At 37.5% G+C, this 72,089-nt stretch overlaps 1 protein-coding gene across 1 annotated transcript; it reads left to right on the top strand.

Moving 5' to 3' along the window:
- Positions 1-43,762: 43,762 nt before the first annotated feature.
- On the top strand, positions 43,763-62,823 carry LOC141590290 (protein FAR1-RELATED SEQUENCE 5-like). The gene is made up of 7 exons (XM_074410891.1): positions 43,763-43,915; positions 44,016-44,067; positions 60,185-60,887; positions 61,022-61,107; positions 61,192-61,263; positions 61,977-62,397; positions 62,532-62,823. The coding sequence occupies exons 1-7, from the start codon at positions 43,763-43,765 to the stop codon at positions 62,821-62,823; spliced, it is 1,779 nt and encodes a 592-aa protein (XP_074266992.1).
- Positions 62,824-72,089: the final 9,266 nt, after the last annotated feature.

Below are 72,089 nucleotides of genomic sequence, written 5' to 3'. Positions count from 1 at the left end.
TCATGGAGGGGCTAGGAGTAGTCCATTCCGCCAAAGATCCTATCACTCTATATTGTGATAACAGTGGAGCTATTTTTCAAGCCAAAGAGCCTAAGTCTAGTAACAAATCTAGACACATTGAAAGGAAATATCATGTAATTAGAGATTATGTGGAAAGGAAGGAAATTGACATTTGTAAGGTTGGGACAGATGACAATATTGCTGATCCTTTAACCAAGCCTTTATCAAAGGCTAAGCATGATGGTCATGTCGTCTCTATGGGATTGAGACGAGTACCAGATTTTCTTTAGATTATGGATATGTAATAATTGGATAGTGTATCTTTTATTATATATATGATAATCACATTCATTGTTTTCGTATTCATTCTTTTATGAATCTTTATTTAGTGTGACTAAACTTTAATACCTTGTTTATCTGAATAAGTTGTGGAGACAATGTTAAACACTATTCAAGTGAATAAGATGAACATTGTATTTTGTCCCTAGTCACTTAATGAGGTGACGTCTCGGAGTGACTATATTGTAAGTCGATTGATGGTTGTTCAACACCATAAGGTCATATGTGATGACTGGTCGATTACATAGGCAGAGTGTGTGACACTTTGCCGGACAGTGACCATTTAGAGAGTCCATAAGTTCTATTATAGACGTCTGGTCGTGGCGGGGATCTCTAAGATGTTCTAATGAGTCGATTCTTTTGACTAGAGACTATTATCTGAGCAGGTGTAGTTTCCAAGTGACTTTGGTTTTTGTCTTAGGTCGTGCTGTGAAAGGAGGCCAAAAGGGCATTTACTAGGTCATGGTGTGTTGTATTGTGCAATAGGATAGATAGGGCATACAAGAATTGTCCACCCACGTTGGGTTACTATATCTCAAGGCCACTCGAGGAGTTAATGACTACAAATGCGTGGCCACGCTCGGAAGTAATCTGTGAGAGATTTTTTCGGTCAGGTAGTCACACTCCCGATCGAGAAAACCACTCGCGATGTGTTCATGTGCAAGTGCGACCTGAAAGACACCTTGCATTGAGTGGGAGATTAAAACGGACAAGAGAATTGGTAGCGCACACCTTGTGGCGGACAAGTGGGAGATTGTTGGAGTTAGTGTCCTCCACAATAGTGCGTTAACATAATAAATCTCATTAATGGAATATCATCAGATATTTAATTATTTGATCCTCGTCAGTTGATTAACGTAAATCGATAACGGTTGGTAGACTAGAGTTTGACGTTATTTTTGTGAGGCGGTGATCAATCGGCCCCTTTCGGTCACACCTAAAGGAACGAACCCCAATTGATAACTAATTAATTGTATGAGATACAATTTGTTTAGTCCCTTGATTTATAGACTAAGAGGTTAGTCGATTATTATTAGAGATATTTCGAGTTGCGAACTCGAGGAGCGGCAGTTATTATTTAATTATGCGATAATTAAATAATAAGTTTAGGGAAACGGGTTTTAGTTAATTAACTGTTAATTTACTAAAATTGTACTAATTGATTAATGTGATTAATATTAGTACGTAAATAATATGTGTAGTGGTACACGTATATTTACGGAGTGAATTGGACGAATTAATTATGGAAGTATTTAAACATGATACGATGTTTAAAATGATAATTACACGGATTTGTGCGACAAATATAAAAACCAACATGGACCCGTGTATGGTCATGTGGACCGTGTAAAATAAGTGTAATGGATGATTACTCACATAATCATTTTACCTTATTTTGTATACTACCATAATATATATCTTATACTAGATTTTGCATGTGATGTAAGATAAAATTATAAGACAAAATTGTCCACTCAAGGACTCCACCCACCCGCCACATTTCCCTCCTTAACACTCCATACATTTGTTCACATTTTCACTCTACCTCTCTTACACACTTCACTTCTTTTGCATGTGAACATCTTCATCTATCTCTCTACAATAATTCACCACTAGTATACATTATTAATATTACTAAGATAAGTTAGTGATATTACTAATATTATTATCAAGGGTTCATATTAACAAGTTACTAGTTTATACTTGTTAATATTTTTGGGTTAGTTCTTGGATGCAACTTGAAGGAGACTTTCTAATTGAAGGTTTTTCAAGGAGGATCATCCACATCATTTTAGCTCAAGAACAAACTAGTAAGGAGAACTAGTTTGTGCCCATTTTACCATATATTCAATGTAAGGAAATTGTTTTTCCTTATACTTTCTTTTTTATGCTTTCATATTAGCATGCATGTTACATAGATCACATAAACAACAATTTATGAGATAAATTTATTTTATTAGAGAGTCTAATATGGATCTATGATCTTTCATAGGTCCCATGCGTCGGTATCGGCACAAAGGACGTTTTCTTCAAAAAGTTACCATGTGTCGGTCGTTGGATCCTCATTGATGGGGTTTTCTGCTAGGAAATCGGTGACTGCTTTTCCCTTGATAACCGTGAGGGATACGAATTTGAGGTCAAATTCGGATAGCATGAGTGTCCATCTAGACAGCCTTCCGTTGAGTACGTTTTTTTCGAAAATGTATCTGACCGGGTCCATCTTGGAGTAGATGTGAACTGTGTAGCTAAGCATGTAATGTCGCAGCTTCTTTGTTGACCAGACCAGGGCAAGGCATGTCTTTTCCAAATAGGTGTACCTTGTCTCGTACTCGATGAACTTTTTGCTGATGTAGTAGATAGCTCGTTCTTCGACGTTGACTGTTTGTGCTAGCATCGCTCCCATGGCTGTGTCGGTGACAGTCAGGTATAGGGATAAAAGAATTCCTTGTTGAGGTGGAATGAGGACATGAGGTTTGGATAGGTTTCCATTATCCTGTCGAAGGCATTTTGACAGTCCTTGTCCCAATAGGTGTGATCGGAGGCGCAAAGCTTCTTGAAGATTGGTTCGCAAATCATAGTGAGCTTGGCTATGAAGCGGCTGATGTATTGGACTTGACCGAGAAATCCTCGAATTTCCTTCTCGTTCTTGGGCCGAGGCATTTGTTGAAGAGTTTTGATTTTGGTAGGATTAATTTTGATGCCCCTCTTGCTGGCGACGTGTCCCAAGAGTTTTCCGGAGGTGATCCCGAATGCACACTTCTAAGGATTTAGTCTCATGTTGTATTTCCGGAGACGAGCGAAAAAACTTTCGAAGGGCGCTGATGTGGCCGTCCCGCTCTTTTGATTGACGATCATGTCATTGACATATACCTTCACCTGCTTGTGCATCATGTGATGTAGAAGAGCGGTGGCGGTCCTTTGGTAAGTTGCTCCGGCGTTGATTAGACCGAAGGGCATGATAGTGTAGCAATATGTACCCCACTTTATAGTGAATGCAGTCTTGTGCATGACTTGCTCGGCCATTTTGATCTGTTTGTACCCAGCATACCCGTCCATGAATTATAATAGGGCGTGCTCGGCAGTGTTATCCACCAGGATGTCAACATGTGGCAAAGGGAAGTCGTCTTTTGGATTTGCTTTGTTTAGGTCCCTGAAGTCGACGCAAACCCGAATTCTCCAGTTTTCTTGGGTACGGAAACTATGTTGGCCACCCAGTCAGAGTATTCTGAAACTTTGATGAATCCGGCTTTGAACTGTTTGTATACCTCTTCCTTGATTTTCAGGGCGCATACGGCGCAACGTTTGTTTCACGGGCTTAACCCCGAGTTTGATGGGTATCTTGTGCTCTACAATCTCCCTGTCGATCCCCGACATGTCTTTGTAGAACCATGCGAATACGTCCTTGTATTTATCTAGGAGGTCGATGAACTGCTGTCTTTCCGAGAGGTCATGGGTGGTCCTTATCCTAAGTTCTTGAGGCGTGTTGTTGGTCCATACGTTAATAGGTTCGGTCTACTCAATGATGGGGGTCCTATCTTCTCTTTGTCAAGTACTTTGGCTAGGTGAGGTGGGTAGTCACTCATCCTCACATTCGTTTAGAATTGCATTGCAGTTAAATTGAGATGAGTCATAAGCAAACATAGCGTTCATTAAGTCGATTTGAGCGAAAAGCTCGGATAGGACAGACATCTCATAGGCAGTCAGAGGCGACACAGTAGAGGCGGTGGCCTCCGAAACAAGCTCCAGGTTGCTACCTTCTGCGGGAGCGGGGATGAACCTAGTTGACTCGGCCTCTAAAGCAGCCACAAGTTTGTGAAAAAACAGTGGAAAAGGGACTTTGACCGGGACATCAGGAATGCTAGGAGCTAAGACAGACTCTGACTCTGACTCGGACTCAGACTCCTTCTCATCTTCACTTCCCTCTTTGAACATAGGGCCATCTCCAGTTGTGATCTTGAGAATGCGGCCTTGACGATCAGTCCACTTGAAAGTTTTCCTCGAGCCTTGTGTAGTTTTCTCAGGGTCAGTATCAGAGATTAAGGCGGTGGGATCAAAATGGTTATCTTTTAAAGCAAAGTTGATGATGTCCTCATAGCCGAGGTGCTTGATATTGTCTTCTCCGAAGAGGAGACTCACGGCTTGCCCGTCCAGGCAAGGGGTCGATTCAGATTTGGTTGACGCAGCTTTGGTGTTGTCGGGGATAAAGTAGCAGTCTTGAAAGACCTCTACGCCCGGGTGTTTAACCTTAGCTACGGGGTCGTAGATTGGCTCCGGAAATCCGTTGTAGAGCTCAGAGTCTCCCTCGGGAATGAAGTATTCGATGAGAGTCAACTGGTAGAGACGGAGGATTACTCCGTGCTTTTTGCGTTTCCGTATTAGGAGGTTCATCTACCAGATGTTTTCATCGGTTGGCTCATAGCCTAGCCTGAAGGGGATGTTGGGGACCTTGGCTTACGTCAAGGGAGGAAAGGTGCTTTTTAGCGGATTAAGAGGTAGGTCAGGGAAATAACTCTGGTGCATCAAAATGCGGTTGACTGTGAGGTTCGAGAACGGGTCGCAATCAAAGGATGGTGATTCATCGGTTAGGGCATTCATAGCTTGGAATCCTCACATTTCGTTGTCGTCCTCTTCAATAACTTGAGAGGCTACCCCCTTATTCATGATAGCCTTGATGGGGAGGCGGGAATTGTGATTGTTTTCCCGTCGAAAGGGACCTTGATTTTCTGATGGAGGGTTGAGGTGACGGCCTTGGTGACGTGAATCCAGGGGCATCCCAGAAGCATGTTGAAAGAGGCGTCAATGTCGACCACCTGAAAATTGGCTTTCCAAGGGTCTAGTTGCAATGGTCAAGGTGATAAGCCCCGCAACCTTACGACGAGTGCCGTCATAAGCGCGTACTCCTTGATTAGTCGGGACCAAGTCCGCTTCCGTGATACCCAATTTGTGAGCCGTCTTGAGGGGAATGACATTGACCGCAGATTTGTCATCCACTAGAATCATAGGCACGTTCCTGTTAAGGCATTGTACAGTGATGTAATGGGCCAGGTTATGGTTGGCTCCGAATGGAGGGATATCTTCGTCAGAGAAGATGACCGGGTTGCTTAGGTCGGGGACCTCCCTTGTCATGTGTGCTACCACTTTTTCGGGAGAGGAGGTGGAGGGAACTGTCAACTTTCCCAAGGCTTGTAACAAAGCTTGCCGATGTTCGAATGATGTAGCAATCAGTTGCCAAATTGAAATTTCGGCCTTTGCTTTTTGCAGTTGTTTAAGGATCGAGTTTTCGGGAACCTTGGGTTGAGTGTCCACGTTCGGGACAACTTGGTCATTCGTTGTTCGAACGACCGTTGTATTGTTCAGGTTTTGGTAGGGGCGTCCGGACCAGGTAAGATGACGGATCTCTTTTTCTTGTTTGCCCTTTTCCAGAACAACGTAGACGTCCTCTGCGTCGTCTATCCAGATACCGTCGATTTTGGGATATCGAGGGTACCTTGGAGGGGTATTCCTCGGCGGGTAGTTTTTGTAGGAGAAGTTCTTATGCGGGTAGTTTTTGTGGGGTTGATTATTGTGGAGTTGATTATTTGTGGGGTTGATTATTGTGGGGTGCATGCCAGAATAGTCGCGGGAGAAATTCTTTCTGGTGAGGGGAGTTTTGGGCGCTTGAAGGACCCTCCCTCAGGCGTGGTGTTGGTGTTGGTGGGTTGAAATCAACCGGTGGTAGGCATCCTCAAGTCGGGTAATCATTTCCGAGAGACTGAGTATGGCTTCTTTAATCTATTGGAACATGGTGAGCATGCTTGCGGCACTGAAGATGAATATCCCGTCAGGGGTTTCCTTTTCCAAGGCATTCACCTCGTCATCAATTGGCAGGATGAGGTGTGAGCAATCCAAGGTTGGCTCGTCATCAGAGATGGAATAGATTCCCAAGGGGTTCTTTTTGTTATTTGGTTTGGTGGGTGGAGGTAAAGGTAGTTTTCCTTTCTCGATCATATCTTGGATGGCATGCTTAAGTTTAAAGCAAGCCTATGTGTCATGACCCTTACCCTGGTGGTATTGGCAGTAGGCATTGGGATTCCAGAAATGGGTTTACTTGGCCTCGGACGGGTCTGGAGTCGGCCCAATTGGCTGTAGTTTCCGTTGGTCCATGAGACTTTTTGGGCCCTGACATAGGTTGTCCCCAAGTTTGTGAATACCCTTTGAGGATGTTCAATTTTGTTTGTGGTTGGTTAGATGAGGTTGACCTCATCGATTTTGTTATTTGTCTGACAATAGGGGCGAGATCCCATTGATGTAGATCCCTGATAGCCTCTACCGGTGGTTTTGGCTAAGACAGCCTTGCGGAGGTCGTCTTCAATGCGAGTTCCGAGGATTTATAGATCCTGGAATGTTTTGATGTTTTGATATCTCAGCAGGTTGGGGTAAACTAGGCGGAGGTTGTTGACAAATTTCTCCACCAGAGTTGATTCACTCGGCTTACTGACCAATTGAGTGCTTAACCTCATCCAACGGGTTAGGAATTCTGTGAACCCTTCCTTATCATTCCGAGTCAGGACCTCAAGAGTAAGGGTGTTAGCTTGGATCTCGACGTTGTTAGCATATTGTGTGGCAAATTTAACGGCGACTTCGTCCCAAGTAGTAATGTTCTTGGGGTTGAAGGAATAGTACCATTGGCGGGGAATTGGTTCCAGGGATGATGGAAAGATCAGGGTGAAAAGTTCTTGTTTGACCCCTTTGATAGCCATGTAATCCTTGAAGGCTCGAATGTGGCTGAGTGGGTCCTCCACCCCCTTGAACTTGGGTACATCAGTCAAGGTAAAGTTGTCGAGCAACTGATCCCCAACGGGTTCGAATCTTCGATTGTTCTCAAGGTTGATATTGTTACCACGGGCTAGGAGTTGTTTTTCCAAGAGCTTGAGCCTTTTCTCGGTTTCGGTCAAAGGCGGAGTGTTGTCTTCTCCGGTTTCCTTGTTTTCCAGGGTGTTGATACGGGTCTCAAGACGGTCTACGGTGACCTTAAGAACGGTGAGCAGGCTTGGTAGTTGAGCAGTCGTGAGAGCTCTGTTATTATCGTTGTTGTTGGACGAAGTTGAAGACGTGGCCATGGCTCTGAGACAGAAAATGGCTCACGTTACATCCCAATCTGACATGGTTTTACGACTAAATGCAGACAACACAAAAAACGGAAAGACACTTCAGACCCAACAAGACGAAGGCAACCCTGTGTGGTGCCTCGGTGCAGACTCGAGTTATAGTGTGACGGTTTTGACCGGATTTTGAGTTGCGTTCAACGTAGTGGTGTGACGCCGTTGAACGAGTCTCGAGGTGAGACGACTCATAAGTAAAGACCCATAATTACGCTTGCTTCGACTCGATAGACACGAGGCGGAATTGGAATAGTGGACTGAAATTTTCGAAAATAGAGATTTTCAAAAAGATTCGTTTGTCGGTTTATGGACGGCTTCTGAAGAATAGGGATCTTTGAAAGTCGATCAGTTGAAAAGGTTGTCTTAAGTTTGTTTCCAAAAGACGATTTGAGTTCGAGTTGAGGCGGCTCTAAAAACAATGTGTTGTTTCGAAAGACGGTTTTTGAAATTCAAAATTTTATGTTTTAAAAATCGAGTTTTGAAAGGTTTGAAAAGGTCTCGGAGACGGTGTATGGTCCTTGGGATTTGAAACGAGCCTTGAAAAAGGGGTGTGTGCCATTTTTGGGTTTTGAAAGAGCCATTGTGTCGGAGGGAGACGAGTTAAAATACGTGTCTTGACGCGGCGATTACAACGGCGTAAAAAGGTGTTTTTAAAGTGGTTGTAGAAAACCAAGTTTGAAAATTGTCAATACGACGGCCCAAAAAGGCGTGCTTTTTGAAACGGTTGTAGAAAAAAGGGTTTGAAAATCGTCATTACGACGGCCCAAAAAGGCGTGCTTTTTGGAATGATTGTAGAAAACCGGGTTTGAAAATCGTCATTACGACGACCTAGAAAGGGATGTTTTCCGAAATGGTTGTAGAAAACCGGGTTTGAAAATCATCATTACGACGGCCTAAAAAGGCGTGCTTTTCGAAATGGTTGTAGAAAACCGGGTTTGAAAATCGTCATTACGACGGCCTAAAAAGGCGTGCTTTTCGAAATACAACGGTCGGCGAAAGACTAAAGTTTTAATGGCCATTATAACGGCGCGAAAGGTGTTTTTGAAAGTTTGAAATGACACGAAAGGACTTATGATCACATAACACATAAGCACTCGCAATTTCACTATATTATGCATAATGCTGACACGGGTTTTGGCTAAAAAGGGTGGGTTACACACCAAGCGATCAAACCCGATTTTCGAGTGGAATACCAATCCAAACAAAATGTATAAGGAGGGTGCCCTAGCCTCGTGCTCGAAGGAAATTAAAGCTCTTTGACGAAACAGAAATGTGTAACGTCAACGGTAAGCTTAACTCAATCGGGATTCGAAACGCGGGGATGTGAAAACTCACGCCGACAGGTGAGCCAATTGGTCGAAAAAGTGTCCTAGTTTTCCCCAGCGGAGTCGCCAATCTTTGGACATAAACCACCTGCAACGCCTAGCCAATCTATGGACATGCAGCAATCTGAAAGCCACGCTCAGTGGCGTAAAAATGCTTTCGACTTGATCGTTTTAGATCGGTCGGTTTCGTCTCGACAAGGGTCTCGAAACGATGCAAGAGATGTTCGGAGTCGCCACTAAGCATTTATGAGATGCTTGGAATCCATTCGAATTCATTTTATATCTAGGTCAACCAAGGCAAAAATCCGTGTTTGACATAGGTACTAAAGATAAGGAGTCGTCCCTCTTTAGCATCCTATCTCTAGAATGACTCTCGTTCGCCCTGGATAAGGTCGTCCACTATCCAAAGTTTCTAAGTAAGAGGTGAAGGTACGTATTGGGAAGCCCTTTAATCGGACACCCAATCCCGTCCATGGTAGCAACCTCTAGTGATCGATCTTGGTTGGTTAAATGCAAAAGTTGATAAAATGGGTAAATGCATGAATGCGCATCCACAAGTTTGAACCTAACGTGTAAGCTTTCTATGTCGGTTTGTTTATCCAAATATCAAGTAATTGATGTTAAGATTGATTTATTGTTGATTTGCATGCAAGACGGAAATTAAACATTAATTTACCAAGTTAGGTTTATGGTGCATAACGTGATCTATTTGTTTTAGAAAGGCGTTTTGCAAAGACAATATAAAAGGGGCAGACTTGCCATCTGATCCGTCCTGTATTCGGGTTAACCGAAGTCCGGATCATCCTAGACAAGTGTTGGGAAGGAAACAGGGCCTGAATCAGGTAGCCTATTGAGGCGCGGGCCGTCATGCAATGCAAGCAGGCCTGTCCTGGTTTGAAAATTGGAAAATAGTTGGCCTGTTTAGGCGCGGGACAACAGACGATCCAAAGGAATGTCTTCTGCCTGTTTGAAATCGTTTGTAAAACGATTTTTAAAGGGGTGTTTGAACCCGTCTTTGTTTGAAAAGGTTGTTGAGACCGCTTTTATGCCCATATGAAGAACGGGACTTGAATAATCATCATTGTGTTGACGATATTCGATGCCAGGTTCAGTTTTGCAAGCTTGACATGAATAGTTTTGAAAAATGATTATGAACTAATTGTTTTAAGTTCATTTGTTTATAATTAGTCAATGTTTATCATCATAGTCGGGTTAAAAACCGACATGGTATGTGGAACCAAGGATGATTTTGTATTTATGACTAATATGTTTGTTTTGAAATGAAAAGAAATGAAATAAAAGGTTTTAAAATACCTTTTAAAATGTAATTAACTAAATATTGTCACCGAAACACGGATTAAACCGTCATGGTATGAGGAACCAAGGGTGAAAATGTTTTATGGTTAAAAGTTTATCATGAAAATAATTTGAAATATTCGAAATGGTCATAACCGATTGCAAATAAGAAATGAAATAAAGAGGAAAGATGAGAGCAAACACGGCTGGATTAAGGCCTGAGAGGGCATAAAGGCGCGAGCCCTTGTTGGATCATATAGCTTATATGTTTATGTTTTGATGATGTCAAGGTGTTTTACATTTTATATACTTGTTGCGTGTAATCGTTTGTCAAGTGTTTTAGAATTAGTTTAATACAAACAAGCAACAAAGAAGATTGTGACAATTGCATGTTAAGTTCAAGCCTTCACTCCAAGAGCAAACGGTTCAAAGATTCTTTCAAGAATTATGTGAAGACGAAGTTCGTCAAAAGGTTAATCAAGCTTGGATGATGACGTAGCCTATACTCGAAGATCTCCTTGAAGATTAGAATAGTGTAGGTGATTATCTTGTGATGTTAATCAAGAATGAGTTTCTTGAATTGGTAAAGTTATAGCTTTGCAGCTATAACATTACTAGTAAAAGAGCTCAATGTTATAGCTCTCCTACTATAACATTGAGATGCTGAGTTTTTACACACGACTTATATTGTTTCGAAAATTGTTTTTATAATTGTTTAGAGTTTATTTTAAATATTTTAATGAAAGTATTTATATGATAAAGCCCGGTTTAGTGAGGAGTTCGGCTTTGTATTGGACGTTAATTTGTAGTCGTAATGGATCAACTTATGAGTTAGACTTTGCTACTAATTAGGGTTTCAACATAGCCTCTCCTAAAACCTAAATTCTAAATCATATGTTAAGGCTAGGGTTTGCACGAGTCACGAGGCATATGAGCCGTGACATCTCGTGTTACCTAGGGTATATTAGGTAAAGATTTTATTCTATAATAATATCTTTACATATCTTATATATCTTACTTAATATATTTGTTTATAATAAAAGATATTCTTGTTTTAGGAAATCTTATCATGATCTTAGAATTTATAGTAAAGATAATATTTGAATAGATTATATTCAATCTTTTGGAATATTCTTTATTATCTTTTAAGGCTTTTAGGAAAGAGATAATAAGAATATATGATTTGCTTTTATATCTTATTATTTCGGCTATTAGGGTTTGTGCAAAACCGTGTAGCCTACTCCTTCCTTTCCTATAAATACTTTGTTATTTACAACATTTAAGATAGAGACCTTAAGCATAAAAATTGATTTCAACTTTACAGAACAAACCGTGTGTTTTCAAAGAAAAACCGTTTTGTTATTTTGAAAGGTCGTGTGTTTCAAAACTCGCATACTTGTTCTTATTTTATCGTTATAAGATAATAATGCTTAGTTGATTTCTTAACTTGTTCATTAACGTGAACCTTTGTTAGAATCATTAGTGCTTTCTTATTAGCGTAAGTTAGTCACTCGAGTATTTAACGGTACTCATTGAGTTACAGCTAGAGTTAGTTGTACGAGTTGGGTTAGTAAATTTGTAATCCGTAGAAAGGTACTAAATTTATTAATCGAGAATATTGGACGTAGGTTTCGACTTGTGAAACTGAACCACTTCAAAAACCGTGTGTGTCATCGTTCTTTCGTTTGTTTCGTTTATTTCGTTTACCTTCGTCTGTTGATTAGTTAAAGTTTAATCAATAAACTTTAAATAATCAATTACACTCGCATAATCGAAAAAGCTTTCAAAAGTTTTAAATCCTCAATTCACCCCCTCTCTTGAGTATTTTGGATCAATAGACTCTTCAATTGGTATCAGAGCCTCGTGCTCTTGATTGCCTAACCGCAAAGAGGCTGATCTATCTTGTTTTTCATTTATCTTATCGTTTTACATTCCGCTGCCTATCACGTGATAAATGGATTCCAAATATCTCAAATGTCCCATCTTTGATGGGAAGAATTATGGATTGTGGAAAAACATGATGACTCACTATGTGAAAGGTCACGATTGGGAGTGCTGGAGGATCATTCAAAACGGACCGCACAAAATTCGTGTGGCATCCGAGGAAGGCACTACCTATGAAAAGAAAGAAGAGGACTATGTCGAGGCCGACTACAAGAAGGTTGAAAAGAATTCCAAAGCAATAAGTCTCCTGCAAAACGGAATGACTTCTCTTGAGTTTGATCGGTTCTCTTCATGTTCCACGGCCAAGGAGATATGGTATGGGCTTGAATTAGCTTATGAGGGTACTTCCATTGTTAGGAAGCATCGAATAGATTTGCTTATGCAAAAATATGAGCTGTTCATTATGGAGCGTAATGAGTCCTTAGATAGCATGTCTGCAAGGTTTTCAAGCATCATAAACGAACTGAAAAACCTAGGTAAGAAATTTTGTACTGAGGACATTGCTAGAAAGGTTCTTAGGAGCCTTACTAAGAAGTGGCGTGCTAAGGTCACTGCAATGGAGGAATCACGAGATCTTGAAACCCTTTTCTATCAAGAACTCATTGGTGCTCTCATGGCCCATGAAATTACTCTTAACAAAGATGACGCTGAACCAAGTCGCAATAAGAGTATGGCCTTAAAGAGTGAAGAAGTTGACTCTGAACTAGAGGATGAAACTGTTCTGTTTGCACGCCGTTTTAAAAATAAGATATTTCGAAACAAACAAACAAAATCATCCTACAACAACAACAACAAATCATCCAATAAAAAGGTTACTGATTCTAAGTCATCTTTCGCAAATAGAGGATGCTTCAAGTGTGGAGAATCCGGTCATATGATCAAAGATTGTCCAAGATGGTAAAAGATAAAGGACAAGACAAAACGTGAGAAGACAAAGAGAGAATTCAAACAAGTTATGATGGCGTCATGTTGGGGAGATCTTAACTCAGAAGATGACGAGGAATCTGAAGACGACGAAGTAGCCAACCTTTGTCTCAGCAGCGTTAGTCTTGACCTAATCTCGGACAGCGACGATGAAAGCAAAAATTCTCACTCAAACTATTGCTTTCTCGGAGAATCAGACGAAAATGACGATGAAGAGGTAAGTTATCTTGAGCTTAAAAAACGTGTTAAGAAATTGTCTAAGAGTGCTTTAATTAAATTCTTTGAACAATCTCTTGATAAGTGTCACGAACAGGATTTGGAATTGAAAGATCTAAAGGAACAGATTCTCGAAATCGCGGAAGAGAATCATACTCTCAAGGCTAAAGCTAAGAAGTTGAAATCTAAAGTAATAGCTGAGAAGGCTACAACATTAGATTCTACTATGGCTGAAAAGAAGGAATTAGAGTCCAAAGTCATCCCGACTCCAACAACGAGTCAAACCGAGTCAACCACAATAAACAAACCATTTCAAACCTTATATACTAAGATTTACCGGATTCATGAGTGGTCAAGTACCAAACATATGACTCTCAGACCGCTACAGGACCATAGATTGGCGTGCAGGTGGCCTACGTCCACAGGGCATGACTCCAGGTATAGGGAATGTTTAGATCCTAAATGACTTGGGATACGGTCGAACCAAAATTACGGCGTAACTGATACCCGTCGTTGTGAGTACCAAAAATAATATTTATAAACCTATTAAAACTAACAGAAGCTAGTGGTAACAGGGTCGAACCACAGAGAGACAGATGTAATTATTAGTTGTCTGATTTCAGTCTAAGGTAACGAATGTGGGGGTTGAGTTGATTTGGTCTATAGCTAAAACAATAAAAGAAAATAAACTAAATAAACGGATGAAACAGATATTAAAAAGGGTGCTGAGGATGGTCGGTTCACTATAGTTTCGGCGGCAGCATACTAGGTAGGTCTAAATCAAACACGTGAGACGGGAAAATAAGAGGTCCTCTCGTTCCACTCTCACAGGTAGCATCTTTCGATCTCGCTACAGGTCCCTAATATCACTAATCCTAACATTCGTTCTGAAAAGTGACTAAAGGTCTAAACTAACTTATCTTTTGATCTCGTTAATCTAGTCGTCTTAATTAGGTAGGCTATTTCCCTTCCCTATCTTTCGATCTTTATTGGGTCGGTCAAATCCTAGACATTCAACTAGTCGCGTGCACTCGATTCGTCAAACATAAAAATTAAATTAATTAAAACGAAGCATATCTCACGAGGCCAGTCGATCGACCAGAGTAGGCGGTCGATCGACCGTGGCGCGATTCAGGGTTCCCTATTCTAATGCCGCCTAATCTACAGTTCCCCTACATCCTAGCACAAGCTATTTAGCTACTCATACTGGGAATAATAACAACAATAAAATTGACTAATAAAACTACAGAATTCATGATTAAAACGGCTAAGTAAACGATTAACATAGGATAATAACTCGGCTTTGGGAAACTGATCTAGCAATTCTAAATCTATGAATGAAAGCAAAACAATTGAATAAAATCAGGAGAGTACCGTGTGGAATTGCGAAGGAAAAGAACAAAGCCGAACGCGAAAGTGAATTGTATTGAATACGAAACAATATTGAAAACCCTAATTCTCTATGCTAAACTAAAACTGAATAAAAACTCGACAAAAGGGAACTGCCTTATGCTGAAACTAAAGCTACGTTATATAAGAATACAACGTAGTTCTTATTTCCTAAAACCTAATACAATGGGCTTCAAACTTCTCGATCTTTTAATTCACGTCTGAAAGAGCGTCTTGGTCAATCGACTATAAGCAGCGGTCGATCGACTGGACTGCAGAGTACAGTAGTTCCTGGAAGTCGTAAGCTGGTCGATCGACTAAGGGCAGCGGTCGATCGACTGAAGTAGCTGATATTTGACTTCTAACTTCTCGTGGATTTGTCTTTCGGGCCTCGAAATGCGCACCGAGCTCGTTCCTTGAACAAATACTTCACGTCAAAAGAAATGCAAGATACTCGGGGACGGATTTGGCTCAATATCTACTCATTTCCGCATAAATCTGCAATATTACATAAAAATACGAAAGTAGACGAAATGGGGCAAATAGTAGCCTTAAACTACATAAATGAGCTCTGAAATGCGTGTAAAATAGGGTGTAAAACATCATATAAATGACACGCATCAAGCTTCCCCAAACCAAACCCTTGCTTGTCCCCAAGCAAGAACTAGACTCGATCCTAAAACCTAATGGAACGAGTTCAATCTCAGAGCGAAATGCAACGTGTAAAACCTAAACCAATTTAATGCAATAACCAACAATCAATTACCAATATGAACCATGCAAACGAGTTATGAAGTCGTTAAAAACTGCTGAACCGTCAACTGTAGAGACTTATCATTATGGACTCTCACGGGTCTCTCAAATCACTCAATAACTACAGGTAAGTATATGTAAAAGATAGAAAGAATTCATTTTGTTAGTGACACTCACCTAACTACGACCTATAAGAACATGCCTGCAATCTAATATGAAAATGACCTCTACAACCGTACATATGCATTCCAACCAAACAGATGACCATGACACATGTCGAAGTATATATGGATATGTGAGGTAATGGGCTGGAAGAGGCAAAACATTTATGGGAACGTGGAGGTACAGGTGATCAAGCTAGTACCCTAACAAAACCATATGACAACATCCAACTTCTTGCTCAGAATCAATCGAAACGGTGCTATAGCAAGCACAAAACTCACAATCTCAGAAATAATCAACTCCCCATAAGATACAAATGAAACATGGGAGCAAAAATCGTCATTTGAATAAAGACTTGAATCATGCGAATTGATTTCTTTTCTTCTCGGGTGTCGGTCGATCGACCAGAATTGACAGTCGATCGACTGCATTAAACAGTACAACACTCGTTTTTTTTTTCCTTTTTCGAATCTTTTTTCTTCTATTCCAACTTCCCTTCTTCATCTTCCCAACAACATCTCAAAATGAGCATATGCCACCAAAAACATAGTAAGAATCCCAAAACTAGACTACTAGCTTGACAAGCGCAGGCTAAATGTAGGATGTAGTAACGGAACAAAAAGGTTATTTTTGGCAGTGTGGAGCTTATGGGTAAGATGAGAAAAAGGGGACCTCTACCACATGTGTCAACAAACCACAAACCGAATGCATACAGGTATTAAGCAGATTAGGTTCATATTTATGCATATTGATGTAACATGTCTCATAAGGAGAACTACTCACAGTCCTAGATAAACTGGTCATGAATGTCACCAGTTATAGACTCTAAATCTCAGAAAATATAAGTAGTTTGCCAAATTTCTAAGTCAAGTCTCAAGTTTAGCAAGAATGTAACGAAAACTCGTAGATATGCACATATGATTCTACTAAAAACATGTCAATTACCAAGGCTTAGGCAAAAACAGATGCAAATGCAATGTCATCATTGAAATACTACTGTTCCGACTCGACCTACATGCTAAAATAAACGTGAAATTTTTTTGAATTTTTCAATTTTTTTTCAATTTTTTTCTTTTTGAATTTTATATATATATATATATATATATATAAAGAAATAAAGAACAATGCAAGACAAAATGTAAACGTGAATGCAAGCAAATGAAATGCGACGCAAAACCCTTCCCCAAACCAAATCACACAATCTCCCCATTGTGCAAAATCATATAGTGAATTAAAATGGAAAACGGGAATTTGCGAGAAAAACTAAACAAAACATGAAGTAAGAACTTGGAACTCACAAGACTTTAAGCGCAGCAAAAGGAAACCTCCCCAAACCAGCGTGAGCTAGGAGGTTTCAGTAGCCAGTAGTGCTACCAATAAGTACCTGAAAAGACAACAATACCACGCATAAAACCGAGAAAGCAATTTTGAAAAGATGATTATGTGCAAAAATAAGAAAATGGAAGAAATCAGAAACATGGCGGAAAACAAAGTGGAGCAGAAAACTCCCTCAATTCCGCAGATCGACCAAACACAGCAGGGGAGAGGTCGTGAACAGGTACAGCAGTGCAGGACGGTCGATCGACTAAATCACCCAGTCGATTGACCAGAGTGAACAGGAACAGAAGCTCCTGGAAATCGCAGATCAGTCGATCGACCACTCACGCCAGTCGATCGACTGACTTTCCTGCTGTAAGTTCTGATTTTCTTCGAAATAGCTCAATAACTCGAGCTATTAAGGTCTATAAACCTGCAAATGCACAATAATACGCGCCCAAAAATTGCTTAAAACCCAAAGTAACCAAAGCAAACTTATAAAAAGGCGAAGTCTCGCGCACACAAAACAATAAAAAGTTCAACGAAAGCAATAAAGTGTATAGTTTTTGAAAAAGTCTTAATCAACTAATAGTTGATCAAGAATGGCCACGGAATGGCCCACTTGGTCGGCTTCTGGCTACAAGAGGTAGCCTCAATAGTGCTCATCTTCTCAGCTGCACTCTCCTCAGCTCCAGCGTCCGCAGAACTCAACGGATCAACATGTCGGACATCTTCCCATTCAATGGCCTCTTCAGACTCGTCGGAATCCAGATCAGACTCCGTTGCTTTGACTGGCTCATCTTCGGGCTCCTCATCCGTGCCATAGCTAAGGCATCCTAGACCGCCTCTTTGAACGATTGGCTCCTTCACAGCTGGAGCAACATGTGGCTCTTCCTTCCCCAACCCAGCTCCTGCAATATCTAAAACAGAAGAATCTTCCTCCACTTTGCTCCCAGTCTGGGGCGGAGGTGTCACAACAGGAGTAGGGACAGAGATAGGCATATCAGGAAGTATAAAATAAGATTTCTTTTCAGAAACTGTATTGCAAGAGACGGGCCACATGGGGTCTTTCTTCCTAGCCGTCTGGGCAAAGACAATGGAATGCTTGCCTACCTTAAAGGTCAAAGTACCCGAACCAACATCAATAACTGCACCAGCAGTGTGCAGAAATGGTCTACCTAGTATGATAGGTATGTGTGCATCTTCGGGCATATCTAGTACTACGAAGTCAACAGGGAAGAAGAACTTCCCTATTTGCACGGGAATGTCCTCTAAGACATCTATAGGCTGGACCGCAGAGCGATCAGCCATCTGTACTGTCATGTTCGTGACTGCAAACTTATTCAACTTTAACTTCCTAGCAAGACTCAAGGGCATTACACTAATACTGGCTCCTAGGTCACATAAGGCTTTCTCAATAGGAAAGGTGCCAATATTACATGGGACTGAAAAACTACCCGGATCTTCTAGCTTAAGGGGTGCAGTATGGGTCAAATAAGAACATGACTCCTCAGTTAGTGCGACAGTATGCACAGTTTCAAGTGACTTCTTCTTAGACAGTAATTGCTTCATAAATTTCATGTAAGCAGACACTTGATTGACTAATTCAAGAAAAGGAACTTGTACGTTTAAACTACGAACAACATTTTCAAATTTATTAAACGATACCTGTTCCTTCGTCGGCACTAATCTCTCCAGATAGGGGGCTGTAAGAAGGAACTTGGCCCTCTCTTCTAAATCTCTCATGCCGGCATCGGTGGACTTAGGCTGAAAGTCCACAACCATCTCCTTGTTGTAGCTTGACCCTTCTTCAGACCGTCTCAAATGTGAACCATTAATCGACATAGGGTCTTATTTCGGAACCGGAATGGACCCATCGGCATTTGGGTCTTGCCGCAATATTTTCGGGGCAGTAGTACCCCGAAACAAGTGGTCCCTCAAGTTATCGGGCATTGGAGGACGAAAAGAATCACCTTCAAAGAACACGTCGTCGATCGACCAGGTTGGTGATCGATCGCCCGACCTCTACAGAACAGAGCTTTCGCTTGTCGCGGACGATCGATCGATCGGGTATGTCGATCAATCGACTGACATACCTGCTGATCGTCTTTTTCTTTTTCTTGTTTTTGTTCGTCACAGCCTTCTCCTTGCTTGGTTCCGCCTCATCCTTTTCAGTGACGTCCTCAACCATAATGGGCCCATCAAGGGTAGACCCACTCCTCAAGGTGATAGCATTAAGGGTCTCTTTCTGCTCCGTCTGCGTCGGTAAATGTCTCGGAGCTCGGGTTATATTCTTGCTTGCCAATTGAGCAATTTGGCTCTCCAACATCTTCATCCCGGCCTCTCTAGATTGGGATTCTTTCAGCAACAAGTTCTTCAGTTCGGCAAACTCAGAATTTTGGGATTGTTGTTGCTGCTGAGGGACATACGGGGGCTTTTGGAACTATTGTTGCTTATGAGGGGGCACATAATTCTGCTGCTGTTGTGGAGGTTGAGTCGGATTTAAGACATTTTGGCTGCTCCACCTCAAATTCGGATGGACATTCGGCTCATAGTAAGTGTTTGTCTGCCTATAATGTTGAAAGGCAGCACAGGACTCAAAGGGATTAGGACACTTGTCTGAAACATGTCCCTCAGCTCCACATCTTTTATAGACGAAAGGACCGTCTGAAACAGCATTTACATGGTAAATCCCTCCTTTTGAAGCTCCTCCCAAATCGTACTTATCAAATCTCGCCGTGAGAGCCTCTAATGCGACTACGAGAAGGAGATTCAAGCGACTCTCCTTTGATTTCCCCCGGAATTCCCATACTCGGCTTTATGGGTGGCCAAGTCATCAATGATCTTCCACCCCTTAGTCTCTCCCATGTTCTCCTGGAATCTGCCACTGGCTGCCGCATCCAGGATAGCTCTCTGATCGTCATAGAGCCCATTGTAGAACTGATTGTATAGGCTCCATTTCTTAAACCCATGATGCGGAATGGTTCGCACCAGCTTCTTGAAACGGACCCATGCCTCATGAAAGTTCTCATCAGGCCCCTGTTTGAAGCTCGTGATTTGAGCTCTAATAGCATTCGTCTTCGAGGCAGAGAAATATTTCTTGTAAAATGCCAAGGCCAGTGAATTCCAGTCGGTGATCCCATTAGCAGCTCGATCCAGGTCTCTATACCACTCCCTTGCAGCATCTCGGAGTGAGAATATAAACATAGTCTCCTTTACCTGGTCCTGGGTCACACCGGTCGACGGGGGTATAGAGCAGCAATAGTCAATAAATATCTCCATATGCTTGGTTTGCATCTTCATTTGCAGCTCCCCGAATTGGTTTCTCTCAACCAAGTTGATAAAAGAAGGCTTCGGTTCGAATTTCCTATCAGCTCCCGGTAATTCGAACCCCTTATATAGATTTGCAGCTGTCGGCTCCGAGTGACTGGTTATAGTTGCTTCTTCGGCCATCTCTAGAAAATCTGGAGAAGTGACTGTCTCAGCTGATGAAGTGGAAATGGGAGATGAAGGTGGATCCTCCTCGAACAGCTCGTTCTCGTAGTAACTAGACAGAGTACTCAGCTCTTCCTCTGTCGGCAATACTCTTGATGATCGTCTCAACTCGCGCAAAGTCTTTTCAATCTCAAGATTGAACGGTACTAATTCACCACCCTGTGACCTGCGCATAAGAGGAAATTACAAAAAGAATATGAGAATAGTTTAAGGAACGAATGTCCCTTAAACTAAGAAACAGACTAAAATAAAACAACTAAAAATTAGAACAATTGCCTCCCCGGCAACGGCGCCAAAATTTGATACCCGTCGTTGTGAGTACCAAAAATAATATTTATAAACCTATTAAAACTAACAGAAGCTAGTGGTAACAGGGTCGAACCACAGAGAGGCAGATGTAATTATTAGTTGTCTGATTTCAGTCTAAGGTAACGAATGTGGGGGTTGAGTTGATTTGGTCTATAGCTAAAACAATAAAAGACAATAAACTAAATAAACGGATGAAACAGATATTAAAAAGGGTGCTAAGGATGGTCGGTTCACTATAGTTTCGGCGGCAGCATACTAGGTAGGTCTAAATCAAACACGTGAGACGGGAAAATAAGAGGTCCTCTCGTTCCACTCTCACAGGTAGCATCTTTCGATCTCGCTACAGGTCCCTAATATCACTAATACTAACTTTCGTTCTGAAAAGTGACTAAAGGTATAAACTAACTTATCTTTTGATCTCGTTAATCTAGTCGTCTTAATTAGGTAGGCTATTTCCCTTCCCTATCTTTCGATCTTTATTGGGTCGGTCAAATCCTAGACATTCAACTAGTCGCGTGCACTCGATTCGTCAAACATAGAAATTAAATTAATTAAAACGAAGCATATCTCACGAGGCCAGTCGATCGACCAGGGTAGGCGGTCGATCGACCGTGGCGCGATTCAGGGTTCCCTATTCTAATGCCGCCTAATCTACAGTTCCCCTACATCCTAGCACAAGCTATTTAGCTACTCATACTGGGAATAATAACAACAATAAAATTGACTAATAAAACTACAGAATTCATGATTAAAACGGCTAAGTAAACGATTAACATAGGATGATAACTCGGCTTTGGGAAACTGATCTAGCAATTCTAGATCTATGAATGAAAGCAAAACAATTGAATAAAATCAGGAGAGTACCGTGTGGAATTGCGAAGGAAAAGAACAAAGCCGAACGCGAAAGTGAATTGTATTGAATACGAAACAATATTGAAAACCCTAATTCTCTATGCTAAACTAAAACTGAATAAAAACTCGACAAAAGGGAACTGCCTTATGCTGAAACTAAAGCTACGTTATATAAGAATACAACGTAGTTCTTATTTCCTAAAACCTAATACAATGGGCTTCAAACTTCTCGATCTTTTAATTCACGTCTGAAAGAGCGTCTTGGTCGATCGACCATAAGTAGCGGTCGATCGACTGGACTGCAGAGTACAGTAGTTCCTGGAAGTCGTAAGTTGGTCGATCGACTAAGGGCAGCGGTCGATCGACTGAAGTAGCTGATATTTGACTTCTAACTTCTCGTGGATTTGTCTTTCGGGCCTCGAAATGCGCACCGAGCTCGTTCCTTGAACAAATACTTCACGTCAAAAGAAATGCAAGATACTCGGGGACGGATTTGGCTCAATATCTACTCATTTCCGCATAAATCTGCAATATTACATAAAAATACGAAAGTAGACGAAATGGGGCAAATAGTAGCCTTAAACTACATAAATGAGCTCTGAAATGCGTGTAAAATAGGGTGTAAAACATCATATAAATGACACGCATCAGTAACACCATTGGACTTGACTCGAATTTTGATGGCCCAAAAAGTAAGGGAAGACGGGTTTATAACCCAACATAGTTTTGATTAAGAATGACTCAATTAAAATACTAACTCTAATTCAGCCGATTTGAATTTACGTATTTTTTTTTTAAAGAATTTTTTTTTGTTTAGATCTTTCTCGAAATTTTTTAAGGTTTTTTTTTTGTTTTTTTTTTTGTTGAAAGTTTTTTTTTTAGAACATTGAAATTTGAAAATTGGAATATTAGTTATAGAAAATTTGGCATTACTTGATTTACAGATGGTCTTTCATTTTCGAAAAGATTGCAAATGGAATTATCTACATGAATTTTGACATTATTTTTTTTATAGATGTGATATTTACACTTGTGATTGACTCGGAAAATACATATCATACATACATAAAAAGACATTATAACGGTATGCCGAGTACAAGTGACGCGTTTTGGTTTAGAAGGGTGGTTGGCTCACCAAACTATCAAACCCTGGTCTGTGGAGAGGTCCGTGCCAAACATGAGTAAGGTCGGTTCCTAGTTCTATTTCGTAATACTACGGTTTTATGAGTCCCTGGGTACTCTATCGAGTGGGGCTTACTCTGTCGAGTAAGTATATTTTGGTTTACGAAACATGAGTCTGCTTGTAGGCTACTCGATCGAGTAAGTGGCACTCGATCGAGTATGTTACTTACTCGATCGAGTAAGTCGATTTTCGGGTAATGTTCGACGGGTTTTGTCGATAATGCGGATTAATACTTAATAACTTTTCGTCATCTTCCTAAACACTTTTCACAAACCTAATACACATAAAGAGAGATTGCAAACTACGGTGTTCTCTCCATTCGCATTATTGGCAAATCCCGGAGTTAGAGAGGTTGGATTTCGTTGTTCTTTGCATCCTTGTGATCCTTGCGTCAAGGGTAAGTCCTACATACCATTTTTGTAGTATTTTGTCAAGATTGGTTAAACCCTAATCTTGGGGATTGGGGGTTTTATTGTTTATATTGTTGTAGTAGTAATTGTATGATTGTATGCATAGGAGGAGGATTCGTAGAGGAGAGATTTTGAGACAGCTGCTAGATCGTCTACTTTGTGTTTGCATTCCAGGTAGGGTTTCCCTACTCAGTATTAGTTACATGACTGTGGTGGTTGTGTTGTAGATAGTAATTGTTGATTGTTTCAGACGGTTGTGATATTATATTGTTGATTGTTTCAGACGGTTGTGATAATGTATTGTTGAATGTTTCAGACGGTTGTTGAGGTTGTGTTGTGATTCTCTGTTTATCTCATGTGTTCTTTGAGGTTCGTCCCTGGCTGAGTGGGGTCACTTGCGGGAGTGGCTTCACGCCCTTGATTCGCCTTATGTGGAACCCGCCACAGAAGGGATGTGCACATTAATGAACATGGGTTTATCGCTCGGATGAGATGAGTGGGGCGTAGGTGGGAACGGCGGTCCCCCATGCCGGTGTGGAGTACATTGCGATGGGTACTGCGCGGGGGCTACACACTTTAGTGTGTAGTCGTTGTGTGGAGATTGATGATGAGACCGGGATTGATGTGTTGATTGAGCCGCTTGGTATTTGCTTCATGTTGGTTGGTATCGTGTAATTAGTATGCGACCCGTTTAAATGTTTTGTAAAACGTGGTGATCCATTCGGGATGGTGAGCGGTTGTTGAGCGAGTTTGATACGATGCATTTGGGATAGGCTGGGATGAGTCATCACTTGCTAGTTAGAAGAGTCTTCGCCGTGTCGACGATGTCCTTTAGTTGTTCAGTTTTATTAGCAGACAGTATTGGTTTGATTGTATTTCATTTAACAGTTTTGGTTTGAGACATGTAATCGCTTAAACTATATTTACTTTTAAAGTACGTTTCTTTATTGTCTTATGATTATCATTGACTCGGGTAACCGAGATGGTGACGTTCTCATACCTTAAGTGGTCCTGGTAAGGCACTTGGAGTATAGGAGTGTCACAAAGTGGTATCAGAGCGACGATCCTGAAACCTGTAACCAATGAATCTAATGAACCTAGGGAGTCTAACTAAAATGAATCCGGGTAGAATTTGTAGGAGCTAATGCAAAGGCTTGGGAGACGTCCTAAAGTCGTGAACTCGCTCTACAATTTTTGAACCGGTCACCATGGGATATGAGTCAGGATCGCTATGTGTTTATCTTATGAATTGTGTACCTTTATAGTAATGTGTGGCATGAATCAGTGGATGTACGTTTGTGGAGCATGCGGAATGTGTAGAGAAAGATGATAATGAGGTGATGTTATACATTATTGATTGAAAGCATGATAGTTGTGTAGAAGCTGTTTTACGATATGGCATTATGGAAATACGAAAAGAAAATTTGTTTGGTTTGAGTTATACATAGAGTTATGTATATATATATATATATATATATATATATATATATATATATATATATATATATATATATATATATATATATATATATATATATATATATATATATATATGTTGTTGGTAGTGTTGTACGAGTTTATATAGCTGAAAGTTTGAGTAAGAGCATGAATAATTGGTGGAAAAAGATGAATAATTGTTACATGATAATATAATTTATGATAAAGCATGTTGTATGATAGAAGAGATTTTATAATGTTGCTATGTTAGTAACATGTGAATAGGAGATTTTATGTCGTATATTATGTTATTGTCGTGTGTAAAGATATAGAATAAAAACATGTGGGTAAATCATGGTTGACGAGTTAAATAATCTATGTGCATAATGAATGTTATTGCTTGGCTTTTGAAGATAGTAACATGTGATTAGGAATACTGGTTTTATGAGTATTGAGTTGTTTTTGTCTACCTTGTTGTTGTTTAAGTTGTTTGGAAGTGAAAATCAAGTAGTTGTGTTTTTCGATTATAGAGAGGTTGTCTTTAAAATTTTATAACTCGATATGTATATATGATTTTGATGTGATTCCAATTGGAGGTGATATATTGTTCTTTTACAATTCTAACGATAGGTCACACGCCCAAAACGATCAAGAAACGAGTGAGTTATGACCGTTTCTAAAATCGGACAAAGGTCTTTGAGAAATGCGTAGGGTACTCGATCGAGTGGCCCTCACTCGATCGAGTGCACCTCTTGGTACTCGATCGAGTAACCCTTACTCGATCGAGTAGCCCTAGTAATTTATTTTACGTGCTTCTGACCTTCACCTACTCGATCGAGTAAGTCACTTACTCGATCGAGTGGCCTGTACTCGATCGAGTGACCCCTGTTTTGGGTCATATGCTTATCTTTTGACTTCCGTTGCGTATTATGTTTAATTCAAAGGTGTTATTTTGCTTCTTTATGCATTGTTTTACATGTATGTTGGTCTTGATACCCAATCTTATGGTGTAGTGAGTGGCACCTGTGGTGAGTAGGAGTTCGGTGAGAGGACATGAGTTATATGTGTTGTGATAGATAGTGGAAAAAATAAAAGAAGGTTGGTATGGCTTATTGAGCCATGGAGCATATTTTGTGAGATGAGGTGAGTGATATGATGGTGTGTTGAGTAAAGTAAAAGTAAGTGAATGTGGGCAAGGGATGATGTGAGTTTATGGAACGTGAGAATGAAAAGATGGAAATGAGTAGTGAGAATGGTAGCAACTTGAGATGTGTAAGAATTGTGGAGGGAGATGGTTAGATTGTGTTGGTTAAGAATGTATTTAATAAAAGATCATTATAGAGGGATGGAGAAGAGTGGTACATAGTGAACTTAGTGGAGACTTGTCGCGACGTGAATTTGCAGATAGTGAGCGAGTTTGGGAATTTGTATTATCAAGAGGTGAAACTAATGTGTGATTTCCTTGGGCAATTAACGACATGAAATGAAATTGTTTGAACAGTGAACGTTGATTTTATGGATAGATTAGCGGCAATTGTGAGTGATGGCATAATGAGAGAAGATCCATGGTAAGAAAGAGTGAGATGATATCGACATAAAATAATGGGATTTGAGTTTGGAGCAATGAGAAGGTAACCGGAGCACTAGAAAGTTAGATACAAGTAATGAAGAGTTGAATTATTAATTGATTTTGTCGAGTGTAAAAGAAAAGAATGAGGGGACTAAAACTAGGAACATGTTCACCGAGGTTATGTGATATAAAAGTAAGGAATCGTCGAGATGTATGATATTATCATGAGGATTTGAGTTTACAGTTATATAGGAGTTCCAGGACGACATGATAATCAAGAGTTTCGAGGAATTAAGGAAAGTAAGAAGCCGGGTAAAGAATTTGCACGATATGAGATCTTAGTGGTGAGTTGGGTGACAATACAATTAAGGATGGAATTGGAAATAATGTTGAGGTGATTTTGTTAATGGATTTAATGTTCGTTATTTGGGACGTTAACCAAAGATAGGAAAGAAACGGTGATGTTTAGAGATGAGTGTAAGAGGTTCGCTATACGAGAGTGGTGGTATTGTGGTGTTGTCACTAGTGATTAAGGGTGATGATAGATAAGAAAGGTAGCAATTCTAAAGAGGTTGATTTTGTAGAGACCAGACTGATATGTGTGGTCGTGAGAGAGTATAAGATGTGGTTATATGAGGCGGTTGTTAGTAGTTGAGTATAAATGGTATGGTTACATTTGGCAGGGGGTGATGGATATGCGAATGGGAGAATGTGTTATGAAGGGCATACGAGTTAAGCTCGGGCGAGAGGTAACCTTTACCAGGTGGTAACTTACGTGATCAGGATTGACTAGTTGGATGTCGTTATGGGTCTAAGATGTATATAAATGTTGGTGTGAGGTTCTGACCTCACGAGAAGCGGTATGGTGTGATAGTTATAAAGTTGTTATCCGAATGTTCTGTAATATATGTTGGATACGGTAAACTTAATGGAATAATGATCAAAAGTGATAATTTGGGTGGTCTGACATGACTGGTTATACTTGCATGTGTATTCATGATACATGTTTATTCCGTGAAAAGGTATGGATGGTATGCATGAGATTCTTGTCTGTTTATCCCGTATAATATATTGTGTTGTGATCTAGTAAAGCAGTCTTGAGTAAGTTCTATTATCCGGGAAGTTATTCGGAGTTAGTGTTTATGGGAATTGTATGTAGTTGTGATGTCTATCGATATGGTTGTTAGGCCTCAGGTGGTGATCCGGGCACGGTACTTAATGTTGTGATGCGGGTATTTTCGCACTGCGGTGTGGCTGTTGGTGGCGGTTTTGCGATGCCGTCACCGGTTGGGGTGGAGTAGGCGAGATGATTATGATACGAGTTTTCGAAAGTACATACCAGTTAAACATAGATTGTTGTTTTGTTTGCTGTTGTTCCTTGTGAGTTTTGGTTGAACATGTAAACTGTTGTTTTGTTTGTTGATGTTTCTTACCAGTTTCAGTTTGGAAATGAGGGTAGAGTAGGATATGAAAGAGAGTTGTATATGTTTTCGTTGTTGTCATGGTATAGTGATATTCTGTTGATGGGACACAGTTGTCAGAAGTTGTTACAGTACATTTGATCTTCTTGTAGATGAGGCATTGGTGCTCATGGTCATGGCAAGTGATTTGTAGAACATGTGTTGTACTGATCTGAAAGCTGCAAGTGGTTCATAATCTTTTGTTGAGACAGTGAGTATAGGGTGTTGGAAATTAGTATCATGTTAAGTGATGAATGAGTTTTGCGGTAATAAAAGAAAAAGAAATTGAGGATCTAGTGTGAGTGTATGTAATAATTGTGGATCGTGAGTTATGAGTATGGAGATCGGTGCAGGTATAGAGGATTATGTCATTTTGGCAGTAATAGGGAACAATTGATGTTTTGGTTCAGCTAAAGATTTTGAGGTATAGGTTAGGTGGTGTGACGAGTGAATTGAAGCAAAAGCATTGTTTAAGTAAGAGAGCCTTAGATATATGCATGGCGAGTGTTTAGATTATAGGTGGTTATCTTTGACATGCGGTGATGATGAGGATAATGAGAAGATATAGCTAGGATTTTGTATTAGTGAGTTACAAGGACGTAACATTTATCTTAAGAGGAGTAGGATGCGATAAAAGAGATTTTGATGGTTGTACATATGGTAGTATAATTGGAAGTAGAGTGTTGGTGTAGCATAAAGGACGGATATTTGTTTTGATTGATTTTATTAAAGGTCATGACCGTGCTTGTAGTAGTTCGATGTTTAGGAATGGGAGAATATTTCAATAGTGTTGACAGTTGGATGATGATGTTATGAGTGTGAGTAAACTTCGATGACGAAGTTCCTTTTAAGGGTGGTAGAATGTAACATTTCGTTTGATGTTCATGAGTGTCTTGATATTGGATTTGCTAGTGGATTATATGTTAGTGAAACGGAACTACCGGCATTTGTGGATGGTAGTTGGTAATGTATGGAGTTAGTGTCAAGAGAGGCTATAATGTGGTGGATACGATATCGTGAGTCAGGTTGTGGAGGTAAACATAGTTGGTGTTAAAAGTTCATGTTTTATAGGTTGGGGTTTTGTTTTAAGTTCTTAGGTCCGTTGTTGTGTTTTGATCGGGTTAGTATGTTTGTTTTTGTGTATGGGTTGAACTTCGGGGATGAAGTTCTTTTTAAGGAGGGAAGACTGTAATACTACGGTTTTATGAGTCTCTGGGTACTCTATCGAGTAGGGCTTACTCTGTCGAGTAAGTATGTTTTGGTTTACGAAACAGGAGTCTGTCTGTAGGCTACTCGATCGAGTAGCCTTGGCACTTGATCGAGTAATTGGCACTCGATCGAGTATGTTAATTACTCGATCGAGTAAGTCGGTTTTCGGGTAATGTTCGACGGGTTTTGTCGATAATGCGGATTAATACTTAATAACTTTTCGTCATCTTCCTAAACACTTTTCACAAACCTAATACACATAAAGAGAGATTGCAAACTACGGTGTTCTCCCCATTCGCATTATTGGCAAATCCCGGAGTTAGGGAGGTCGGATTTCGTTGTTCTTTGCATCCTTGTGATCCTTGCGTCAAGGGTAAGTCCTACATACCGTTTTTGTAGCATTTGGTCAAGATTGGTTAAACCCTAATATTGGGGATTGGGGGTTTTATTGTTTATATTGTTGTAGTAGTAATTGTATGATTGTATGCATAGGAGGAGGATTCGTAGAGGAGAGATTTTGAGACAGCTGCTAGATCGTCTACTTTGTGTTTGCATTCCAGGTAGGGTTTCCCTACTCAGTATTAGTTACATGACTGTGGTGGTTGTGTTGTAGATAGTAATTGTTGATTGTTTCAGACGGTTGTGATATTATATTGTTGATTGTTTCAGACGGTTGTGATAATGTATTGTTGAATGTTTCAGACGGTTGTTGAGGTTGTGTTGTGATTACTGTTTATCTGTCTGTGTTCTTCGAGGTTCGTCCCTGGCTGAGTGGGGTCACTTGCGGGAGTGGCTTCACGCCCTTGATTCGCCTTATGTGGAACCCGCCACAGAGGGATGTGCACATTAATGAACATGGGTTTATCGCTCGGATGAGATGAGTGGGGCGTAGGTGGGAACGGCTGCGGTCCCCCACTGCCGGTGTGGAGTACCTGTTGCGATGGGTACTCTGGCAGGGCTACACACTTTAGTGTGTAGTCAGTTGTGTGGAGATTGATGATGGAGACTGGGGATTGATGTGTTGATTGAGCTGCTTGGTATTTGCTTCATGTTGGTTGGTATCGTGTAATTAGTACTGACCCCGTTTAAATGTTTTGTAAAAACTGTGGTGATCCATTCGGGGATGGTGAGCAGTTGTTGAGCAGGTTTGATACGATGCATTTGGGATAGCTGGGATGAGTCATCACTTGCAGTTAGAAGAGTCTTCCGCTGTGTCAGACGATGTCCTTTAGTTGTTCAGTTTTATTAGCAGACAGTATTGGTTTGATTGTATTTCATTTAACAGTTTTGGTTCGAGACATGTAATCGGTTAAACTATATTTACTTTTAAAGTACGTTTCTTTATTATCTTATGATTATCATTGCCTTGGGTAACCGAGATGGTGACGTTCTCATACCTTAAGTGGTCCTGGTAAGGCACTTGGAGTATGAGGGTGTTACACATTCGCTAAAGTAGTAAAAGTCCTTGACGCAAACATAAGTAAGCATCATGGTGTGGTTGACGTCAATTGCTATCCATCTTCTAAGATCTAATAAGAATTTGCGCTATCGAGATGGGACGATTGGTCGAATTGGCTATGTTATGAACCTATGAAGGCTAGATAAAACGATCTAAGAAGATCGAGTAATGAAAATCATCAAATGTCTTATATAAACTATCCCTAACCTCATTCAAGTTTCACCGTAGGTAACACTAGACTTGGCCTAAGTGTATTATCCCCAGCAGAGTCGCCAAACTGTAGACCAACCTACCCGCGCCGCCCGCATCCGCGCATTGGAATTGAGGTGGCGACACTTCTCCCAAAAAACTTTGTGAACAAAGCACGTCAACATGAAGCTTGGCATAAATACTAAAGAATCTGTCTACCCTTAGCACTCTATTTCTAGCATCACTCTCGCGATACCAATGAACAAAGGTGTCCAAAGAGATATTAAGTAAGGGGTGAGGCTACGTATTAGGAAGATCTTTATTTGAACACCTAATCCCGTCCTCCTCGATGGCGGCCTATACTAAAGATCAGGGAAATCATTTATACTTGATGTGTTGTCGATATAATGCATGCAATGCAATAAATAAGAGATTTATTCCTAGCATGTGAATTTAGACTAAGTCAGTTTGAGATACAAATTTAGCATCAAATTGGGTTGAAGTGAAGAATTAGATTTATTTACATGTGAATTGCCAAACAAATAAATCATACAAGAGAAACACACAATATAAATAAGTTATAATGGAATATTGAATTTTCGTTATAAACACGCTCAAAAGGATTTAAAGAAATAAAAAGGAATAAAAGGAATTAAAAGAAATGGAAATATGTCGAAATATGGTGATAAAAAGGATATAGTTGATTACATAGCCTAATAAACATTACGTCGAAACGAGAAAGAGATCAGAGACAGAAACCAATCCAGAACAGGCGCAACACCTGCTGCATCCTCTGAAAGAGGCGCATCAGTCTATGCGCCTGTTCTCGAGTTGGGTTTTGACTGTGAAAGTCAGACCCGCAGTTTTTTAATGTTCGTTGGTTAGTTAGATTGGTTATTGACATGAATTGCTCAAAGGAACACGTTTAATATACGATTTATCATATGAAAACTTGTCAAAGACTAACTACCCAGATTACACAATGATTTACACGACGTTTTATAGCGATTTACGGAATCGGGTATTACAAATCATAAACAAAAAGATGGATTAAAAACAAAGGAAAACGAACGAAAGTAAGAAGCGATACAAAGGTGGAAAATAAATAAAACAGAAACTTGAAAACTTGTACAAAGGCCGAATTTAAGATGTTCAATATAGACAAATCAAAACCCGCAAACTGGTGTTTGACTTTATGACAAAAACCCACAAATATGGATCATTAGGGATTTTAGGTCAAAAGGATTTTTAAGAAAATAAATTGAAAGCTGGAATTGGTAACTAAGAATGGAGAAAATAAGAAGAAAACAAAGAAGAAGATGACTTAACAACAGGGAACACGAGGAAGAAGAAGGAGAGCAACAAAGGCTAAGCAGCCCCTCGAAGAGGCGCAGCAGACGATGTGACTGTTCCAAAGGCATAATAGCTATTGCGTTCCTTTTTTATGGTCTTTCTTTGCTGAATGGTTAAAAAGGGTTTAAGAACGTGATTTTGAAGACGGTTTGAGCGTGTTTATAGTATAAACTCTTACATGAATCATAATACAAAAATAAATACAAATTTAGGATGATATTATACCCTCAGACTTACATATTTAATGAAGCGAGATTAACTAAGTTGTCGTTTAATGGTTGCTTGACTCGATTTAATGCAAATAAAGGTGCCCTTAAAAAAGGAATTTAGAAACAAATTGATTTAGATTAACTGAGGTGGAGTTGGTCAAAATGGTCGGTCATGCAACGAGACTGGTACCTAAAAGAATTTGGGTTACGTGGTCGACTGATCAAGCACGTAGGCGTCAATAACAATAGAAAAGGTCTTAGAATGTAAAGTAACAAAGAAGAGAAGGGGCGGAAACTCGCGCGAAGAATATGTGAGGCGAAGGCCTCTATTTATACTAATCACGAGGAGGGGTTTAGGAAAAAGATCTAAAAGAGTCACGGCGAATTTAGGAAATAAATAAGCCGACTTTGAATTTTGGCGCTGAGACACGCCCGGGAATAGGCAAAAAGGCGCATCAGGTGCTGCTCCTCTTCCCCAGCCTGTAAATCGCTGTTTTAGCGCGTCTAGGTTTCGTGAAGGGCTAGACTTATATCTTTTAGGATATATTTTATGTTTTTGACTCAAATTCCGTGAAAACAAAATATCTTCCGACGTTTTCCGGGGTATTATGTCTCGGGCGAGACGGTTTCCGAATTTTAGGACCATTTTGTCCCCGGACTCTGATTTGGCTCTAACTACTATCAAAACGACTGTATCGGCTTGCGGATGACGACCAAGGGGTTGACATGGTTGTTTAGGCTGCCATTTGTCGATGAACTTACAAAATGTCATAAAGTTGCTCCGTATGTTAAAGAGGCGGCCCAAACATCACTGGATGTTTTGCGGGAGGTGCAGAAATGAGCACTACGCCAAATCTGACCATCAATAACGAGCGTATCACAACGGTTTAATGCATTTAATAACAACACTTTGATTAACGTTTACAAAATATTGGCGAAAACCTAGACCGTGCTAATATGAATAACGGTTTCCGTTGAAAACCGTTGTTATTATAATGTGACAACGGTTGTTTAACAAACCGTTATAAAAAAACGTTTAACGGTTTCCAAAAACTCATTATAGAATCACCCTTATCAATGGTTGTTAGACAACCGTTACCAGTTTAAGAAAACGGCGTTTCGAAAACCGTTACTAAATTAACACCAGCAACGGTTTTTGGTACCCGTTGATATGTTATAGCTACGGGTTTCTTGTAACCGTGATCATTTTCTATTATTAAAGAACGGTTCCTCTGTACCTGTTGTTATTTATCATTTACGGGTTAAAAATAACCGGTATATACTTTTTTCAATGTTTAATATTCAACCAATGCATGTATGATAAATAATGAACCGTTGCATGCTTTGTTTTGTTTGACCATTATTACTATCCGTCCATTATTATATTCACACATGCATACATACTTTCCTATAAATATAACTTATAATGTGATCAATTAACCATATTCACCAATTCAAAGTTCAATTAATCATAGCCTATAATTTAACTAAAAATATTACACTTCGATCACCATATCATCGTCGTCTTCTACACCCGCCGAATCACAATTAAATACCCGTTATGTCCATCATATTACCTATATTATACACAACCTTCCAATCAAATATGATGACAATGGTAAAGCTTTTTCGAGAAGTTTTACTTGGATAAGAGATATGCTTCGTCAAGGTTGTTATACGAACGTTAAAAAGGTCCACCCAGCTTGGACTAAAGTTCATGGTTTTCTTGGTTACACAATGATCGAGTTTGAAGGTTTTCGGAAGAAGCTATAATGTTTTCGTCAAGCGATAAAAATCCACGCAAGATACGAGGATCATGATGCTGGGAAGAAAAATTATTATACGGATGATGTGTTACAAGCGCAGTATTTATGGATTGCAACCGATTGTCACATTAATCTATTAAGAACATATCGGCACTATATTGACATTGTGCCTCGTTCATGGGAGGCGGAACAAGTGCCTCCTAATAATTCACATATTAAATTAATAAGTTAATAAGTCAACTTTTAATGTTTAGGAATTATTAATTGTTTGAATTTTACATGTTATGTAATTAATGTTTAGGAATTATTAATTGTTTGTCCATACGACTCAATATATTAAAAAAATAAATACATGTAAGATATGACCATACGACTCAATATATTAAAAAATAATTGTTTGACCATACGGGATTTTTTAAGTAGTGGTGAATATTTCTCATTATTCTTGATTTGACCAATACACGAACTGTTCAGTTATTTTTTATTGAATCAACGTTGCATTATTGGTGGGTTTGAATCAACGTTGCATTATTGGTGGGTGATTCTATAATTTTAATTTTGTTCCAAAATTATGGTCGTTAACCAAGGTACAAATATTTCGAGTCCACGGGTGCAGAGGGATCGTAAGTTGTCAGAAGAAGCAGAAAATAAAAGATTAAGGGAATTGCGTCGTCAATCGAGCTATATTGAAAGCGAGAAGAAAATAGATGCGTTACGAGAAAGGTTAAAGGAACAATGTCCTTTCCATTTCATTAAGTTCTTTCCAAAACATATAGTTCTTAAAGGTACTGATGAGAATTCATCGGCTTTCGAAGTTGGTTCTTCTGAAGATTTGATGGTGGGGTATATATTAAGATGCGATTGGTATGTATCTACCGTGAGTGAAGCAACAAAAGCTTGGCGTCAATGGTGGTTTAGGTCATCGAAGGTGATGTCGGATTTGGAGGAAAAGACCAGAGTTGAAATAGACTCCTACACCATCGTTAATGGGAGGAGATATTGTCCATGACGACGTGTATTTTAGGTCATTTGATTCATGTATGTTTATTAATTGCTCACTGGTTTTTATTTATGAAACTAATTAAGGAAAAAAGTTTTTAATATATGCATTAATTACATTGGGTTGTGTATAATTTAGTCTTGAATTTCCTTTTTCCCCCAGTTGCCTTATTGTGAGAGGAGCAATATCCGTCACAAGCATGTGACGGATCACAAATTCTCATTTCTGACGAACATATCCGTCACAAGCTTGTGACGGGTCAAATATTATCCACTTGAGTAAGTAAAGACAAACACTTTGTGATTCCCTAAACTTGTCTTATCTACATAAGTGGGAGATATTTGACCCGTCATAAACTTGTGACGGATATATCCGTCACAAGTGAGACTTATTGGTGACGGATAATGTCCGTCACAATGAAGACGCTTTGTACTAACTTAATACTCCCTCCATTCAACTCCACATTACAAGTTTCCTTTTTCACGTTTGCCAAAGCTTGTTTTACGCGGTAAATATCTTTAGCTACGTATTTGCAAAAATTATAAAAGTTAGATATTCTTAATGTACTCCTAAAGACGAATCAAATAAAATCTCAAATGAATATATTTTCACTTATATATCGAGAGAAAATCGATGTTGAATGTTCGCTTGTGAATAGTGTACAAAAGAGAAACTTGTAACGTGGAGTTGAACTGAAGGAGTACCAAATATGGAATATACTTCTTTTTTTTGCGGGAAAAACTTGACACAATGAAAGATAAATGACAACGGTTACACACCAATCGTTGTATTATAATGAAAACAATTACGGTTTTTTAATCAACCCACTACGCCAAATAATCGGTGCAACAACGGTTAGATAAGGTGATATACCGTTGTAATACAAAATACGGAACCGTTATTACATCGACCGTTGTTATTTCGTGACCACGGTTGTTTAAAAGGCGGAACCGTTATGAAATGTAAATAACGGGTTCAGATAACCATAATACAATATTAAGAATGGTTCAAAAACCGTTGTCTATAATATTGAAACCGTGGTAGTATTAGTCTGAATGCTCTAGGAAACCTATGACAACGGTTTTACTGAAACACAACCGTTGTAAAAAAGTAATTATGACAACGGTTTATGCTTATTAAACTGTTTTAAATGTCATGAATTCGACAACGGTTTGTGATTTTTAAACCGTTATATTATGGATGAATATTTCAACGGGTTTCTATTTAAATGCGACCGTTTTCAATAGATTTATTGACCACGGTTTTATTTTTAACCGTGATCGAATTTATAAATATTTTTTTAAAAAAATTGTTTTAGCGAGTTCAAAGAATTTCTTTGAAATGCTAATTTTTGCGAGAGTGAGTTCATTTGAAATGCTCTCGCAAAATAGCATTTCAGCGATTCTTGCATTGCAAAATTTCAGATTCTGCAACATCGAATATTACACAGATTGATCAATTCAACCCAAAGATCAAAATATTATAAACGGGGTGACCAAAACTAAAAATCCAAAGATCAAAATATTCAACCCAAAGATCAAAATATTATAAACAGAATATATACACACATTCATAATGAGCGAACTATTGACACTCCAGTAATGAAAGAAAATAAGTGGCCAACTTATTTCTCATGTCGTCGAGGTCTTCCTTCGAATAGGTTGGGTCTTTGTTGTTGATTGTAGGTGGGAACTACAAATCAAAATATACTTAATCAAAATAGACAGAATAAGTGAAATATTACACAGAATTGAACCCAAGTTACGTTTGAAATAGTTATTAAAACACGCTAACCGGTGAGGGTATGTCGATATACTTTCGGGTGATAATCTCCCACATGGACCGACAACAGAAAAAGGCGCAGTCGTTGCTGCCTGGTTTTTGTATAGGAGACTATTAATCACATACAAATAAGCTAAATTAGATCAACCTCTCGCATAAACATAAATTAAATGATAGGAGTAATTATTAAGAATACACTTACTTTTATCCTGACAAAAGTTGGACTTGATGCTCCCATTATTTGAAACACCCTAATTCATAAATATATACAGAAAATTATAATTAGCATTTGACTCAGTAATACTGATGGGACATTAAAAGGATCCTAGTCTTCAAAGGTCATACAATAACAATTGACATTATAATGTAAGGTTGTAAACTTACTCAGTCATCATCTTTACAAATTTATCAGTGGGAGAATGTCCGCAAGAGTCAATCCAAGACACTATGCCTTTTTCACACGATTACCGTTAGCGACCAATGCTTGCTATGAAATATTGAAAATTGAACTGTTAGTTCATATACATGCATGTAAGCGTGTGTTAATAAATGAATAGAATCGTGATTCATTATAATAAACTACTATACATACTGATTCTCATTGTATGGAGCAAACCATAGACTTTTGGGCATCATCAACCGTTCAGCAATTTTCTCGTTATACTCTTCGTATGTGTATCCAAAGGACTTATGAGAAAAAAATTCAGGTGATACGAATCCGTAGTCATGAGAAACATAGTTCCTCTCAGTCGTGTGTGTACACAGGTACCTATTACGTCAAATGGAACGAAGAATGTTATTTTCATTGATGATTTAAATAAACATCACTATTCGTAAAACCAAATGCCTAGTTTTAATTAAAAAACTTACTTAATCCAAATTCCAATGTGCATAGCATCTAACTCGTCAAGTTCATGAAAAAGACACAGTGATTCCCCATCCATATAAATAATGAACCCAAAACCCATAACATCCTCTGCGATGTCAATCATGAGTACTTCCCCGACAGCTAGCTTCCTTTCAGCCAGCTGGTACAAAGCTACGAACGCTGGAGTACTCAATTTTTGCTTATAATCATCGGTCTGATATTTATATTTAAGAGGAACACCAACGTTGGGTGTTCGTACAGCCCCGGTCTACAATTTAGAAAAAAAAATATATACATTACACGAGACGTCATATATAATTTAAATAACCAAAAAAAAAAAGGAAAAACTCACAATCTATTTTTTAAATTATCAATACCTCTTGAATTTTGGGTAGAGAGGCAGTCGAATCAGTGACTTTGGGTGTTAACGTAGTAGTCCTAATTTCAGCCACAATGGCTTCGTGTAACTCCTGAAAATGTAAAAATACAAATACTTGATATATGTCAGATAAGGTTACCCTAATAAATTTAAAGGCGTTCATTATATAAAATGTGTTCGCTTTAGCATAACTACCTCGGAGATGTCAACATTAATGAATTCTTCAGGCCATTGCACAATAGAACCCACGACATCTTGCAAAAGCCAATTTTCACTACATGGTACTATTAGAAGACCATACTTTTCCAGATATAACTCGGTCACTTCCACTTCCCTCCATCCCTCACGGGGGGCAATGCCTTCAACCTCAACACCCCTAGGAACAGCAGTTCTGCTCGATGCCACTGTAGAGGTTTGGTAGTGAAGAACACAAGGCTTCTTGCAAACGACCTTCACATTTTTAATTAATTAGTATATATACATGCATTACTTTAAATAATAAATTTAATTAATTAGTATATATGAAGCAATTATAAACTAGTCGTAGTAGCTAATACCTCGTCAAAACCCAGAATTGAAGATGATAAGAACGTGTCTTCGGCTCCCACCTCCATGTCCTTCTCCCCTGCCTTCATGGCTTCCTCTTCATCTCCCCCATCTTGATCCTTTGCCATGTCTTCGGCTCCCACCTCCACGTCCTTCTCACTTCGCATGCCCGCTTTTTTCTTCTTATCCCATGTTTCCTTTATGACTTGACGAACCATAACCAACTCTTCTTCAGATGGCAAATCCCCTGTTTCCACCATTCTGAGTATCAACCTGGCCATTGTTTGTAGCTGTGTAGTAGAAATGAATATAATTAAAATTAGTATAATTTCAGAATATACATATATATAAATTATGTTGAATAAAATACAGTATTTATTTACCCTATCATCACCACTCATTGTCCTTCGAGTATTTTTCCTAAAATACTTAGTGATACCAACATGCGTCGATACCCCTCTCACACGACCTGGATGCTATGCTTTGCCGATTGCCCTAGCAAGAATGTCATCGCGTCCTTCAGGCTTCCATTTTTCTTCATGTACCTCCTTCTCACGGATTTTCTACATACACATAAAACCATTATGCAACTTAATTTTATTGAAACTCACAATTATATAACCGACCACCAGTGGTAGGAGTGACACATTTATTCAAACTTACAATTTTCTCTTTGACGACCTAATCATATGGAGTTTCTAACTTTCTATTCTTAGGAGTGTGACCGGCCACCTAAGCGTCGTGATGATTGACAGTTCCAAGCTTCTTCTTAATCAATCTATAACCACCTCTGGAGCCATGAAAGACGCTCTCTTTCTTTGAAATGTTCTCTTGGTTCTGCCTACTCATAGTCTTCATAAAATGAATTGTATCGAGTAACGTAAGCATATTTCATTACTTTTTAAGTGATTACTAATAAAGTGATCCTAATGAGTCGCAGATAAATTACCTTAAACTTCTCAGACTGCCTATAAGCAATAAAGTTAATCCAATCTTGATGGCTGACAAACTTATACTTATTCTTTGGTGGTTTCTTGTTTATCTACCCGGTCTTCTTGTCGAACAAGTGGTTCTGAGCAACCTTTAACTTCCATGCTCTGAAGGAATCCCCTATCTTTCTTCTAAGGTAACCATCATGTTCTTGGGGGACAGTGTAAGCTGCCTGCATATATGGTGAGCATATTTGGTTAGTTTCGGCTAATAGCACATATCCAATACTAAGATAATTTCATCTCACTGCATTTTTATTGTATATACATACCTTTATTCTCCCCCATAGCTTTTCCTCCTTGTCTTGACTCAACTGATTGATACGCGGCAAACCGAGAGGCACATACTCACTTACACAATAACCAATCCAAGTCGCGAAATTTGCAGCAAAATCACCATCTGGCAGCCCCGTTAATGGATCCCATATAAGTTTATTAGGTATCCCTCTTTCTATTGCTTCTAGGGAAACCCTATGGGTCCTTCGCCCAGTATCTGATTCCAAATTATTCTCATCACCTGAATCTTCTTTGTTTGACCTTTTCCCATCATTTCGTTTCCGCTTTCCACCCATATCTAAACCAGAAATTAAGAAACTACTAACTTTAAGCATTAAGTCGACATAGCAGGCGTTGTTTAACACACAATATACTTAAAATAATAGGTGTTGTGTAATACACAATAAACCTAAGATAATTAGGGGAAAATATCACAACTAAGAAAATAAAGACATTAAGTTAATGAGACGAAGGAGTAGGATTTGTTACTACTTCAGGTACGGCGATGACAAAGGGGACGGCGACGGGGATGGCAACGGCAGAGGCAATGGGATGGCAACGGCAGAGGCGACGACGACGGCGACGGCGACGACGACGGCGACGGCGACGACAACGACGACGGAGAATAGTAGTTGTTCTAGGGAAACTCAGTGTTCGAGGGTTTTAAGTGGGCGAGGAGAAGGTTTGTATGTGTGTTGTTTGAATATTTTATTGAAACTAGTAAAAACGGGTTAAGCGAAACCGTATTCTATATTTTGCAATATGACCACGGCTGATTATAAACCCGTAATTGTTGTCATTATATTACATCGGTTGGTGCCTAACCGTTGTCATTTATCTTTCAATGTGTCAAGTTTTTCCAGCCAAAAAAAAAGCATCTTCCATATTTGGTAATCCGTATTAAGTTAGTATAAACTTCTTTCCTCAATTAGGCAACTGGGATAGCAAGTGGGGGAAAATCAAGAATAATGAGAAATACGAAGTATTAGCCACTGGCACACGGCTTAAAAAATACCGTATAGTCAAACAATTAATTATTTTTTAATATAATGAGTCGTATCGTCATATCTTACATTTTTTTTTATTTTTTTTTAATATATTGAGTCGTATGGTCAAATAATTAATAAATGGTGCACGTTGAAGTTAGAACGTCACGATTGACAGCGGTTGTAGGTGAACCGTTGTTAATGAAAAAAATTTACAACGGTTGTAGTTGTAGGCTAACCGTTGTTATTGAACCAATTTACAACGGTTGTAGCTGAACCGTTGTTGATGAACCAATTGACAACGGTTGTAGGTGAACTGTTGTTGATGAGTATTACTTACCAGCAATCTGGATCTTGATTACTGACTGATCTATGGAGTTCAAAAAATGGAAGCATAACTCAACACTTTCAAAATGATCATTTCATTTAAACCAAATACATTACAACAATTGTCATAAATCAAAAGATGTATAATAAGCCGGAACAACCCCGGTTAAGCGTAAAAAGCGCTTCTCAACCTGCCACCAATCACGCCGCTCTGGTATACCGCTAACTTTCGGGTCATTGGCTTCATATTTTGCAATAACATATTGAATATATGCAAGGACATGACTTGCATGTGGAGATAAGGTTGGAAGAGTACAACTCAACATATCTCTGGCTGCAGCCAAGTTGCGAGTAACAGGGCCGACGAGGGTATGAAGATGATGATGATGATGATGAGGCTTTGTTGACAAGCCGGACTTGCTTCACGCCTCTTAATCCAATAATTCCGTTGATGTTCAAGGGATGCTTTGATTAATGGGTGTTGATCGGCGGGAAGCCCGGTGAGAACCTTCCCATCATCTTCAATCGTTTGTGTAAGCCATTCTTCGTTGTTAATAAAATTAGGGTTCATTGCCATGTTGTTTCAAATTTGTGTAATAGGGATGAAATATTGTGATTTGATTAATGAATGTTAGTAGAGGATGCTTTAACATTTATAGTCACATTTATAAGTTTTCTCAAAACCGTTGGTTATTAATTTAATCAGCTAGTCTTGCTATAGACGGATATATCCGTCTATAACTAAAGACGGGTCAAATAGCTTGAAAGTGGTGACATTTTTTGCCCCCACCACCCCACTTGTTGCTTATCCTATTAGGAATATGGCATTGTATTTGGCCCGTATTTAGTTATAGACGGATATGTGCCGTCTATAATGAGATTTTGTGTTAATTTAATGTAAAAGTTGACTTATTAACAAATATTTTAAATTAAACTTACGTAATTTGCAATAAATAATTAGACAATAAAATACACTACCACGCATATATTATTCAAGAAAAACACATACATAACAAGAAATTAAAAGACGCGCGGTTTTAAAACCATTAATTAGAATAATAATAATAATTAATTAACATAATCATCTTGTAATTCCCCTGCGATTGCAATAAATATTGGGAATTCAATATGTGGATTATAAAGAGGCACTTGTTCTGCCTCCCATGAACGAGGCACAGTGTCAATATAGTGCCGATAGGTTCTTAATAGATTAATGTCACAATCGGTTGCAATCCATAAATATTGCGCTTGTAACGCATCATCCATATAATAATTTTTCTTCCCAGCATCATGATCCTCATATCTTGCCTGGAGTTTTCTCGCTTGACGAAAAGATTCCAGCTTCTTCCCAAAACCTTCACACTCGATCATTGTGTAACCAAGAAAACCATGAACTTTAGTCCAAGCTAGGTGGACCTTTTTAACGTTCGTATAACCACCTTGACGAAGCATATCTCTCATCCAAGTAAAACTTCTCGAAAAATCCTTACCATTGTTATCATATTTGATTGGAAGGTTGTGTATAATACACGTAATAGGATGGACATAGCGCGTATTTGATTGTGATTTGGCGGGTGTAGAAGACGACGACGACATGGTGATCGAAGTGTAATATTTTTAATTAAATTATAGGCTATGATTAATTGAACGTTGAATTGGTGAATATGGTTAATTTATCACATTAAAAGTGATATATTTATAGGAAAATATGTATGCATATGTGGATATAATAATGGACGGATAGTAAATAACGGTCAAACAAAACAATGCATGCAACGGTTCATTATTTATCATACATGCATCGGTTGAATATTTTACATTGAAAAAAGTATATAACGGTTATTTTTCACCCGTAAATGATAAATGACAACGGGTACAGAGGAACTGTTATATCATAATAGGAAATGATAACGGTTGCAAGAAACCCGTAGCTATAACATGACAACGGGTGCCAAAAACCGTTGCTAGTCTTAATTTCGTAACGGTTTTCGAAACGCCATTTTTTTAAACTGGTAACGGTTGTCTAACAACCGTTGATAAGGGTGATTATATAACGAGTTTATGGAAACCGTTATACGTATTTGATAACGGTTTGTTATACAACCGTTGTCACATTATAATAAGAACGGTTTTCGACGGAAACCGTTATTCTTATTAGCGCGGTCTAGGTTTCCGCCAATATTTTGAAAACGGTAATCTAAGAGTCGTTATTAAATGCATTAAACCGTTGTGATATGCTCCTTATTGATGGTCCGATTTGGCGTAGTGACCATTGTCATATTGCAAAATAAAGAAGGCGGTATGGCTTAACCCGTGTTTATTAGTTTCAATTAAATAATTCTTCAACCAACACACATGCAAACGTTCTCCTCGCTCACTTAAAACCTTCGAACAATGATTTTCCCCAGAACCACTAGTATTCTCCATCGCCGTCGTCGTCGCCATCCCCATTGCCTCTGCCGTCCCCTCCGTCATTGCCATATCGGGCCCGACTTCTCCTCTTTGAAGAAGTAATAATAAACCCTACTTCTTCGTCTCATTAACTTAATATATTTATTTTCTTTTTTAGTTGTGATATTATCCCTTAATTATCTTAGGTTTATTGTTTGTTAAACAACACCTATTATTTTAAGTATATTGTGTGCTAAACAACACCTATATTTTTAGGTATACCGTGTGATCATTTATTTGAGACAATGCTTCTACTATGTCGACTTAATGCTTAAAGTTAGTAGTTTATTAATTTCTGGTTTAGATATGGGTGGAAAGCGGAAAAAAACATGGAAAAAAGTCATACAAAGAAGATTCAGGTGATGAGAATAATTTGGAATCGGATACTGGGCGAAGGAGCCATAGGGTTTCCCTAGAAGCAGTAGAGAGAGGGATACCTAATAAACACCAATGGAATGGATTAACGGGGCTGCAAGATGGTATCTTTGCTGCAAAATCTCGAGTTGGATTGGTTGTTGTGTAAGAGAGTATGTGCCTCTCGGTTTACCGCGTATCGATCAGTTGAGTAAAGACCTGAAGGAAAAGCTACGGGGGAGAATAAAGGTATGTATATACAATAATAAATGTAGTAAGATGGAATTATCTTAGTATTCGATATGTGCTATTAGCCGAAACTAACAAAATATGCTCACCATATATGCAGGCAGCTTACACTGTCCCCCAAGAACATGATGCTTACCTAAAAAAAACGATAGGTGAATCCTTCAGAGAATGGAAGTTAAAGGTTGCTCGGAACCACTTGTTCAACAAGAAGACCGGGGAGATAAAGAAGAAACCACCAACGAAGAAGTATCGTATGTAGGCCAGCAAGATTGGTATAACTTTATCGCTTATAGGAAGTCTGACCAGTTTAAGGTAATTTATCTGCGACTCATTGGGATCACTTTATTAGTAATCACTTAATAAGTTAAGAAATATGCTTACGTTACTCGACACATTTCATTTTATGAAGACTATGAGTAAGTAGAATCTAGAGAACATTTCAAAGAAAGAGAGTGTCTTTCATGGCTCTAGAGGTGGTTATAGATTGATTAAAAAGAAGCTTGTAAGTACTTAATCCTTATATTATTAGGTGTTTTATGCCGATGTATATATATATATATATATATATATATATATATATATATATATATATATATATATATATATATATATATATATATATATATATAGTAATAAGATCAAATGAGTCCTCCTCTTACATATGAGTCCATAAGTCCTATTACGGGCCATTGGATCTCAAAAATAAGCGGCTGAGATTGAAAGGCCAAATTATGTTTAATTACACCCTCTCTCATACTCTACCTAATTAATCACTAACCTATCTAATTAAACACTACCCTTTCTCTCATTTCCCTCATTTAATCATTATCACAAACCACTCATCTCTCTCTATATCTCACATTCTCTCATCAAACCAAAACAAAACAAAAAACCAATAAAACCCAGAAAACAAAACCACCAATAAAACCAAATAAATCAAAAAAAACTTCCTCACCACCACCCACCACCAGCCCACCCGACACCCACCCACCCGACACCAGCCCACCCACCTACCCACCCACCCCCACTGACCCACCACCACCTTTCCTCCCGACATCCACCACCAATCTCCCTCCCGACACCCACCACCATCGGCCACCTCCCCACCACACACCCACACCTCCCTATTCACAACCCACGGCCTCCACCCCAACCCACGGCCTCCACCCACACCCCACGCCGCAAGCCGCAGCATCACGCGGCCCAGATCTGGGTTTTCTTCTCCCACGCGGCCTCCACCCACACCGCCTGCTTCAGCCCCCACCGCCTCCTCCTTCCGCCTTTTTTTTTCTTTTTTCTTTTTCACCATATTTTCAGATATCGGTTTCACTGTTTAATTTGGTTTGTTGTTGGTGTTAGTGGTAATGTGTGGTCGTGATGCACGGGTTTGCGTGACATTTTCTGATCTCGGTTTCATTGTTTTTTTGATTTGGTTTATCTTCTCTAATCCCTTCAAATACTTTTATTTTGTTATTGTTTTTTTTTCCTCACATTTTCAGATCTCTTTTTTTTTATTGTTTCTTATTTTCGTTTTTTTTTTTGCATTTTTTTATTTCGGTTTTTGGTTGTGTTTGTTTCATATTTTGATTTCGGTTTTTTGTGATATTTCTTTTTTTAAAGTTTGATTTCTTTTAGGGTATTTTACTTTTTATCTACTATCGTCTTTTTATATTTTTTTTCAGATTTTGTATTCAAATCTCGTCTTGTAAAAAATTGTTTTGTTTTAAATTTTTTCAGATTTACTTGTAAATTTATGTCAACAAATTTTATTCTTAATTACACTTTTTTTCAAATTTTTTGAGATCTACTAAAATTACACTTTTCTCTACTAAAATTACACTTTTTTCTATTAAAGTTACATTTTTTTCTATTAAATTTACATTATTTCCTATTAAAGTTACACTTTTTTCTTTTAAAATTACACTTTGGTTGCTTAAAATTACATTTTTTTCTGTTAAAATTACACTTTTGTTAGCTAAAATTACACTTTTGTCTGTTACAATTACACTTTTGTTAGCTAAAATGACACTTTTGTCGCTTAAAATAACACTTTTGTGTGTTAAAATTACACTTTTGTCTGTTACAATACAATTACACTTTTGTTAGCTAAAATTACACTTTTGTCTATTAAAATTACACTTTTGTCTGTTACAATTACACTTTTGTTAGCTAAAATTACACTTATACTCCCTCCCATCCAAACCAAAGGTTACATTTGACTTTTTGGCACTATTCATAATTGTAGAGAATCTTTGGTATTATTAGTAATGTATAAGAGAAAACATAGTCATGCGAGATCTTGTTTGATTCATCGTCATAAATGCCATAAGAATATCAAGTTTTTATAATTTTTAATAATGTGTAACTAAAGATATTCACGTTACAAAACGCGTCTCGGCAAGCGTAATAAAGTCAAATGTAACATTTGGTTTGGATGAGAGGGAGTATCTACTAAGGTTACCCTCTCAATTACTAAAGTTCCACTCTCAACGGACTAAAATTACATTCTCAATGGACTAAAGTTACATTTTCATTGGACTAAAGTTGCACAATTTGGACAATTTGGATTGACTAATAGAGTTATTAATAATTTACACAATTTGGATTAAAGTTACACAAATTTGGACTAAAGTTATACAATTTGGATTAAAATTACACAATTTTGGACTGAAAATACAAAATTTGGACTACAAATACACTATTTACGACTAAATTTAGACTAAAAATACTTTATTTACGACTAAATTTGGACTAAAAATACAATTTTGGTCTGAAAATACACTATTTATACACTATTTATAGAATTTTGTGTAATACACTAGTTACACAATTTTTCTATTTTGAGTCATTAATATTGTGCAATTTCAATCATTGTCCACTAAAGTGTAACTTTAGTAAATTGATAGTGTGTATCTTTTATCATTTTATGAGTGTAATTTAGTTCACAAATGTGTAATTTTAGTCCATAAAAGTGTAATTTTAGTCCACAAAAGAGTAATTTTAGTCCACGGAAGTGTAATTTTAGTTCACAAAAGTGTAACTTTAGTTCATTGAGGGTGTAATTTTAGTTCATAAAAGTGTAATTTTAGTCCACAAAAGAGTAATTGTAGTCCACAAAAGTGTAATTTTAGTCCACTAAAGTGTAATTTTAGTCCATAAAAGTGTAATGTTAGTCCACAAACGTGTAATTTTTGTCCATAAAAGTGTAATTTTAGTCCACGGAAGTGTAATTTTAGTCCACAAAAGTGTAATTTTAGTCCATAAAAGTGTAATGTTAGTCCACAAATCATAACTTTATTCCTCTTATGTATAACTTTAGTATACAAAAGTGTAATTTTAGTCCACAAAAGTGTAATTTCAGTCCATAAAAGTGTAACTTTAGTTTATTGAGGTTGTAATTTTAGTTCATGACGATGTAACTATAATCATTTTAAGTCATTTTTATATGAAAATTTGAAAAATAACAAATATAAAAAAAAAAGACCAAAACATCAAAATTGAAAAAAAAAATAATAAAAAAAAAACGCAAATGAAAAAAAAAAACGGGTCAATGAAAATAAATTTTGATCTATTTTAGTAGATCTAAGATCAAAATAAAAGAAACTCACAAATTTGAAACAAGATTGTATAGCAAAACGATATTTGCGGAAAAAAAAGACAACAAAAAAATAAAAACATCTAAACATTAATTTTTTTTTTTTTAAAAAAAAAAGTCGTCGGCGGTGGTGGCGGTGGTGGTGGTGGCGGCGGCAGCAGCGGTAGTGGTGGGGATGGCGACGGTGGTGGTGTCGAGTGGGTGGTGGTAGTTGGGTGGTGAATGAGAAATAGATGAGTAAATGATTTATTTGGATTTTTTGGTTTTTTTATTTGTTTGGTTTTTGGGTTTTTTATTTTTTGGGGGTTTTGAGAGAGAAGAGTAGTGAAATGTGTGAGATGAGAGAGAAGTGAGTGAGTGGAAAATATATATAGTGAATTAGTGTTTAATTATGTTCTTAGTGATTAATTAAAATGTGTAGGAGAGAGAGTGAAAAATTAGTGTTAATGGTGCTTTTTGATTTCAATCTCCACCATCCATATTGGATGATCCAAGGGCTATAGTGAAGACTTAGGGACTCAAAACATATAAGGGACTTATAAGAACTTTACTATATATATATATATATATATATATATATATATATATATATATATATATATATATATATATATATATATATATATATATATAGAGAGAGAGAGAGAGAGAGAGAGAGAGAGATAGGCAAGATCCGGTGAGTCCACCTAAATATTTGAGTCTCGTGAGTCCACTAATGTATCACAACCTATACACAAGAATATCAAACACTACACGAAACAATATCACTGCTTATACTGAACAATATCACGCAAAATATACAACGAAAACAGTAAAAAGAAGGCTTAAAACTATAGTCAGTGACACTAATCATCGACGACAACCACCCACAACCCACCACCACCCCTTCACCTCCCCAACAACCATCACCCACGATCCACCACCACACGTTCACCTCCACAACAACCACCACCACGGCGCACATGTCCGTCTCACGACCATCGCGACCACCCCTCACTAACATACAATCAACGATCCTTCTTCCATTAACCTCCATCAAAGAACAACGCCGCCGCTGTTAAATTAGGGGTCTCATCGCCAGCGATGAAGGAAATAGGCGAATATAAAGAAGAGAACAAGAGAGGAAAAAATATAAAAGAAGTAATATGCAATAACTCCGACGAACACGCCGCCAAAATCGACTCACCGGCGGGAAAGTGCGTGAGGATGATGGTATTTGTTGGAGCTCCGACCCTAGCACTGATGGGTGTAAGAAAAAGTATGAGAAAAGAAGTTAATAACAGAGGGCTTAATCTGGTTCAAAGCAAGAGTGATATTGTTTAATATGACGCGTGATATTGTTTAGTATAACTTGTGATATTGTTTCGCTGGACTCACGGACTCAAAAAGATAGGGTGGACTCATGTGATCCTAATTCTATATATATATAGAAAGAAGTTAATAACAGAGTGCGAATCTGGTTCAGCAAGAGTGATATTGTTTAATATGACGCGTGATATTGTTTAGTATAACTTGTGATATTGTTTCGCTGGACTCACAGACTCAAAAAGATAGGGTGGACTCATGTGATCCTAATTCTATATATATATATATATAGAATTAGGATCACATGAGTCCACCCTTTCTTTTTGAGTCTCGTGAGTCCACTTATGTATCACACACTCTACACAAAAATATCACGATTTTTTTTATCAGTAAAAAAAAAATTATTAATTATTAAATTTTTTTTTTAAAAAAAAAAAAGCAAAGCTGTGATATTTTTTAGTATAACCTGTGATATTGTATCTAGTCCGTGAGTCCAATAAAAGAGTATCACAAGTTATACAAAAGAATATCACACTTTACAGTAAACAATACCACTGATTGTACTAAACAATATCACGGGTTATACTATACAATATCACACCACTGAACCTGATCTTCAGTGTCGCCCCAACCATTCTTTGATTGTGGTTTTATGAGTATCCATGGAGTCTTGCATTAATATTAAGCAATTCAGAAGATGTAACAATTAATTTTCAAATCTAAAATTCAAAGAGAGAAAAGTATCCATGAAGTCTTGCATTAATATTAGAGTAAGACGGTTTTAGTCTTCAGAAAGTCTAGGATGCAGCTTCTCAAATTTCATACGGAGTAAGAAATCATCATATGTTCACATTAATCATATATGAGCATATGATTCACAGCTTCATCCTCAACACCACATCATGTTTGGATTATTCATAAGATACTCCATAAAACCACATATACACTTTTCCACTCAATTAATAAATCAAGCTTCAGGTGCCGATATGAATGAAAACAACATTCTCTTTCTATCAACAACAACATGGGAAACAAATAATCACTCAAACAATAAATCAAACCAAATGTGTTCAATTTCGAACATCGGTAAATAAAGTCGCACACTCAGTTACATCTTTTAATCTATACATAACATTCTTCTATGTTATACAAATGAGCAGCAATCCCTTGTTGAACCTGCTTTCTCAAATTCTAAACCCCCATCTTTTTGTCGTCTCTTTCTTTGTCCTCTTTGAATTCGGGTCAATTAGGTGTCACGGGCAGCCATGATGAAGGTGTTGATAGAGGGCAAAAAATCGTGATATTCTTGTGTACAGCGTGTGATACATAAGTGGACTCATGGGACTCAAAAATATAGGTGGACTCACCGGATCTTGCCTATATATATATATATATATATATATATATATATATATATATATATATATATATATATATATATATATATATATATATATATTGTATGATCCAAGCGCTATATTGTATAGTATAACCAATGATATTGTTTAATACAATGAGTGGTATTATTTATTTTAAGGTGTGATATTATTTTGTATAACTTGTGATACTCTTTACTGGACTCACATACTCAGATACAATATTACAGGCTATACTAAACAATATCATAACTTAGACTTAAGAAAAAAAAATATTCATAAAAAAAATCGTGATATTTTTGCGTAGAGCGTGTGATACATAAGTGGACTCTATATATATAGAATTAGGATCACATGAGTCCACCCTATCTTTTTGAGTCCTTTGAGTCCACTTATGTATATATATATAGAATTAGGATCACATGAGTCCACCCTATGTTTTTGAGTCCTTGAGTTCATGATACAATATCACACGTTATATTAAACAATATCACAGCTTATACTCAAAAAAAAAAAATTGTGATATTATTTTGTAATATAATATCACCCGTTATGCTACACAATATCACAGTTTACAGTATCACACGTTATACTAAATAATATCACAGCTGAAGAAAAAAGTTTTTGAAAAAAAAAATCGTGATATTGTTTTGTAATACAATATTACACGTTATACTAAACAATATCACAACTTACAAAAAAAAAAAAAAAAAAAAAAAAAACTTTTTCGAAAAAAAAAAATTTTGATAAAAAAATTCGAAAAAAAAATATTTTCGAAAAAAAAAAATCGAAAAAAAAAATTTGAAAAAAAAAATTGAAAAAAAAATTTTTTTCGAAAAAAATAAATTGAAAAAAAAAATTGAAAAAAAAAAAATTTCGAAAAAAAAAAAAAATTCGTGATATTGTTTTATTGACTCATGAACTCAAATATATAGGTGGACTCAAATATAAATAAACGAATGTTTAATTTTAAGGGATACCATTTGTTGTACATGAAATGTCGTACTCTTAATTTTAAGAATATTATTAAGCTACGTAATTAAATTTCTTTTTAAGTTTGTATACTTTAAATAAATATATAAATTTGTAAATTTTATGTGTTAGATTTTTTGAGAGTTAAATTTTATAATTACAGAAGTAAAAATATACAATATTTCCATATTCCAACCAACATTTCACCATACGAAAATAAACTAAAAAAATTGCATGAAGAATTTAATTGATTTTGACTAAAATGTTCTTTTATAAAAATTTTAATTAAAATGTCAGTTTTAGCTATAAATTATGAGGCTTGGATGTAAATTTGTAAATAGGCCACTTATAAAATTTTAAAACTTATCAAATATTTAATATACACAATTAATTAAAAATAATGATGATGATCGACCCTTTGATATTCTTTAATTTGTATGTTTCAAAATATATAATGAGATTTTTGTAAGCAATTTTAGTTAAGTTTTATTTATGTGGAAGAGTTATTTTAATAATTTTATATGAATGTGAGGTGACATCATAATAGACTACAAATGCAAAATGCTTTTTAATTATTTACTCAACATGCTTTTTTTTTTGAGAGTAAACATGTCTTTTAATATTATTGTATGTATAAATAAAATTGTAAATTAATTTACTTTAAGAGTACAAAGCCAAAATTTAATATTTCTATGCTCTAACTATATTTAATGCTCCAAATTTATTTAACTTTAACTTTTTGTTTTCGTTTTCATATAATTGAAGATGATGTGACTTTATAAAATGCACTTAAAAGGGAGATAGTGAAATTTTATGCTTTGTCTTGCCTTTTTATATTATTTATAGATTTTAACAACAAAAAGTGTAACTTTAATTTTTTAGAAGTCTAACTTTAGTCTATCGAAAGTGTAACTTTAGTCCAATACGAGTAAAACCTATTCCATTGAAAGTGTACCTTTAGTCCATATAAAAAGTATAACTTTAGTCCAATGAGAGTGTAACATTAATCCTTTGAGAGGGTAACTTTAGTCCATTGAGAGTGTAACTTTAGTCCATTGAGAGGGTAACCTTAATAGAGATAAGTGTAACTTTAATGGATAAAAGTGTAATTTTAATGGATAAAAGTGTAATTTTAATGGAAACAAATGTAACTTTAATAATAGAGAAAAATGTAACTTTAACAGAGAAAAATGTAATTTTAATAGAAAAAAGTGTAATTTTAATGGAGAAAAGTGTAACTTTAATAATAGAACTTTAACAAAAAAATGTAATTTTAATGGATAAAGTGTAATTTTAATGGAGAAAAGTGTAACTTTAATAATAGATAAAAGTGTAACTTTAATAGAAAAAAGTGTAATTTTAATAGAAAAAAGTGTAATTTTAATAGAGAAATGAGTAATTTTAACTTTAATAGGAAAAAATGTAACTTTATACGATTATGTCAAAAATCTACTTCATATTAATAGATCTAAGATTAAAATAAAAAATCTACTTCATATTTATAAAACCAAATCTATTTGATAGATCTAATATTTAAATCAAAGGTCTAAAAAAAGTTGAAAAACTAGTTTTTGAATAAAAAAAATCTGTGAAAAAATAGGTTAAAAAACAAAAAAAAACAAAATAAAGACACACAACAAAAACAAAAAACAAAACAAAAAAAGGATTCTACCATCACCATTTTTACCCAACGTGAGTAGCTATTTACCCAAAAAAACATAAAAAAAAAAAAAGTGAGTAGCTATTTACCCAAAAAGTAAATAATAGAGTATTAACTATGATTCTACCATCACCATTTTTATCAATCAGTAAAAAAACTCCATCACTCTTTTGGATTTCTGCATGTTTTTGGTAGGCTGACGAAAAAAAAAACGAGCAACCAGATCTGGCAAGGAAGAAATAAAAAAAAGGACGGAAGAGAGGAGGAGCGGCAATGGTGGGCGTCTAGGTTGGTGGCGGTTGGCAGTGGTAAAAAACGGTGGAGGTCGGGGTGGTGGAGAGGAGGATGGCGTTGTTGGTGTGGTTGTTGTAGGTGACGGCGTTGGAGGAGGCGAGAAGGGCGGTGGCCGCAGATCTGGAATGAAAAGAAGGGGAGGAATGTGGTGGGGCTGGTGGATGTCGGGGTGGGGGAGAGGATAATGGCGTTGATGGCGGTTGGAGGTCGTGGTGGGTTGTGGTGCTGGGAAAGGAGGTGCGGTTGGAGGTCGTGGTGGGTTGTTGTAACACCCCCATACTCCAAGTGCCTTACCAAGACCACTCAGATATAAAGATGTCACCATCTCGGTTTCCCGAGGCAATGATAATCATAAGACAATAACGAAACAACATTTTAAAAGTATAAGTTTAGTGAATAAATACAATCCAAAACCAAATGCCCAAAATACGGGTTACAAGTACTCAAAACAACTGTCTAATCAACTAAATGAAATGTCTGATAAACTAATCAAGCTACAGCGGAAGACTCTATCATCTGAAGGTGACACATCCCAGCTATCCCATGTATCTCGAATCATACCTGCTCAACAACTGCTCACCATCCACGAATGGATCACCACAGTTTTTAAAACAATAAACGGGTCAAGATACTAATCACACAATATATATATATATATATATATATATATATATATATATATATATATATATATATATATATATATATATATATATATATATATAACTCAACAATACAACAAACAACACAGCTCAACCGTCACGGATATACTCGAACTCCATCATCAACTCCACAACATCGACTACACACTAAAGTGTGTAGCCCCGCCAGTACCCATCGCAACAGGTTACTCCTCGCCGCCGATGGGGACGCGGTCATTCCCACCTAAGCCCCGCTCATCTCCGTCGAGCGATAAACCCAAATCCATTAATGTGCACATCCCTTCGTGGCGGGTTCCATAGAAGACGAATAATGGGCGTGAAGCCACTCCCGCAAGTGACTCCACTCGGCCAGGGACGCACCGAAGAACACAGAGACAGATACAATCAACCACAACTACTATCAACAATCAAAACCAACAACCGTCACAATACTCGTATGATAATATTCAACAATCACAAAGCACAACTAACACATCATGTGACTAATACTGAGTAGGGAAACCCTACCTGGAATGCAATACAATCAGACGGTCTCAATAGCTGTTATCAAAAGGCCTCCTCTACGAATCCTCCTCCTAACATATGATCATACAATTACTAACAATCATAAAAGACAACAAAACCCCCAAACCCCCAAACTAGGGTTTAAACAACCTTAACAAAATACCATAAAATCAGTACGTAGATCTTACCCTCGACGTAAGGATCACAAGAATGTAAGGAACGATGAATTCCGACCTCCCAAGCTCCGGGATTTGTCAATAATGCGAAGGATGCGAAGTACGTAGGTTGCAATCTCTTTTCAAAGTGATTAGGTTTGTAAAAGCTTTTTATGAAAGTGACGGAAAGATTTAAATACTAATTCGCATTATTAACAAAACCCGACAAAACATCACCCGTAAACCGGGCTACTCGATCGAGTAACTGACGTACTCGATCGAGTGCCGCCTACTCGATCGAGTACCAAGGCTACTCGATCGAGTACCCTACAGGTAAGAAACTATTTTAAAATGCAAAACACCCTTACTCGAAAGAGTAAGGCCCACTCGATAGAGTACCCAGAGGCTCACAAAACCGTAGCATTACAGTCTTCCCTCCTTAAAAAGAACTTCGTCCCCGAAGTTCAAACCACAACAAAACAAAAACATACTACCACACTCCCGACACAACAACCAACATAAAACTTAACATAAAAATATGCTACTAACCAAACTCAACCCGACTCAACCACAACAAACATACCGACACAGCACAAAAAGGGTGTAAAAACTCTTAAAAACTCTTTGCGATCATCTCCTACCCCCCTAAAAGAAACAAGGTTACGTCCCCGTAACCATACATACCTGATCAAAAAGAAAAGGGTAACGCTCTCTCATGGCCTCCTCTGCCTCCCACGTAGCTTCCTCGACCTCATGATTAGACCAAAGGATCTTAAGCAAAACTGTCTCACCACTCCTAGTATTCCTAATCTTCCGGTCAAGAATCTGCTTAGGCACCTCAAGATAAGACAAGGACTTATCTAGCTCTATACTCTCTGCCTCTAACACATGCGACGGATCACTCACATACTTCCGTAACTGAGATACATGAAACACATTATGCACCCTATCCAAAGAAGACGGTAAAGCCAAACGGTAAGTAACCTCTCCAACCCTGTCTAGGATCTCATATGGCCCTATGAACTTCTGACTCAGCTTGCCTTTCTTCCCAAATCTCATAACCCCATGCATAGGAGACACTTTCGGAAGAACCTTGTCCCCAACCTGAAACTCGATATCCCGACGATGTAGATCTGCGTAACTCTTTTGCCTATCCTGAGCTGCTCTCATCCTCTCCCTGATCATCCTAATCTTCTCAACCATGTCATGTACCAACGCTGGTCCTAAGAACACTGCCTCAGCACTGTCGTCCCAACAGATTGGACTCCTACATCTCCTCCCATATAAGGCCTCAAACGGTGCCATGCCAATACTAGTGTGATAGGTGTTGTTGTAAGAAAACTCTATCAAATCTAATCTCTGTTCCCAGCTACCACCAAAGTCCATCACACAAGCTCATAACATATCCTCAAGAGTCTTGATTTTTCTCTCAGTCTGACCGTCTGTCGCAGGATGAAATGTTGTACTCATCTTCAATGTCGTTCCCAAAGATTCCTGCAAGTCTTTCCAAAACTTTGAGATAAACCTCGCATCTCTGTCAGATACTATGTCCTTAGGAACCCCATGTAACTTTAGCACATTCTTCCGGTAAGCCATAGCTAATTGTGGCTTAGTCCATGTATCTTTCATTGGCACAAAATGAGCTGACTTGGTCAATCGATCCACTATTACCCATATCATGTTGTTACCCTGTTGACTCTTCGGCAAACCCACGATAAAATCCATAGAAATGGATTCCCACTTCCACTCAGGTACCTCTAAAGACTGAATCTTACCTTGTGGTCGTCGCTGTTCCCCTTTAACTCTCTGGCATGTCAAACAACGGGCCACAAACTCAGCTGTATCTTTCTTCATCCCAGGCCACCAAAACGTGTTCTTTAAATCCTTGTATAGCTTGTCACCACCTGGATGTACTGAATATGGTGTACAATGTGCCTCTGTCATGATTGTCTTTTTCAGCTCCTCATCATTAGGGACACACCACCTCCCATCAAACCTCAAACTACCATCTGAATGAATAGAGAATCTGGACACTGTCCCTTTCTCTACCCCAGCTCTCCATTCTACCATCTTAGGATCCAACACCTGTTTTCCTCGAATATCATCATAAAGATCAGGCTATACTGTCAAATCTCCTATGGAATCCTTTCTCTGCATCATATGTATCCCAAATTTTCCCACCTCATCTCTCAACCTCATCAAAGATAAAGTTGTACACAAAGAATGTACATTCTTCCTGCTCAAAGCATCTGCAACAACATTAGCTTTCCCTTCATGGTAGATAATATCCATGTCATAATCACCAATCAGCTCCATCCACCTCCTCTGTCTCATGTTCAACTCCTTTTGAGTGAAGATGTACTTGAGACTCTTGTGATCAGAAAATACCTGAAAGGTCGCCCCATAAAGGTAATGTCTCCAAATCTTGAGAGCAAACAGCACTGCACCCAACTCTAGATCGTGTGTAGGATAATTCTCCTCATAAGGATTCAATTGCCTAGAAGCATAGGCAATCACTTTACCGTTCTGCATCAACACACATCCCAACCCATTCTTTGAGGCATCTGTATAAACCTCAAAGTTCTCACTCCCTTCAGGCAATGCTAAGATAGGAGCTGTGGTCAAACGCTCCTTTAATGTTTGGAACGCCGTCTCACAACTCTCATCCCAACAAAACCTGTTCTCTTTCCTCATTAAAGCTGTCATAGGTCTAGCAATCTTGGAGAAATCCTTCACGAACCGTCTGTAATATCCAGCTAAACCCAAGAAACTCCGGATCTCAACAACATTCTTTGGTGCTTCCCACTTGGTCACTGCCTCAATCTTTGCTGGATCCATAGCTACCCCATCCTTAGAGATCACATGCCCTAGAAAAGCAACTCTCTCTAACTAGAACTCACACTTGGACAGCTTAGCATATAACTCATGCTCCCTCAAGGTCTGCAACACAATCCTTATATGCTCCTCGTGCTCCTCCTTAGTCTTGGAATAGACCAAGATATCATCAATGAACACTACCACAAACTTGTCCAAAAACTGACTGAATATTCTGTTCATCAAATCCATAAACACAGCCGGTGCATTAGATAACCCAAAAGGCATCACCACATACTCATAATGACCATACCTCGACGTGAAAGCTGTCTTTGGTATGTCCACCTCTCTAATCTTCACCTGATGGTACCCCGACCTCAAATCAATCTTGGAAAAGACTGATGCACCACTCAACTGGTCAAACAGGTCGTCTATCCTTGGCAAAGGATACTTGTTCTTCACTGTCACTCGGTTCTGCTCCCTGTAATCTATACACAACCTCAAGCTCCCATCTTTCTTCTTCACAAAAAGAACTGGTGCTCCCCATGGTGATACACTAGGTCTAATGTATCCCTTCTCTATCAGATCATCTAACTGCTTCCTGAGCTCCTCCAACTCTTTAGGACCCATACAGTACGGTGCCTTAGAGATTGGCCCCGTCCCCGGTTTCAACTTAACCGTGAAATCTATCTCCCTCTTCGGTGGCAACCCCGGAATCTCCTCTGGAAAGACATCTGAAAACTCACCCACCACTGGTATCTGATCAACTGTCGGACTCTCTATCCGGTCATCTCTCACATGGCACAAGATCAAAGGGCATCCCTTCCTCAGATAGGACTTCAAGGTCACAGTTGCAATCAACTTAACTTTGGGTTTGACCATAAACCCACGATAAGACACACTAACGCCCTTAGGACCTCTCAAAGGCACTTTCTTTTGATGACAGTCTATCTTAGCTTTGCAATTTCCTAACCAATCCATCCCGACTATCATGTCAAAACCGTCTAAAGGAAACTCTAGCAAGTCTACAGGTAGATCAACTTGCCCAACTATCATAGATACATCCTTATACAACCTCCCACATGATACAGACTCACCCGACTATCATAGATACATCCTTATACAACCTCCCACATGATACAGACTCACACTCGTAAAACCTCACATTTACACTTGTAAAATGTTAAAATTATATAAATTCAAAATTTCCGTCACAAAAAAACAAATTTACACTCTTAAAATGTTACATTTACACTCGTAAAATCTCACATTTACACTTGTAAAACTCATACAACATTACATTTACACTTCTGAAATCTAAAACTCAAAACTGATTAATTAGGGGCTAGAGAGAGAAAGAAAAATTAATTAGTGTATAGAAATTTGATTAGTGAAATAATTTTTTTGTTAATTTCAATCTCAACCATCCATTTCAATCCAACCATCTACATTTTTTTCTTTTCTTTTAATATCCCTTAATCCTTCCCTTTTCCATCCATCTCAACCATCCATTTTCTCATCCAATGGCCCTTAGAGGGACTTAGGGACTCAATGACATATGGTGGACTCATAAGAACTCACCTATATATATATATATATATATATATATATATATATATATATATATATATATATATATATATATATATATAGAAATTGCATCAAGTGAGTCTAGGTATCTTAGGTGAGTCTAGCATTTTAATCTCATCCATTAGATCTACTCTAATCAGGTGAGATTCAATCTCGTAAATTATAACAAACCTATAAAAGCTAAGAATTCAAACCTCCCACTCATAATTCAGTTTCACTTTCTCTCTCCTCCGTCTCTTTCCCTCGCTTTCTCTATCTCTCTCTCTAAGTCAAAATTATCCTCTGAATCAAGCAAACAAACCCTAGGTTCCTGTTTTTTACTCGCTTTTATCAATTCATTCACAAATCAATCAAATTCGCCTGCATTTTCCAGGTTCTCGTTGCTACAATGGATGCGATTCTACCGACATTAACATGCAAACAGGTAATTTCCGTAATCCTTTCGTTTTCAGTTTTCCTTTTCGCGATTTCATCTGGATTCTATGTCGCTGATCATTCGCTATTGTAATTTCATTATTCCGTTGCTTTTCAGTTTTTTAGGTTAATCGATTTTATGTTTGCTTCAATTTTAATGACATCCGTTCACTTCTACTTCAATTTGACGGTGTCCTTTCCTTTGATTATTCTCGTATTTGCTTTTCTCTTAAATATTAGGTGAAATATCCTTGTATTTGTTGTTTTTCCTATCGAATTTTCATATTTGCGTTCTCCTCTTTCGCTTACAATCGTAGTTGCTTTATCGTCACATTAAGTCAATTTTGATTATATTTGTCTTTATTCTTTGCTTTTCGGTTTTTTAGGTTAATCGATTTTATGTTTGCTTCAATTTTAATGAAATCCGTTCACTTCTACTTCAATTTACGGTCTCCTTTCCTTTGATTATACTCGTAGTTGCTTTTGTCTTAAATATTAGGTCAAATATCCTTGTATTTGTTGATTTTCTCGTTCAAATTCGGTCAAATTTCATTATATTTGACGTCTTTTCCTGTCTTGTATAATCCTGTTCCCCTGTCTGTATATTCTGTTCATTGTCAATGCTTCCAGGCTCGACTTGTTACAATATCAATATTCTTTGTAACACAATCACATATATTCATTTTCCATTGCACATATAACATATGATGTACCACACTGGATGTCCTCTTGTTTCGTTGTTACTTCAATGTACTTTAGTTTCTTGTTCTAAATTGTACTCGGCCTCTTCGCATATTTCTGTTCTCCCGTCCATCCTTATGTCACTACATTGTCATAGTACTAGTATTTCAGTAACAATGTTACTCTTTGTAATACCACCGTTGTATTTCAGGTCACTAATACTCGTATTTTCCTTTTTGTATTACAGACTCAAGTACTGTCACTCAACCCCATTCTACGCCAATTGTCCAAGAGCAACCCAATCCTCAACCAAATAATCAGCTTGTTCTGTCTCACACGCCTAATGGAGGTGAGCGCTGGATGCGTGTGGTTGAGCACAAGTTTAGACCTACCATTGGTGCAGTTTTCGCCTCCCTTGAGGCTGGAATCAAGTTCTACGAGGTTTATGCTCGGGCATGTGGATTTACCCCTCGGAAGCACAGTACGAAAACACTACGAGGTGGTGTTGCACACCAAAAATTCGTAGTCTGCAACCGTCAAGGGTTCAGGGAATCTAAACCGAAACAGCGTCCCAGAACCAAGGATGATGAGAATATGGGTGATGGTTCGTCCACAGCTAGTACAGTTACACGGCGAGTTAAAATCACAAGAATTGGATGCCGAGCGTACGTCAGATTTGCCCTTCTACATGGCCTTGATGGCCCAGCTATGATTGACGAGTTTTCTGAAGTCCACAATCATCGTCTCACCTCTGTCTGTAACAGAGATCTCGATAAGATTTCACGATCCTTGATATGTTCGGAAGACGCTTATCTTGGACAACTCCAATTTGAATATTTATTTGGATTGACCTTTAGACAGGTTAAGGAACTTGTCAATGGGTATGAAAATATCGGTGCTACATTGATAGATTTTAAGAACTTTCAAAGAGATATCAAGTGCTACATTGGGTTAAGATATCTTGACCTTTTCATCGATCGACTCGAGAAACTCAAAGCGACCCAACCCAGTTCTACTTCACCTATGATGTTGATCCGCAAAACCGTCTAACAAAGTTCTTTTGGGCTGATGCTACATGTATTAGAAACTACTCATTCTTTGGGGATGCTGTGAGCTTCGACCCTACTTACGGAACCAACAAGTATGATATGGTTTTTACACCATTCACAGGTGTTAATCACCACAGAAAGTCGGTGTTGTTTGCGGTTGTCTCTGTTACACGAGGATGACATCTCCTTCCAATGGACCTTTCAGCATTTCTTGACCGCCATGGGACAAAAAGAGCGCAGATTCATGATCACGGATCAATGCCCTGGCATAAAGAAGGTAATAGTGTGACACTTTGTTACTTACGAGACTTACTTAAATTTATTGTACCACAACTTTCGACTCCAACTACCACTGTTCCATCTCTTCCTCTTTTACAAGGTTATTCAATAACAATGTTATCAGTAACTAAATTACTAACATATAATTTACTCACTTGCTCTTTCCTATCCTTTGGTCAATATCACGTTCGACTTGCTTTGTTTCATTATGACGGCATACAACAGGCTTTCCTTACATTTTCAAGACAGCTAGGCATCGTTATTGTATGTGGCATATTACACAAAAGATCACGGACAAAGTTGGTTCAGCACTCTGCAGAGACACGGACTTCCTTGCTCGCTTCAACGCTGTTGTTTGGGACCCTAATATGGAGCCGTCGGAGTTCGAAGAGAAGTGGCGGAAGGTCATTTTTGATTTCGGTGGAAGATAATGATTGGTTGACTACAATGTTCGACGACAGACACCATTGGATTCCTGCCTACCATCGTGACCTTCCCTTGGGCTGCATATTAAGAACAACACGGCGATCGAAAGTACAAATTCGTTTTTCAAGCGCTATGAGAATCACTTTGGTACACTGGTCGAATTTTGGATGAGGTAAACAACTCTTTTTCATTCCTTACATGCCAGGAGAAGTGTATGTTACAAAGTACCATTGTTTCATTGTTACATAAATAATTTGTTCCGAATCCTTGTTGCATTAAAACCAGGTTCCAAAGCTATGGACCAGCAGCGCTATACGGGAAGGTGCGATGATTATAACGGCGACCACTCATTCCCCGAGCTTAAGACAGAATTACCTATAGAAAAGCATGGCGCTATTATATACACACATGCTGTGTTCAAGGTGTTTCAAGAAGAAGTAATGGCTGCCGATTCATGTGGTGTTGATGACTTTGAGACGGAGGAGCATGTGCGCATAATTCATGTAATCGATGCTGAGGCAGGCAGAATTTTCAAGGTGAGGTTGGACCTTAGAAGCACAGATGCAGTATGCGAGTGTAAACTGTTCGAAAGAATTGGATTACTCTGCAGGCATATTGTGTGGGTGTACAAGGGCAAAGGAATTGGGCGAATACCAAGCAAGTACATTGTAGATCGTTGGCTAAATAACACACACGCATCGAACAGGTTTGATTAGAAAACATTATTACAGTGACAGTTTTGACTTGTTACAGTAATTGTTTTACACTAACATTGTAACCATAATTTCTTATAGTAACATTGTCACCATGATAAACTGTAACCTGTTGTTTTACTTCCAGGCTTGATTCGAATGGGAATGTCATTGAGGATGCATATATGGCTACGTCTGATAACAGTCATTTGTACAACGTATGGTCAGAGTTCCGTCAGATAGTTGGTGTTCTCAAAACTTTACCTGCTGAACACACGGAAGAGTTAGCATCCCTCTTAGTTGAGTTCCGGCAGAATTATGTATTGAACCGCTTACAAAAGACCAAGAGATGGAGATTCTGTTGGGCTGCAGCTCGTCGTCTGAAGTCACTATCCACCCTCCGGAACAAGCACGCAACAAGGGCAGCGGAAAAAGATTGAAGTCAGCTAAACAACAGGCCATTGAAAAAGCAGCCAAGCCAAAGAGGCTATGTGCATACTGCAAAGAAAGAGTTACCCACGACGGGGAGAACATGCCCTCTTCGCATAGGCGATGAAGCTGCTGAGAAAGACTAAAAAGAAAAAGTTTGATCTTTTGTTATGATGTTAAAGTAACATTGTGACCTTATCAATAATTAGTAGGATTTTGTGTTCTTTGTGACAATAATATGTCACAAAGTAAAAATAAAAAGTAGAATTGTGTGTTCTTTGTGACAATAACATGTCACAAAGTAAAAAGTCATTCGATTTTCCTACATCATAGTTAACATTTTATACAAAGACTTACAATATTTTAAACAAAGAATAAATATTGTTTTAGGACCATTTTCCGTCCCGTTTTAGGAGCATATTTCCTAAGTTTTACAGTAACAGTGTTATACGATTTGTTTTGTAAATATGCCCTTTGTTTAAGGATTTCGCGGTGTCGCCTAATCCAACCCTAAACCCTTTTCCGTCCCAGTTTAGGAGCGTTTTTCCCCAAATTTAAATCCCGTCCACGACAGGGTATCACTGATAGAAAAGTAGATCTATATACTTGACATATTCATATATGTTATATTAATTTACTCATAAAAATAATGGTGATCTTATGCATGCAAACTTATAAACAAAATAAAGAAGAAACATTCATCCTTACATTGGAAATTCGGTTTATATGGGCACAAGAGAGATCACCTTCTCTCTTGTTCTTGTGCTTTCCTTAGTGGAAGAACTAAGATCCAAGTATAGGATCTCTCCCAAAGCTATATACCCAAAGCACACTCTTAATAAAATTAATATTATGTATACTAGACAATATTAATTTTGTAAGAAAATTGACCCAAAATAATTTGGTTTTATCTCCCAAAAACCGGTTAGGAGAGGAGAAGAGGAAGGTGAAATATTTTTATCTCTCTGAAATATTTTTGGTGGATGAATGAATGAATGATACAACAAAAACATTTTTGTGTATATTAGGTAAAATAAGAGGAAAAACCAAGTGGTTTTTCCTCTCCAAAAACCGGGTGGAAGAGGGCATGGGAGGGAGCCAATGCATGCTCTAGTTGCTCTTCATAATGAACAATAGGTTTTGCATGGCTAGTCTTTAGGTAATCATCATGTTCTCCACTAATTTAATCAACACAATATTAGCCTAATACTCCCTTAATTTCGGTCCATTTAGATAATATGGACTCCATATTATCTTTGTCAAAATGTCAATTTGTCTTATGTCACATGTCATATGTTACATAAATTTGTTATGTATTTTTAACATATTAAAAATCAACGTATTAATAAAAATACGTCATATAGAAAAATCGACTTAGTAATTCATAATTACTTGCACCAAAATATTTTACCAATTATAAATCACAACAATTTGTATTTATAATAATTCATTCAAATTTAATTGTTTCCTTAAACAATAATTTCATCTGAGTAATGATACAATTCGATTACTCAGACCGTATCTCATTTTAATCAATTTCAATGAGATACGTAAATATTACTTCCAAAATCGTCCGTCAATTTTAATTAAATTAATTGACTCGTAACGTTATACGATCAATTAATTGATCAATTAAGAGTGTTGCCCTATAGGTATGACCTAGGGGATCAACTGATCACCACCGTCGCACGACAGTAATGTCAAACTCTAGTCAGCCAATCATTACCGATATGTGTGGACCAGTTGACAGTAAATATTACTTCCCAATTGTATTCTTTATAATGAGACTTAAACATGTGATCATCATGATCAACAGTTGTGACCGCATTATTGTCGGAGGACACATATTCCAACAATCTCCCACTTGTCCTCGACAAGTGTGCGTCACCAATTCTCTTGTCCTATTACTATCTCCCACTCAATGCAAGGTGTCTTTCAGGTCGTACTTGCAAGTGATCATATCGAGAGTGGTTTCCTCGATCTGGAGAATAACTGATTGACCGGATTTATCCACCATGGATACATTCCGAGCGTGCCACGCATTTCGATTCATTACTCCTCGAGTGGCCCTGAGATATTGTTATAACCCTGACTAGGGGTGGACAATTCCTATCGCACTCATTCCCTTCAATTAGCCACAGCCATCATAACCCAAAATATGCCCATTTGACCCCATTTACGAAGGTCGTAGTAACACAAATCAAAGTTAATCCTCAAATGTGCCATCTTAGGCGAATAGTCTTTAGTCAAAAGACTCGACTCATTTGAATACTATAGCAGCTCTCGCCACGACCAGGCTATATAAATTTGCCAGAACTCTATAAGCGGTCATAAGGCCCGACAAAATGTTCCTAACAGTCCGCCTATGTGATCGACTAGTCATATCACATGACTCTATGGCACTTGAACTTACCATCAATCGCATCACACTCTAGTCACTTCGAGACGTCACCTCATGTAAGTAACTATGGGCAAATACAATGCTAATCCATGTTCACTTAAACGGGGTTCAATTTGTCTCTACAACCCGTTGGATGTAACAAAGTATAAAGTGAGTTAATAATAACTCAAACGACAAATGTCGACATCACACTCGGGTAGTCAATACCATATTACATCCTTGTGATGCATATCGTAAGTGTAAACACTTATTGATTGCAATAGAAGTTTAACATGCCATGTGTCCATGTGTTCAAACTTCTTATACTTGCATTTTCTTTTACATTCATGTTCTCTCTCATAGTATGAACCTTACCAAGTACATATCAAGGTTCCTGACCTTGGTTTTGGTTCTTTATCTTGAAAGAACTTCCTTGTCGATTATCACATAACGAACGAATTTGTGGTGAATGATATAACTTGTACTGATCAAGTGCTCCATTCACACACAATGCACTAGGTATATGTTTTGCAGAGTCTTGCAACAATTTGTCAAGATGATTGACCTAGCACTTCTCACAAGTCCTAGCATATTAGGAAAGATTAGTTTTGAGCAACTTCTTATTCAACTAAGTATCTTTCCAAACTTCTTATTTTCCCTTTTAGCTTGAAAGGCTTAGGATTCTCATAAATCCTTACATGTGCTCGAATTTTCTATAATATGTGCAACCTCTTGACACACAATAGAGCATTAGTCAAACACCGAAATCGCTCATCGGATTCTACTCGAGAATTCATGACGTTTCTATTATGGCTTACCAATGAATCATCATGCTCTTATGCATATGATTCACCATTGGACATGTGCATGATTATTCTAATGGCGGAAACATTAGTAACTTTTAATCATGTCATCAACTATATTTAGGTTCAAGGAACGACCATGACTGCTAATGGCAATTCCATTTTCATTTAAATGAATAATCTACGTATCTCGTTGATTCCATGTGTATCTAACAATACTTATCCAACATCTCATGATGTAGTTGGATTCATCATGGTCCATTTTCATCCAGAATTGAAAACTTAAATGATTCTTTATGAAAGAAGGTATTAGCTCGTCATTCTTCAATGAGTGATGAGTTGTAAACATTCAAAGGATGATAGCTCCCACTAAATTCCATGTCTTCACATGATAATTTCTAAACTCCCACTTAATTCCACATGTTTCGAAATTGATTACTCAATTGAAAACATTTCAAAATTGGAACGTGTGTTGCTTTGCAAAGTTTATTAAGATGAAGCCATATATGTTCCCATCATATCCTTTCAAAATTCCTATTTTGAAGAGGTCTCATCTCAACCTTATGGAAAGAGATTTTAGATCTCTAACACATTCATGTCATAATGATGTGTGGCAATGTCATTTATCAAATATAAGTAATATCTAATACACGTCCTTCAAAATATCCCTTTTAGAAGGAGGTTTAACCAATTCATTTTCATAATGAGGTTAAGTAATGACATTTGCGAGGTTAAAACTTGGCTATTGAAGATATCGGTATATCAATCCTTGCAACTTGTTTATAACTAGTATGTTACTTTGATTCATTTAGGCTCTTAAGTAAATCTCAAGGTTGAAACTATTGGTCAAAATTTTCATAAACTTAGTCAAAACTCTTGTTAAGACTTTACATTAGTCATTTTGTTCCAAAACTTTCTTTTGGTCTCCTCGTGTAGTTATCTTGAGAACATATTCTTATGATTACTTCACTTGGTCTCTTTAGTCATATAGAACTTACTTGAGACCATAGATCTCATCTATTGGGTATACTATAAAATAGATATACTTTTATTCAAATCATTCTCTCTTGCGTAGATCTCATTTACACAATCTCATTTACACAACCTTATCTTGGTGTGAGTTGTGTCCTCATTTTTCTCCCACTCTATCTTTAAAATAAATACACTAGAGATTCAAAGATAGCATATGAGACACAAATAATGATGTTGAAGTATAAGGAGAACTATCTCATAGATTGACTAATAGTTGTAGATTTCGTAAGTGTACTTGGTGATTGACATTCCTTTAAGAGAGTTCATAGACTCAAAATCACTTTATAAATGATCATACACAAGCCTTAAGCATGTGAACATATAATGAATCCCGTCATTATAGTGGTCTATTAGATCACTTTAAGTGAATAATCATATGTTTCTAAGAGCAAGCATTTAAATACAAATTTTAGAACAAAGGATAAAGTGATAAAACAGGTGACTTGGGTTTCAAACCAAGCCACCATTATCCAAAATACAACCAATTATCCAAAATACCTTTCCATGTCGAACACGGAAACTTAAAGGTTCTAAAATTCAAAACATGAATAAAATAAGACAATAAAAAGCAAAGCTCCATGAAAGCTATTCCTAACTTCTTGATGGTTTCTCATGCTTACTTTTCCTTTCCCTTGTCTTTGCTTGGTGGAGGCCCTATTTACAATAAAAAGGGAGATACATTATCACAACTTTGTATCACAATACCATAGTTGAATTAGAAACATAAAAGAAGGTAGAGTCATTTACCTACTGGAGTAATCTTTCCAGCCTTAATATCACCAAGATATTTGGAACAATTTCTTTTCCAATGTCCCATACCATTACAATAATGACATTTATCAAGAGGACCCTTCTTGATTTTTGAAGTGCTAGCATCATTAGCCTTAGCTTTGGTGAAAGTGGGAGCTTGCTTCTTACCCTTCCTCCCATTCTTCTTGAACTTCCCCTTACTCTTAGTGCTTATGTTAAGCACATCTTTTGGTGGGTTCACATTTAACCCCATGTCCCTTTCGGCTTGCACAAGTAACTTGTGCAATTCTTCAAGAGACACATCCATATCTTGCATGTTAAAATTCACCCGGAATTGAACATACGCTTTGACTTTGGACAAGGAGTGTAGAATCCTATCTATAATGAGTTCTTTGGGGATTTCAACCTTTTGAATCTTCAAGGTCTCGACAAGCTCCATAAGTTTGAGCACATGAGGGCTAACCTTTTGGCCCTCTTTGAAGTCGATATCAAAGAATGCCGCGGCCGCCTCATATTGGACGATCCGCGGAGTTTGTGAAAACATTGTCACAAGCTTGGAGTAAATCTCATTAGCGTTGCCCATTTTAAAGGCTCTCCTTTGGAGATCCGCCTCCATTGCAAATATCAAGACGTTTTTCATTGCGGCGGACTCCTTTTGGTAAGCCTCATATGCTTCCCTAGTGGCGGCGGTCGACCTAGTAGTAGGTTCGGGTGGAGAGGCCTCGGTAACGTAACGAAGCTTGTCGTCACCTTGGGCGGCTAGTTTGAGTTGGGCATCCCAATCGGAGAAATTTGACCCATTCTTTTCAAGTTTACATCGATCCATGAAGGATCGGAGCCATGATGAATTAGCGAGAGGCGTGGCGTTAGGGGTTGGTGTTGCCATTTCTTATGAGAAAAAGAAGTGGTCTACAAAACAAAATAGAAGGAGTAAAACAAATGTCGTTTTAATAATAATACTCGTAAAAATTTATAATTTAAACAAGTTTTATGCATTTTTCTAGTGACCTCTACCCAACTAGATAAATGATTCCAAGACCCAAATTCATATCGACTTAGGCACGGTATGGCCGATGAAACCCTTATCAATATAACTCGGTGGATTAACGTTTTAATCGATTCTACTTTTAGAACTCTTGGTCGATAAAATTACTTTAATAATTATCTATAGCCCGGAACACATGCAACTACGGTCACGAATACTTCCGTTGAGCTTAATGCAAATTTCGAATAAATGTGTCTATGATCCAAATCCACATCAACTTGGGCACGGTATGGCCGATGAAACCCTCATTAACATGAACTCGGTGGATAAACATTCATCACCCACTTCCCCTACGTAACAAGGTTTGTACCCCGGTAGGGCCGAGTGCACTCCCTCGCGAAATAGGTTTTCATGGTTTCTACTATTTGGTAAGGCTATGTCTCAATTAATTGTTTTAGCGAGAGGTCATGTCAATTTATTATCTATCACGTTTTAAGTGAACTGAAGCGGTGAACTACGATAATTCTAATTGACACGGTCGATAAACTCGATGAAAGAAGATGCATGTTTTAGTTATGGCGATTTAGCGATGCATGCGACATATAAATAAAATGCAAAGCATAAAAAAAAAAAATCCTAGTATGGCCTTCCTAAAATAGGAAATCTAATTAACTATTACATATTCGGAAACCAACCCCATTGGTCCTTTGAACTTCGATTGTGGCACGCATCTCGAGGTAACACCGTCTTTATGTATCGCTATCTTGAAGAAATCCGTCTTGGGGAACTCCGAGATAAATTAAATTATATAGCAAATTACATAATTTCCTATTATACATTTGTAACTAAAATAAAATAAATCCATTAAATTACAAAACGGTGATACGAGATCACAATAAATTACAACCGAATCGATATTCCCATACATTTCGGGAAATACCAATTAAAAACTATGGCCATACTAAGTAAAAATTACATAATTCAAAATTTACATAAATAAAATTATGACAATCATAAAGAAAATGCAGCATTATAATATGTATGAACATGCCCAATTTTATGCTAAATCGCCTTTAAATAGCCAATATCGTATATTACTCGGTTTTTACGGATTTGCGTGATTTCAACATTTTATAATCACAAAATTACATAAATTCATATTTATGCATAAGTTAATTACCCTAACCTCTTAGGACTCAAAATTTAGTCTTCACTAATTATTTGACCATAATTAACTCATATTTCTAAAATTTGTTCATTAATGGACTTAAAATTATAAAAATAAGCTATAAACTTCAAATAAATCACAAAATTTCAAATAAATTCAAAATTTGAAATTTAAACTCATTAACATTCTGGAAAAATACCATACACTCATAATGTTCAAAAACTTAGGTTAAAAATTTCGAAATTTATCCAGAAAAACAATGTTGCGGTTTATCGGTTTTAACTAAATAATCATAAAAACATGAGAAAGATTATATTCACCAACTTTTCAATTTTAGATCTGAAAAAGATAATAAAATGCAACATTGGACGTTTTTCCTTAGTCATGGAGTATGTTTTATTAATATTTCACTAATTAAGTCACTATTCATGTCATTTTTCTTCAAAAATCCATAAATCATGCAAAAAGACTTCAATATAGCCTATTATTTTACACACATCTTGTAAAATTGCATGTGACAACATACTAAATTTCTATGACCAGATTCGAAATTTATCTCATATTAACCTATTTTTCACTTAAATCCGATTTTAATAATGAAAAATCCATTTTTCGAGCATAATAAGTCCAAAAAATATGAAAATTTACAGGTCATCTCAAAATAATATATGTGACAACATATCCAAAAATCACTGGAAAATTCGAAGTTTAGCTATTTTTAGTCCGAAAATGACATTTTATTCATAAAATCTTATTTTTAATGTCATTATTATGTAATATGAACAATAAAAATCCATAAAATAACCAAAATATCCTAAAAACATTTTAGGACCAGAAATTTTAACATGCATAAATTAATTTCGTGATATATCATAATAACACAAATTATACAAGTTTTATATGTTAATCTTTATAACTCGGAAAAACTTTTAACCGATTTGCATGCAAACAACCATGGCTCTGATACCAATTGATAGAAAAGTAGATCTTTATACTTGACATATTAATATATGTTATATTAATTTACTCATAAAAATAATGGTGATCTTATGCATGCAAACTTATAAACAAAATAAAGAAGAAACATTCATCCTTACATTGGAAATTCGGTTTATATGGGCACAAGAGAGATCACCTTCTCTCTTATTCTTGTGCTTTCCTTAGTGGAAGAACTAAGATCCAAGTATAGGATCTCTCCCAAAGCTATATACCCAAAGCACACTCTTAATAAAATTAATATTATGTATACTAGACAATATTAATTTTGTAAGAAAATTGACCCAAAATAATTTGGTTTTATCTCCCAAAAACCGGTTAGGAGAGGAGAAGAGGAAGGTGAAATATTTTTATCTCTCTAAAATATTTTTGGTGGATGAATGAATGAATGATACACCAAAAATATTTTTGTGTATATTAGGTAAAATAAGAGGAAAAACCAAGTGGTTTTTTCTCTCCAAAAGCCGGGTGGAAGAGGGCATGGGAGGGAGCCAATGCATGCTCTAGTTGCTCTTCACAATGAACAATAGGTTTTGCATGGCTAGTCTTTGGGTAATCATCATGTTCTCCACTAATTTAATCAACACAATATTAGCCTAATACTCCCTTAATTTCGGTCCATTTAGATAATATGGACTCCATATTATCTTTGTCAAAATGTCAATTTGTCTTATGTCACATGTCATATGTTACATAAATTTGTTATGTATTTTTAACATATTAAAAATAATCGTATTAATAAAAATACGTCATATACAAAAATCGACTTAGTAATTCATAATTACTTGTACCAAAATATTTTACCAATTATAAATCACAACAATTTGTATTTATAATAATTCATTCAAATTTAATTGTTTCCTTAAACAATAATTTCATCTGAGTAATGATACAATTCGATTACTCAGACCGTATCTCATTTTAATCAATTTCAATGAGATACGTAAATATTACTTCCAAAATCGTCTGTCAATTTTAATTAAATTAATTGACTCGTAACGTTATACGATCAATTAATTGATCAATTAAGAGTGTTGCCCTATAGGTATGACCTAGGGGATCAACTGATCACCACCGTCGCACGACAGTAATGTCAAACTCTAGTCAGCCAATCATTACCGATATGTGTGGACCAGTTGACAGTAAATATTACTTCCCAATTG

Source organism: Silene latifolia, chromosome 7 (assembly GCF_048544455.1).
Source record: "Silene latifolia isolate original U9 population chromosome 7, ASM4854445v1, whole genome shotgun sequence".
In the NCBI taxonomy this organism is placed as follows: domain Eukaryota; kingdom Viridiplantae; phylum Streptophyta; class Magnoliopsida; order Caryophyllales; family Caryophyllaceae; genus Silene; species Silene latifolia.
This window is presented reverse-complemented; position numbering and strand designations above follow the sequence as displayed.

What these genes read in the sequence shown, in the direction of transcription:
- LOC141590290 (XM_074410891.1), top strand. Translation starts at nt 43,763, where the DNA reads ATGGAATGGATTAACGGGGCTGCAAGATGGTATCTTTGCTGCAAAATC. An exon ending in GGTTTTTACACCATTCACAG is followed by an intron (nt 61,108 to 61,191) that starts GTGTTAATCACC and finishes TGGACCTTTCAG; the next exon opens with CATTTCTTGACCGCCATGGG. An exon ending in AATGCCCTGGCATAAAGAAG is followed by an intron (nt 61,264 to 61,976) that starts GTAATAGTGTGA and finishes CATTAAAACCAG; the next exon opens with GTTCCAAAGCTATGGACCAG.